Source organism: Diadema antillarum, unplaced genomic scaffold (assembly GCF_040938485.1).
Source record: "Diadema antillarum isolate AM-2024a unplaced genomic scaffold, OU_Dant_1.0 seq00000024_RagTag, whole genome shotgun sequence".
Classification (NCBI taxonomy): Eukaryota; Metazoa; Echinodermata; class Echinoidea; order Diadematoida; family Diadematidae; genus Diadema; species Diadema antillarum.
The window spans coordinates 27,724-94,963 of record NW_027271142.1 but is presented as its reverse complement, the minus strand read 5'-3'; the positions used below and the strand labels follow the sequence as shown (position 1 = coordinate 94,963).

General features: G+C 39.0%; 2 protein-coding genes across 2 annotated transcripts; one reads left to right on the top strand and one right to left on the bottom strand.

Moving 5' to 3' along the window:
- Positions 1-6,494: 6,494 nt before the first annotated feature.
- On the bottom strand, positions 6,495-27,709 carry LOC139725200 (vacuolar protein sorting-associated protein 26B-like). The gene is made up of 9 exons (XM_071636293.1): positions 27,599-27,709; positions 22,003-22,146; positions 21,545-21,614; positions 20,413-20,569; positions 17,915-18,079; positions 11,389-11,495; positions 9,130-9,198; positions 8,311-8,453; positions 6,495-7,442 (listed from the first exon to the last, which is right to left on the bottom strand). The coding sequence occupies exons 1-9, from the start codon at positions 27,599-27,601 to the stop codon at positions 7,323-7,325; spliced, it is 978 nt and encodes a 325-aa protein (XP_071492394.1). The 5' UTR covers positions 27,602-27,709; the 3' UTR covers positions 6,495-7,322.
- Positions 27,710-32,723: 5,014 nt separating this feature from the next.
- On the top strand, positions 32,724-46,949 carry LOC139725199 (microfibrillar-associated protein 1-like). The gene is made up of 11 exons (XM_071636292.1): positions 32,724-32,885; positions 35,007-35,058; positions 35,529-35,714; positions 36,620-36,728; positions 36,846-36,965; positions 39,087-39,217; positions 41,794-41,902; positions 43,068-43,237; positions 44,715-44,874; positions 45,793-45,882; positions 46,758-46,949. Exons 1-11 carry the CDS (start codon positions 32,804-32,806, stop codon positions 46,947-46,949), a joined length of 1,401 nt encoding a protein of 466 aa, XP_071492393.1. The 5' UTR covers positions 32,724-32,803.
- The last annotated feature ends 20,291 nt before the right edge of the window (positions 46,950-67,240 follow it).

The following is a 67,240-nucleotide window of genomic DNA, read 5'->3' as shown; positions in this document are numbered from 1 at the left end:
AAAATGACTTTTTTGCATGTATGGTCAAATAATCGGTTAAGTGATGTCCTGTCCAAGTCCTAGGTGTTTTATCCCCAAAATGAAGCCACCATGTCATTAAAGGAACGGCTGTCCCATTCGGTATAGTGCTTTGGCCTCCATGTTTTTTGGCTCTCCTGATCATTTGACATTTTGTAGATACGAGGTCTTGTCGCCCCAGCGATGAAACAACTCTTACTTTACTCACCGTTGTACATGGTAATATTATCTGTTAATATTCTTTCTCTTTCGTAAAGTACCTATGCAATGCAAAAGCATGTTGACTTGTGTCGATCTATGACACCTGTAACATCAATTATGTGGCCATTGATATTTTACTATGTGCCATATGTTTTATATTTTTTCCTACTATTTTTCGTCAGATAACTTCAGATACGCCGACAAAGAGGAGAAAAAAGAAAATCTTCCGAACCAAGACTCTGTCGATAACATAATCTGTCAATCATGAATTTTAAAAGTATTAATGTGATCAGTGAAAGACAATGAAATGCACCTCTTCGTAGACTAAGCATTTACCTGGATGTTTCCATGTTACTATTATGAATATATTATGAATATACAGTCAAACTTGCTTAAGTTAAATAAGTCCAATAATCGCCTAAGTCAAAGGTCCTTTCAAGTCCTCTTCTCTTTATATTCTATTGATTTTAATCCCTCATAAGTCGAATTTTCTCTAAGTCGAAGCTATTTCTTTAGTCCAAATAGATTTGACTTTAATAGGCAAGGTTGACTGTATGTTTAGAAATATTGCAAGGAAACATGCACGTAGAAACCTTATTATAAAATATATGGCAAATATTTACTAGATATTCTTTGGCCATGTAAGTGATGATCAGAGTGTGAAACATCAACATGTCAGCATGCATTTGCGTACCATTGGTCCTTTAATAATTCGAGACAGCTTTGTTTGAGTTCAACAGTGAACTACAATGTAGTAAAACCAGGGTATTGACTAAAAATTTCTTGGGTACTGACAATGAAAAGCAAGATCATGTTTCACATTTATTATTCAAATATGTGATGATTTATTATATACGAGTGTTGTTCTTCAGATGCCACGTACCCATAATGTAGAGCTGCATTGATTGAAAATTTATGTCAAAGAAAGAATGTAATGCATATAGAGAATGATATTGTTTTCTTTATATTTATGCGTAAAAGCTTTAATTGAAATAAATATTTTTCATGAAATCATCTGAACATTTTGTGTTATAACTGTGTCATTGTTTCTGCTTTTATGATATACTCGACTCTTTTTTTTTCTTTCATCTTAGTGTCCATGTATGTGTGAATAGTGTTACATTATTCATGAATGCAAATAGAATCTCTTGAACACACACACACACACACACACCTTGACAAGGGTGAATGAATGAACCCGAGAGGTTGATATTTAAAAATCTCTGCCTACATGTATATAGGGCTATATGTCAAGTTAATTACATTACAGTCATATACAATATAATATATTTGACAAGAGAACGTACGCGTATAAAAAGGCGGTGTATCCAGTGACGTTGCTTTATACTGCACTTTATTTACAAATGAAGAGCCGTCTAAAGCAAAGTCACTGGATGTGACAGTGGACTCCCATTATATCAAAGTGCTCGGGACCGGCACTTTTCTTTCCTTAATTCGAAATTTCATTATAACCAAACAAACAATAAAAAAGCTTAGAGAGGATAACATTGCGGCCTGGATTTTGATTTCGTTGTAACTGGAATTTTGTTATAACTGTGTTTCTTATAACAGGAGTGCGCTGTAACAGCCTATTTGTTCACTTTATGCTTCACCAACTTTTGTTTCCTTCAGAAATATACTGCTGTTACTGAGTTACACAAAGCAAGAATACCAGCAGGTATTTAAAGGGTAAACCTTCCAAAAATATTGTATGTGTGGATTCAAATATATGTGACTTCAGTAAATGCTGAAAAAAAAATAGTGAAACACTCAATGAAAGTTTGAGGAACATCGCAAGTCTTCTCATTTTTGTAAACAAAAATCTTTATTTCCTTGACCTGCTGCTAATACATGTATTTCATGAGGTCAAGTATTGTTTTCAATGTGCTAGAACGGTGAATTTTTGTTAAATTCTCTATATTTTCTCTCAAGAACAAGACAAGTGTAAACCCAACGCCTCTAGCATCATTCAGACGCATAAGACAGATAGCATTGCTTTATTTGAAGATTGTTGGGGGGAAAAAAAAAAACAGAGACAAAAAAGGACAAATAACAATGACTCAAGGAAAAGAAAAATATATGTATATCACAATATATGACTTGATTTATATATCTGCTTTATTTTTACAAATATCATGTGCAAAGTGTATATTCAGTGGGTATACCATATATTTACATTCCTATAACTGCCGTCATCCAGTTCATTTTGCGTCGACTGTCTTATAATTTTAAGATTCGCCTCTACCGTTTCCTTCACATGTGGCAATGTCTAGTCCAGCATGTTCACATAGTGGCTGTGATAAAAAATATACAATAAAAAGACATTAAATATCAATCATCTTCTTTATTTCTTTTTTTTTTCTTTTCTTAAGGGGACAAGAATTGTCATTACTGGGACAAATGCCACGTTGGAATGAAAAAGATGAGCATTGTGCATATACTTCAAAGAAATTAAAAGAGTGAGAAGAATATGGGTAATTAAAGAGAAAATAAGGGAAAGGGCTAAAAAAAGATGAGAAATTTGATATGGAAAAGAAAGAGAAAGTGAACACGGACTGAGCAAATTGAGAGAGAAATGCTACAAAACATTCTCAAGTAACCTTTCCATTGATACCTCATTTGCTACAAAACAAGGAATATTCTTGAAGTCTTGATTAAGAATATACCATGTTATTGATACAATGATATACCATTATATTCTTCTTCTTTTTTAGCAGGTTTAATTGAAAATATCTCAAAGTGACAAAAATGGAGTTGGCTCATTTTGCTATCAAACTTTCCACATGCAGTAACGGAAAGGTTGCAGATACCATCAAAGCACAAACAGACAAGTGTACAAACACACATGTATACCAACATTCATGCCTAAACTTGCAGAGATCTTCATGAGTGTTATCCATCCACAGTGTCTACCACCGAACATTAAACTCTTACGACTCCATCATCCCATCGATCATGGAAGTGGTGCGTATGTGTGCAGGCCTCAATGACATACGGGTGTGTATGTGTGCACAGCTCCACCAAAGTCCATACTGAGTAAGTCCCAGACTCGTACGTATCAATGAGCTGAAACATCTCTGTGATTTATCACAGACCACGGGCTCTACGGTCTGAATGCTCTCATACAACTGTCAAGTCATAGGATGGTACATCAAAACATGCTCACGTCAAAACGTCGTAAGACTGTACAAATCTTCTGCCTATTTAGCAGCATCCCTACCCTATAAATTTGTGGGTGTCCTCCAGGATATACACCACACTTAGAATGAATGTACAGTCACGCATAGACGGCATATCTACATGACATTCACATGGAGTCATATGCGTGTGGAGGGCAGCCCAATAATTCTATCACATACGTCCTTCTAACAACACCATTTCAATCCCAAACGATGTAGACCTTTCGAGGCATTTCAAAATGGGAAGACACACACATACAAACATATCAACGTGCAAAGTATACAGCTCAAATAAAACCAACACAACTATAGGCATGGAAACGCATAAATGATGAGAGAGGAGAATTTAAAAAACATAAATAAACAAAAAAAGGAACTGGTAAGCAACAAAAGGGTAACAAATGAAGGGTTAAAAACTGATAAAAAATGTGAAATTTGATTTTAAGTAGTGGCGGCAAACCTTGTCAAGGCAATCAAACTTAAGAATGAATTTCCAGACACTAATGATTATTAACCCCTAAGACACAAAGAACTCCTCTTGCACCATAGGCAGTGGGTATGATAGACTACAGCCGAGTGAGAAAGGGGGTTAACAGTATACACAGTCATTTCTTAGTCCCATATGTACAATATCGTGTCTTGCTGGGAGCACATACTCACAGAGATGCTGCATGGAAGGACAGTCACCCTAATAAAGTCTCAAACCTACGGCAACCGATTCCAGAATCGCGACAAATCGTTTCCTCGCATTCCATCCAACTTCAATAAAAGGCATAATCAATTAGACATTTCGCCGTCTGAATATTACGACGCTCGCGTCAAAGTTTGCGATCAAACTAATACGTCTCTGCGACAAATATTTTCACATAGCTATCAGTAATAAATCTGTACATCACATATATTATATAACAGGTATTCTCTTCCTTTGGAAATTCAACTACTCGGTTAACCAATACACTTACTGGGCTACGGACAAAAGATACAGACATTGGAAAATACTAAAAGCAAAAAAGAAAAAGAAAAAAAAAATCACATCTCCTGGACATGAGACTAGCCCTCTATACTCTATATATTTCTGTCTCATTTATACTATCTTTTTGTTTTTGTTTTTACAGGATGGATGAAACACAGTGGCAGTTAAGTGCAGTGAACCATACACATTTTTTTTTTCACTGTGAATAAATAATCCACTGTAGAAATGGTCTACTAGTCAGACCATAAGCACAGTATGGTATCTGATCCAACTTCTTGTACTTTACCTTTCTGCTCATGAATATGCATATTTTATGCAAAGTTCAACAAAGCAACAGAATTCCTGTGTATTCAAACTCCAGACCCCACTACAAACCAGCACTGGTTATGAAAAAAGAAAAGCCGCCTCTTTTGAAGACAGTTTTTCTCTACATCAAACTTGGTAACATCCTGCTACATTCAGACAACACTGCTACAGTGGACTCCCGTCAAGAAGAACCCGGATATAATAAAATCCCCTTACAATCAGAGATATATTTCTTTCCTCATACAGTCCGACCTCTATTTCAATATGTGGCCATCACTTTTCTCAATATTATCCTGACCTTTGATGGCACTGGATTGTATTCAGTGCAAAAGTACTTTTGCCAGAAGGAACAAAGACCAGGAGAAAAGTGTATTACCACTCACATTCTATTTCATTTCCACTTTATTTGAATCATGAAACATGTGAATCATTGTAGTGACTGGTAAATTGACAATGTGTCACGATAGAGCACATCTCGCCTAACCGAGAAATATCACTTATCTGCAATCTGGTCCCCACACGGCCGGGTAACTGAGGCTGGACTTGAGTTCAGATTTCACTTTGAGATACAGTGTGTTTTTCAAACCCCGATACGTTTGTACAACAAACATTTGATATAGCAAATTTGACTTCCCAAGTCCAAAGGAGTTTGCTGTAAATGAGAGTCAACTGGCTTCACACACAAACATCAACTTCAGATTATTAATACTCACATATTACCCCTTCGCTGGTCAATATAATAAAATGTTGTATAGAGTTTTGCTACAAATAGTGCTAACAGAATGTCAAAACTTTACAAAACCATCCCATGTCTTCAACTCCTGTAAACCAAAAGTACAAAATTCAGAAGGCTCCTATTTTCCCCCACATCCACCTTCAGAGGGTGCTGCATACACTGAGCCGCATTTCTTCAGCACCACATGCACTGTATAATCCATATATATTTCGCTAGTACAGGAAAACCCCGTTGTAGTAATGCCACTTTCAGAGAGGTGAATTTGGCGGTCCAAATTTTTCATAACCATGTTTGGCTGGTCTCGTTTTTAGCACGTTAATGAGATACCGGTTGTACGAAAGTAAAAGTGGCAGTCTCAACGACCTCATTATAATGGGATTTCTCCGTATGATATGTTGGGAATTGGGAAATGTAAGAGCATTCTGCAAAGTGGTTGAGCTTCTGATCATTGACCAAAGCGATGGAATGAGAAATATGTATCACCCACTTGCAGGAGAAAAGACTGTTAGTGATTTCCTGTCTTGGAAATGATATATACTTGCAGGAGAAAAGATTGTTAGTGATTTCCTGTCTTGGAAATGATATATAAAGCGCCTACAGCGAGTTGTTAATTTCCAAATAATTAGGATGAACTCGTGAAATTCGGAAGAGGAAATACCACGAAATATACCATGTATAAAGTACTTCTCTTAATTCTCAGGCAGCTCCTGTGCCAGTGAGGTTTATTGCTATGTGAAGCAATGGATCTACTCAACAAAGTCTCTACAAAATGATTTCCTAACGCACCAGGAGAGATCCTACAAACAAAAAGAATTTGAAGCATATTTGCAAAAGACAAGGATTGCACATTAACAGAAAAATAGTTTTATCACAAGGATCATGGAATAGCCAAAAATATATCAACAACTCATAACAATATTAGGCATGTCTACATCACACATACAACATTGTACATTGTATCTAGGAACATAATTTTAAACAGCAACTTGGATATCATTGAAACAGAGGCAGATATACATGTAGGTAAGATGTTGGTTAGTCGCACAACTTTTCGAGGGTTCACCCCCCCCCCCCCCCCCTTTTTAAATTCTTTTTTATGTTGCCTTTGGATCATGGTTGTTTGTTTGCCTGTAATGAGTCTTTTGAAATCACAAAATGGAGAAGATAATCACACAATCTGAGTTAAATCCCAGTGTTGTGTTGTAAGAAAACAAATTTTAATATGCAGAAAAAATATAAATATTTGTTCTGTTTAATTTAGATTATCGTTTCAATACTTCTACTATGAATAAAATCTCTTTTTTGCACATATCAATGCCACTTTCTCAACCTTTACCAGTTAACACTCCTCATACTTACTGCTGATTAGAGTGAGAGAAAGAAAAACATCTCAACGTTTCAATTTGCAAGTTTGTTTGCATTAAAGTCACTGAAAATCTGCTAATATTGTTATGACGCAGTGTGTGCAACATGTTAGTACCATACCTGTACATACACTCGTACATGTCAGGTCACAGCCATAGAATGGTGGCAAATATGCCCACTGGACAAAATGTATCTATAGAGGGCAGTAGACCATTTAAACAGTGTGGCTATCTTACAGTAACAACTACACAGGAGATGGACACGGCGGACGCATAGGATTTGAACCAGCTACTGACAAGAGAGGGCGACAGAGCGGATCATGCCATTCGCACGCGTATTGATCCATTATCACATTTCTCCACGTTACTCGAATGGATGTGTGCTTTTTTTTTACGAAGAAGAGAGATATAGAGGAGAAAAAAATATTCTGTCTCATGAATAAAACTGATTACGAAATGTACATAATACCAATACAAAAGACACAGTCATCCACCGGCCGCGACTTGGGACTGGCATGATATCGACACGGGAGGGCGCTGCGCGGCTATTCTGAGTTGGCTTCCGCTTTGTTGTTCTGCGTCGGCGAAACGAAGTGCTGCATCTGCTGCTTCTGAAGTTGGAGCGGCTTTTTGACCTTGTCCGCCTTCCGCCACAGCGTCACTTCCTGTGGGGTCAAGAACAAGCAAGGTGCAAAAAAAGTCAGTGAAGTAACAAGATAAATTTCACAGCATCACTTTTGAAAGAAAATTTCACCTCCACTTCATGATGACATTAATTCGAATCTAGGAAAACTCTGTTTTTACAAGCTTGTTAACAAAATGAGATACTGCTTTCAACGAAGTGAATGTAGCAGTCCTGATTTTCCATTATTGTATTCAACTGGTCTGGGTTTTTTTTTTTGGTACGTCTAAAACGGGGTACCAGTTACAAGAAGGCAAAATCAGTGGTCATGGCTACCTTGTTATAATGGGGTTTTCCTGTCTAATGCAGTGTAGTAGATAAAGATTTAAAAAGAAAGATTGAAATGTTGAAGTTCGACACTTCTGTTATTTTTATGTAACAAGACCACCTGGGAAAAAAAGTTTCTCCTGTTGAGGACAAGTTCCGAGCGTACTCAGGTAAGTGTCTATGGGAAATGCGTGTTGTAGCAAAATCAGTATGTCCTAAACCCGCTGTGTGCCACTTTACTTTCCTGCATAATGGTTTGTGTGTAAAGTTTGTACGCATTTTGACTCAATGGCCCAGAAAGGATTCTAATACTGGTAGACATGAATGAGCAAGCTTTGGTGCACAAGATTTTTCAATCACCTTGTAAAAGACCAAACAAGAATAGAGTGACTAGTGGCTTGTGTGAGGGAACAACTGCTGCTGCCAGCAAGCTCAAACTACACGATGCGGAGTCCTAGGATGCACAACGGCTCTCTTTTTGCAAGACAGCAGTATCAGTCAGGGAAAGAGAGTCACCAAAAACCCATTACGGCATAAAAAAAAAGGCTGACACATTTTTGGATAGCTGGGACTAAGGAACTCACCTGCTGTTTAAAGTACCTCCTCTCCTCTTCATCAACCAAGACAAGGTTTAGGTAGTAGCGCACCGAAAATTTCTTGTTGACGTCCCGCATCGTCGGCGTGAGTTCATACCCCGATAAAAATAGTCTGATTGGTATTGACTCGCCTTGTGTGGATGAGCAAGAGTATGGAAAGAGAGAGAAAGAGAGCGTGAGGTACTTGATAATAAGAAAAAACAGAACAGTGTTCGGGGAGAATGAAATCTGAACACATTCAAATTGTATGTGGATTGAGTGGATGCAGCAATATCAGCAGAACATATCAGCGAAATTTGACGAAAATCAGACAATCTGTTCAAAGGTTATGAATCTTTGAAGTTTCGGTATCTCCATCTCTAGGTGAGAAGACTACAACATTACAAGACATCACCCATGGCTAACAATACAAAGAAAATGTGAAGCAAATTCAACATACTTTCATTTTTCTGGCACATTGAAAAAGCACTTGTACTATCACAAATAAAAAACAAAGATATTGGAATGTACCTTTCCCTACAATGAGAATACCTTGCATGTTTCAATGCTATGTCTTTTGTGAATCGCATTATCATAATATATTGAAAACTGTATTTTCTGACAAGGAATGAAGAACCCCCCCAATGCACACAATGAACATTGGAAAAACATGTAGTACGTTCCTCTGGAGATGCTTTTGCAAATCCATCAGAGCACCTGTCAACACCAGCAGTGATCTTTATTAACACAAATGTGCCAAAATTAAAGGAGAAAAGTCCCCTTTCGCACACAACAAACAAATATTTAACTGTGTGGGACTGGCCTCACCTCTGACCGGGGCTCCGTCCATGATTTCGTACTTTGCGATGGTTTCATTCTCATTGAATGTGTTGGGACCTGCGGATGAAAAGTATAGCAAGAGCATCACTGTTATCACAATCCTCAAGAATACGGTAAAACAAGGAATGTTAGCATACATTTTAATTTCGCAAATTTCTCGAGCCAAGATTCGCAAAATCAAAATGCACACGAAAGTTCTTGTCTACACTATATGCATTGGATGTCAGAGGCAACTCGCGAAAATTTCATGCCATGAAAAAGGCCATCAGTTCCGATTCGCGACAATTTCATGCTACGAAAATATTGTGTCGTACAGTAGTGGTCTTATGAATATATGTGCTCCTCAATTGGTTCTGTAAACAACCTGACAATAAAAAAATAACCCACACAAAAACAAAAACAAAACACAAGATTAAAGCAAAGCCTTGATGCATACTTTTCTCATGGCAAAACATGTCAAACAAAGTTCTGTACAGTCCTATGTAAGAACAAGGAAAAGTAGAAATTACGCGGTGCGTAAAATATGTCCCCGCCGGAAGTAGCATTTAGTAGCAAAATGTACAATATAGGTAAAAAGATCAAGGTCAAAGGTGAAAGAAGTCAAGGGTCAAAATTCTATGTAGAAGTTTTGAAGCCCTCACCTTGTGCCATCACATAAAGCAAACGGAATCGAAATCGGGTTAGAAATGGCGAAGGAGTAGCATTTTGTAGCCAATGTACAATATAGGTAAAAAAAATCAAGGTCACAGGTCAAAGAAGTCAAAAGTCAAAATTCTGTGTAGAAGTTTTGAAGCCCTCACCTAGTGCCATCACATAAAGCAAACGGAATCGAAATCGGGTTAGAAATGGCGAAGGAGTAGCATTTTGTAGCCAATGTACAATATAGGTAAAAAATCAAGGTCAAAGGTCAAAGAAGTCAAAGGTCAAAATTCTGTGTAGAAGTTTTGAAGCCCTCACCTAGTGCCATCACATAAAGCAAACGGAATCGAAATCGGGTTAGAAATGGCGAAGGAGTAGCATTTGGTAGCAAAATGTACAATACAGGTCAAAAATCAAGGTCAAAGAAGTTAAAGGTCAAAATTCTGTGTATAAATTTTGAAGCCCTCACTTAGTGCCATCACTTAAAGCAAACGGAATTGAAATCGGGTGACAAATGGCGAAGGAGTAGCATTTTGTAGCAAAATGTAAAATATAGGTCAAAAATCAAGGTCAAAGGTCAAAGAAGTCAAAGGTCAAAATTCTGTGTAGAAGTTTTGAAGCCCTCACCTAGTGCCATCACATAAAGCAAACGGAATCGAAATCGGGTTAGAAATGGCGAAGGAGTAGCATTTTGTAGGCAATGTACAATATAGGTCAAAAATCAAGGTCAAAGGTCAAAGAAGTCAAAGGTCAAAATTCTGTGTACAAGTTTTGAAGCCCTCACCTAGTGCCATCATATAAAGCAAACGGAATCAAAATCGGGTTAGAAATGGCGAAGGAGTAGCATTTTGAAGCAAAATGTACAATATAGGTCAAAGGTCAAGGTCAAAGGTCACAACTGAAATTCTGTATAGAAGTTTCAAAGCTCCCATGTAGTGCTATCATATAAAGCAAACAGAATCAAAATCGGGTTAGAAATGGCGAAGGAGTAGCATTTTGAACATTTTGATCACACACGGACGCACGGACAGACGGACAGACGGACAGACGGACACACGGACACACGGACACACAGACACACACACGTACGGAGCCCGTTTCATAGTCCCCTGCTCGAACTCGTTCGGCGGGGACAAAAACTTGGTACACACAAGAAATTTTGTATAGCAGTCATACAAAAAATGTATAGCAAATTGCGATGCAATACCAGGAAAATTATTCCCTAATTATGTTTGAACCACCTCAGATACATCCTGTTGGCCTGAGCACTCGAAAGGCTGGTATCCAAAGAGCTACAAGATTTTCAAGCAGATTGGAATGAGGATAGAAAAACACTGTCATCATTCTTTCTTGGGAGAGCGTCCAAGTACTCTTATTCTTTTTCTTTTTTTAAGTTTGTGACATTGAAATTGGACATATAGTTTCTGGCAAACTTTTACTTGCTGCCAATACTTTCACTCATCTTCCAACATTTTCTGGATCCATGCGAAATGTTGTGGAAAAAAAAAACTTCCCCTTTAACTGTTTTTGCTGCTCCCCCTTTTGTATTTTTCCATTCAAACCAGAGATGAAGACTCTTTATTTGTGGGAGCATCCCCCTTCACCCACCTGATCCTGTGGTTTCTCTCTTGATGATGGCAAGTTCCATGTGTTTGATCTTAATTCTCACTAGAAGGAAGTAGATCTTTCCTACGATGACATCTCGCAGATGGTATCTTCAAAGAGCAAACAGAGAGAGAGAAAAAAAAATCATGTTATACTGTAAACAAAGAATAATTTGTGGTAATTTATTTATCTACTCATTTTCTTTTTTTCACTAAACTAGCACAAATTATAAAGAATGCAAATATTCAGGGAGGTACAGTAATACATTACAATAATTACAAGTTAAAAGTTATGGTCCACTGAGAAAATGCTTTGTTGCACAAACACAGAATACAGTGATTAAACATCTAGCCCGTTTTTGTGACGAATGAGGACTACTCAAAGAATACTGTTTGACTAGCTCATGAACTTGCATACTACACATGAACAACATCACATGATACATGTACATTGTACAATGTATGACACAGGCATACTGTAACTACAATAGTACATTGTAGCAAAAGTTCAATTTCACAAAACCTCACAAATATAGGTATAGCAGGGTTCGAAATTGGCGATGGTCCGCTGGCCATTGGCCACCCAAAATCACATCGGACTAGCTAAAAATCATAAGATTCTGAAGTTACTAGTCCGTCTGGCTAGCCAAAATATTGCTTCAGTGTCAAAATTGATTCTAAGTAGTCCGCCTGGCTAGTTAAAAAAAAGGTTAAGTGCGACCCCTGTATAGCATGAGGGCCAACTACATGTATGCATTTGAGGTGACTACAGCCAAGAATAGTGCATGCAAGAGTATGCACCACTTACTATGGTAGACTAAACATGTTTGCACTATTGATTTCTTATCCAAATATACATGGTTATATTGTATGCCTGGGCAGCACAAATATAACTACAAATGTCGCATAGTGCCAAGTTGATTTCTCCCGGTAATATTACGCAAAAAACAAGTCGCTACAATGCAATGTCGGATGCTGCCTTGCCCCTAAGATGGAGCCTTTGCACAAGCACAGCTTAACATTGGCAAAAGAAGTCAACATATCTGCGGATAAATCTATAATCCTATCTTCCATAAAAGCCAACCCTGCCAGAAGGTACATTTATTTCTATGCTTCAAAATGTTGACCATTCCAGAATTTTCTCTCTTCAATTTTGCTCTTACACTTTCTTTCTAACACAGTCCTCTAGTGGCAATTTCTTCTTTTCACTTCACTGAATTACTCAGAGTTAAAGCCCCAGTCACATATAAACACGGATCCTCAAGGATCTACACGATGATCTGGGGAGATCCGGGATAGTTTCACCCTGGATGGAGCGTTGACGAGATGACTGTATACATGGTATGAACACAGCAGCTACACGGATAAGACCGGAACAGCACGGCATCTACACAGCATCTACACGGCGCTTTCACGGACCAACACGGCAGCTACGTGGCAGCCACAGGGACCATCCCTGATTGCTCTGCCAATACGGCAGTCCCTGGATGACGCCGGATGTTTTTGACCGATAAAACTTGCCGTGTTGGTCTCCCGGATGCCCAAGGACGCCCATGGCGTCAACATGGATCTCTCTCCAGATCAACCTGGATCAGATCCCGGGTGAATCGGCATGTCTATGTGACTGTAGCCTTTTGACAAGGCCTTGTGGCTGAAGATTGAGACTAACTCGCCACGAGGCCTTTTGAAACCTGGGTTTTTTTCCCTACCGCCTCCCGACAAAGGCAAATATGAATTATTCATATATTCATGAGTCAGATCACAGTTGGTATGCTAATGAGGACATGTCAACCGCTGCGCTGGCAATGCAGGCAACTACGGATGAGTGAGCCACCGACATGCATACTTATGCGTATTCATTAGATGCGACGGCGTGGTAAGCGATGCGGTCACTGATTGGCCGCTACCCTATAGGGTAGCAGAATCGGTGAGAAACAAAGCTCAAAATAAGAAATTCATGTCAGGTTTCAAAAGGCCTCGTGGCTGTGCCGCTCGGTCTCGTGTTCACCCGTTCTCTCGCAGTTAGTCTCTTTTTCAGCCACGAGGCCTCGCCAAAAGGCTAATGTGACTGGGACTTAATTCTTATTTCTTTTCTATTTTTTTGTTTTTTTCATATACATGTATACTGCAATGTTTACATTTTACATTTCAAGTGCCCTCTCTGTAATACAGCACTATTGTAATGGGAAGGCTGAGTAGGGTCATTCCTCTGTCACAAGTTTTCACTAGCATTCACCAATATGTCTCATATATTTCTGTTTTTAAATCAAGTTTTTATGATGAACAATAAAACAAAATACAAATACAATACAACTCACAAACATCCTCTCCAAAATGCACATGGTCCTACACAGGCATTACAAGCTCCAGCAATGAAGTTCAACTTATATTTCTACATTGCACCTTAAACTTCAGCAAATCTGCACATGCAACACATGAATTGTAAATATTGCCCTTGAACTTTGAACCCTTGAGCAAACAGCGACTAGTGTGTGAAGGCATGCTGGTACCTGGGCAATTCCGTATGGGAAGGGCAAAAACAGCAAAATTCAAAGTGAAATAAATGCTCAGAAATTTCAGTTTCCCGTACAGATGGATTGTTGTATTTACGGAAACAAAAAACCCTTTTCCAATAACTTTCCTCGTTTTTGTTGTACACACTTTTAAAGTTGGAAGACTATTTATTGTATTTATCTAAAATTTTACAATATTAAATGAAAATTTAAAATGAAACAACTTAAATATCTCTCTGCTTTATCCATACTTCAACATCTTTCTTCCTATGCTTCAACAATCACATGTAATGAAGCATTCAGTCACTCTCATTATGATATTTTTTGGAGAAAGTTTCAAAATCTACTGACAAATTGACGTAATTCCGTTACCATAAAATTGAAAAAAGTTTTCTCCTGAACAAACTAATCACTGATTTTTTCTCCCCATGTAAATTTTTTCTCTACATGTGACTCCCTGAAAAGTCACAAAACATTTTGTGAAATATCTCCTTCAGTTCTTCTGTAATTGTGGTAACGGAATTACATGGTAACGGAATTACACGCACATCTAATATGGAAGAGAATGACATATCCTACTTTCGTGCCAATATGTATGTGAATTGTTCATGAAATAGCTTCAGGGCATTATTATTGAGCTTAACAGTGTTAGTGATTGGCAGTAAAGGAGTGAAACTGTGTGGTATGATACACTGACATGACTCGGCATACAGTGTAGCTGGATGCCTCTGACAGTGAGTCCTGACATCAGGGTACACGCTTGACAAGACATCTTGTGCTGAAAGTCTCCTCCCTTCTTTCACCTTTTCTCATGTACAAGAACTACATGTGTACATGGAGACTGTGCTAACTGATAACTTTATAAGGTTTGCTACAGATACTCATTCTCAAATGTTCAAAATCATACTGAATTCTGAGATATCAATGTATATTTTCTTGCTAAAAAGTCTCATGGTTTCATACAAAATCTACAAGTATAGTGATGAGGGACTATTGAATGGGTGTGATGCAGCATAAATTGAACAAAGGTTACAAAGAAGAGGAAGGACAAAATTTCTTTAAAAGGAAAAGAGAGCACTGCTACTGACAGAGAGAAATGAACAGGATAATTTTTGTGAGCAAAGATCAAGAATTTAAGAGAAGGATCATACACAATGTGATAGAAGTCATTACTTGACACAGGATGCCCACTGAATGTGACACCTTTGATCTTTCTGTATGCTAAAGGCTTTATTATCACCAAGTCGATAGTCTGACCTTTTATTGAACATGTCCTGTTTTCATCCTCAAGTCCTTTATCTTTAATGGTAAGTGTATGACTATGACCTTCTTTCATCTGTTTCTTATTCTTCCACTATTTTGATTTTCATGCCCATTTGATACAGAGCATCTGCTATCCTTTGAAATTTGTTCTTTAATCCTTTCTTTTTCGAAGGAATAAAGACAAAAACACCATTTGTGATGAACATTTACCCAGTCAGTAATTGTGATACAGCTCTAAAATGTAACATTTAGGCCTAGACTTTCCCATCCTAAGAAGATTTTAAATATTAAAGTCAATGGGCTTCTACTTCTACCTTTACTCTTCATGTTACCATTTGCTGTACAATCCAGTTTCCTTTCATACAAGTGCCATTACAGTGTATTTTATAATTTGCTTTCAGGCAGTCAAAATACAACTTACTGCAAAAGAGAAGATGCACACTTCTTGTGAGTAAATTTATGGCAACACTCAGGATGAGAACATAGACAAAGTCAAAGAAGAAAGACAGAGACAGGAAACTTGTAGGAAATTTATAGGCCTGGTCATGATTATTTTTCTGAAGATGTCACTTGGAAATTTTGTGTGGTCAGAAGTAAATACTAACATTATTCACAGGTTGATTAATCAAACTCTAACACAGTGAGCTGCAGATGGATAAAAGAGGCCCTCTTACCTTTCTATGAAATACATTGTAACAGAATTTGGTGGACTCTAATGGTTGTAAAAGTTGTAGTTTGTTAAAGTTATTTTGCTGTTTTCTATTTCCTTTTAGTTTAATTCATTTTATTTTGGTGGGCTTAAGTAGGACTTATACTGTAAGGGAATTATCAAATTATGCACAGGGGGCAACTTCAGCTATTAGTAAAATGTCACAAGTTTTTAGTGATTAATATGTGCCACAACATATAGATAATAATGATTAAGCACTGGTGCAGTACCATAATCATATAAGAAAATTTTCTTTTCTATTTATTATTGAATTGTAATTTGTTATATTTGTCACTGAACCACAACTGCATCTTTTCACTTAACAAATTAAAAGTTTCAAGCATCTTTAGTGTTCATCCTTAATATTAAACATTGTATTCAATGATGGGGCTGCACACTGTGCTCTTGCACTGTAAATTGGCACTTTATGATTTAGATTTGAACTCAGTGTCAATTCGGACAGTTTTTTATTATTTTCTTATGCATGTGCACATAATATATATGTACAATACTTGTAAGTAATTCACACATATTGTCAATTATTGGCATATTTAGGAAGAAGAAAACAGAGAAATCTGTCTTGCATGATATCAACAAAAGAAATACAAGAAAATTTGAGTATTGTTGACTGGATTTATAGAATTGTACTTGTGTAGGGCTATTCTAGCGTAATTCCGTTACCATGTGTCTTAGATGTCATTTACCTGCAGAGTGTGAAATTCTTAACTTGAAAGTAGACAAATTTTGATGGATGTGGTACTTAGAAGTTATGCGATCTTGATTGACATAGTTACGACTTCAAATCACGGTCGTTAGCCTGATTATTTTATGTTTTTTGACAATAAAAACTCATTTGGCACCTATACACTTGTACCAGTTCAAGGTCAAAGGCTAGAGAGTACTTATTTAGTGGTTATATTATAGCTAAAGGCATACACAATCTTTATCAAGACATTTCAGAATACATGAGTACCAAGAATGTGTATTTTTTCCAGTGTATTTCAGAAGGCGTAATTCCGTTACCATTTGTGTAATTCCGTTACCACTGACTTTATAGGGGAAAAGCCTGCTGCTTTGAAAATGTGATGAAATATTTGAAAAACAATACAACTGAATTGAAGTCAACACAATCAAAGATGAAATCAGACAACAACCTACAGTGTATGTGTTATAGATTTCAGAGAAACAACTCCCAAAGTCAGAGTTGAAGTTGTGACTAAATTTTCTGGTAATTCCGTTACCATCGCACATAGACCTCCTTTGTAACCAACCAAGTGAGAACATTTAATAAATTTGTATTTGGGGTGACAGTGTGAGTACCTCTGCATCTTTTAAATGTATCAAGAGAAGGCAAAGTAATCAATCCTGTATACAGGGTGAAAGAATATGAGCCAAAATTCTCTGATTTGTAATTCCGTTACCACGGAATTGCCCACCTGTGTGTTTCAACATTCTACTTGCAGTTCTCACAGCTAGCATAAACCCCTTGTGTTTTAGTTTGACAGTGCACAGTTATTTTCACAAGCTCGTGGTCACCAAGATTCACCTAAATTTTTATTCTGCTTTTCACCGAGCTCCCATAATTATGCTAACACAAAAGTTAGAATTTAGTAGTGTATTGATTATATACCCTTTCTGGGATGCTATTGTACACTCTATTAACTGTTCTTTAAAAGAAAAATGCTGAATTCTGACAATTGTTTTAGGATTTACAAGTAAGACACTTCGACTTACAGAGTAACAATGCATCTTTGAACCACAATGGCCATTGTGGCACAATAATGACGAAAGATAATGCAATCTCTTTCACTTTTGTCAAAATACGAGGTAATTAAATTTATTAGGATCTCTTTGTTTCACCTTTTTTTAAAATCTCAGTCATTTCAAAACTGATTTTCATCAAATAAACTTTCAATTCCCCTTTGAAATGTATGCTCTTTAACATTTTCTAGAGTGATTTCTGAATATATCTTGCAAAACATTAAAGGCTACATCCTCACCTCAACCAATACTATACAATCCCTTTAAAACTGCGGCATACTCACTTTGACTTGTTGTATTCAAACTCTATGTGAAGACAGTCTTCAATGCCAACTTCCATCTTGATTGACGAGTTGACCTCAGGGTAGTGGGACAGCGTGTGGACGACGAGGTCCATTTCTCTGACCGTGTCCGTCAGGCGCTTTGTGATGGTCACTCGCAGGAAGTAACTGGAATCGTGGGAGAGAAACAGGAATCGCAAATGTAATTTCAGATAATGGGGTTCATTGTTTTCTTTTTCCATTTGGAATAGATGGACAAGGCCAAAAAATTCAGAAATCAGAAATTGCAGTTGTGCCGTTATCTTAAAAGGTCAGATAAATAGGTTTTAGCTATTCCTTCTTTACAGGCTATAAAGAAGGAATGGCTATAAGAAAGAAAGACGGCTATAATAGCCATCAGCACATACAATTGAGGTCAGACTCAAAATTAAACCTTGGCATAAATTTGATTTGATAGGAACAATGTTGCAAACAGTTTATGATTTTGTAATGGTAGTAGTACAAACAGTAGTACAGTGAAACTTGTATAAATCCCATCTGCCAAACATCTTCCCATATTTTGTTGTAGCCTGATTTGGAGCACTAGACTTGAGGTTTTTGAGGTTTTGTTGTTGACAGTTTCAGTCAAGTAGGAAGTGGATTTGGTTTGAGTCCAGAATTAGGAAAACTACCAGTAGTTACTGAGTAGTTATTCTGGGCACAACACATTAAAAAAAAAAAAAAAAAAAAAACCTTACTCTACACAAGGTATAGTCTGTAGCATAAGCATACAAGGTCACAAATCAATGCTAAGTTAACATTATGTTGCCAGCAGCTGTGTTTGCCTGAAGTGCCACTGTGCCATGGGATTTTGGTCATTCTTTTTCTTAGCTGATTTCACATTTTGGCCTTCTTCCTCTACAGTTTAATCTTCTCTCTTGGCATTATAGATGCAATACCAGTAATATATTGTTAAAGGGACTGTACAGTACTGGTTGAGGTGGGGATTCATGTTTTGAACATTCCTAAGTGAGATAATGAGAAACCTCTTATGAAATATGAAAGAGCATGTAATTTTAAGAAGGATTCATCGTTTATTTGATGAAAATTGGTTTTAAAATGGCTGAGATATCCAAAAAAGTGATAATAATAAAAGGCGACAGGCCACGCCTTTTATTAGGATCTCTTTGTTTCACCTTGTTTTTGGATATCTCGGCCATTTCAAAACCGATTTTCATCAAATAAACTTTTGATACCCCTTAGAATTGCATGCTCTTTGACATCTCATAGAGTGGTTTCTGAATATCTCCCAAAACGTCAAAAGCTAAATCCTCACCTCGACCAGAACTGTACACACCCTTTAACCCCATAGTAAACTTTGACCTACTGAGCTTGTCATCGGAACCATGACTGCCATGGTATTTGTTTTTTTCACAATATGTGGTAAAAAATATAATCTGCCCTAGCATCCATGGGACAACCTGCTACATTTACCCATAGAGTTTCCTCGTCTTGTTTCACTTCCATCCTGTTTTATCCACAGAGGCCTGAAACAAGACTGCCATGGCTGCCAGGAACATAATGTAAATCAAGCATGAATAGCAGTTGCCTATTATGTATCATGTTGGGACCATGCCAATTACCAATGAATATTCCATGCCACATAGATATCACTTCCTTCCTCAAAATTAACCCTTAGTGCGCTGTGAGTGTCATTTGGCACAGAAAACCCTACAGCCTCATACACAGTATCCAAAGTCCCTGGTACAAAAAGAGTTTCGACATTTCACTAAAGGAGAAGTCCTGAATGCCTGGGTGGGTGTTTCATGAAGCTGTTCGTAAAGTTACGAAAGACTTAAGAACGACTGGAACACGTTCTGATGTGCTATACTTAACAGAATGTCACTAATTCAGCACAAGAACTGATCACCAGTCGTCTTTAAGTCGTTTGTAACTTTACGAACAGCTTTATGAAACACCCCCCTGCTTTCACTTCCTCCACTTCATGTTGCCCATAACCAAAAGCTTTGGGAAAGAGACTTCCCAATGCAGAAACAATGGCATAAGCACACCACTATTACAATTGTTTATCTTCTTTAACTCTTTCACACACTGGCATTGACTCTTGTGTCTCGTAGACCAATTCACGAAGGTGGTACAATCTTGTCCATGGTTTAAACCATGGACAAAGACCATGGGGCGCCAAGTGTCGCACGGAATATTTTGTTATGAAATCAGTCACTGCGTTGACCAAATGACCATTTTATTAACGAAATTATACTTTCGTCAACGAAATGACTGATTTCGTAACAAAATACTCCATGCGACACTTGGCGCCCCACGGTCTTTGTCCATGGTTTAGACCATGGACAAGATTGTACCACCTTAGTGAATTCGGGCCATAAAGTTTTAGATCTTGCATATTATGCTCCTCCTCACATATCCTATGAATCAAAGTCTCCGAAATAGACGTCACAAGCAAGGCCTAAAAATGGGTGTCTGAAAGAGAAAAGCGCCCTCACCGTAACCTGACGTTGGCTCCCGTGTATGATTCGTACGGCTTCTCCACGTTGAGGAACTCAAAGGGGTAGCTGGTGGACTGGGTCAGCTCTCCCGGTCTAGCCAGCTCCTTGACCAGTGAGGTGAACTCGTGGTGGTTACCTCTGTCATAGTACAACTCTGACATGCCACGGGGAAAGAATTGAGTTGAGTTGAGTTGAGTTGAGTTTATTAACAACATACATATGAATATGATAACATGATAACATGAAATTCCACACAGGGTAGATATTCTTACCACGTTTTAGAAGTGATAGAGTCAACAAATTGTTATATGTAGAGTAATTATCCCAGTTTGTGACTGGGAGCATACCTGTATTTGTGGCAGGGGCAGTTTCATTTGAATAAAGAAAACAGCTAAAGAGGGTCAAGTGTGCTTGGTCCCACTTCAGAACAAAAGCGGGTGCTACTAAGTGTTATGGGAAGTGAGGGTACACTTTTATACTCCTGATTGGACCTTTTCATCAATGAAAGAAAACCGCCCCTCCCACAAATGGGCAACCTGTCTCAAACAGGGATGACTACTATACATTGTATTTGTCAAATCACTGCTCCTACTACCTTCATGTCGTACACAGTTCTTCAGTTTTCAAAGTTTGTCAACTGAATTGAATTAAAATGGCTATCCCAATTTGTGCAACCTCAAAAATGAAATTCTCTTTTTCCTTTCTCTCTTTTCCAACAATATGGCTCATTAATATCATTTCAAGTTCTATAAAAGAATAAATGACCTACATATTGGATCTACTTTTGACATAATTAATGCCTTATAGAAAACTTTGAAAATACTTCATTTCAAAAGATATGAAATACTCTTTTGCTCCATTTCAAACAGAAATAAGAGCTTTAAAAAATCAGACTTTTACAAGCAACAACACATTAACGTCACTAAAAGACATCGATACCTAAAGGTGTCCACTGACCAATATTTTTGACATTTTCACAATATCAAAATTAAATATATCCTCAAAAATGTCTGCAATATTTATCAAATTCTGTTACGTGTAATTTGCACTTTTATCTTGCATATCTATGTAATAATGCAATATTAGCTTTTCTCTTTAAAGGTACATTCTCCTCTGGAGGTTTACTCACCTATTTGGCCAACAAATTCGATGCGAATACCTTGGTGTTCCAACTTCTTGCCTTTCAATGTCACGTTGACCTGGTACAACGAAAAAACATAAAATTATGCAATTACTGTTAACATAGGAATATTCATGGTACATTAGTTGTTGTGGATTTTGCGCTACTCCTAACAAGCCAAAATTCTGGAACTGGTGACAATATCTTCACAATTTTTTTAATGCACAATTTGAACGGGTTGAATTGTAAGCTTTGTTATCCGGTAGATACTTCTACAGTACTTAGGACAATGAAGAGCCAACTGTGTTTTATGAGCATGCGCACGTCCCTACTAGGATTTTTCTGTGCATAAGATACATATAAATGGATTATTTGTGTGTATGCTACGATGTAAAATAAAATGTGTGTACCCTTTTGAAAAAAAACAAAACAAACAAAAAACAAGACAAAGTCCATCCCTGGCTTACCCGTCCAGTCAGGCTCTCGCCGTCGTAGAACAGAAAGAGTTTTTCCTTCCTGCCATCGTCCGTCTTTATCTCCGCCTGTTTTCTCGTGGCTGCGTCATCGAGGACGATGTCGATTTCGGCTCCTTGACCAAGCCCAAAGAAGCTCTGTGTGGAAAAAAGTATCAACAAATAATATCTTTAACCCGTTGAGGACGAGGCTTGAGAATACTTTGCAGGGGTCTATGGGAAATGCGTGTTGCAAAATCAGTCCATCCTAAACAGCTTTTATGTGTGGGAACCTACTGTGCTTAATGCATGGGGGAGGGTAGCTTGGGAGAGTTCATGTTTGAAAAGTGCTCTATTTTTAGTCAGTGTGTGCTGAGAGTGTCAAGAGGAACAAGAAGAGTCCTCTCTGGGCGGGGCGGAGCGATGAGCGTGCATGCGCCGCATGCTTGTACAGTGTACGAGTAAAAAACCTGTACCAAGGTTCGACCTCCCCGTGCCAATATCCCGTCCCGCTGCTTCCAGCGCAGACAGCGCGCAAGCAATGCAAGCTGCGGGATTTTCAGAGCGAGCTTGTGCACACACGGGTAGAGATTTTTGTACACAGCATGTTTAATAGCATGACTTGTGTGCTGTCTGCGCTGGATGCAGCGGGACGCCTGCACGAAAGGCGCCAAAAGGCTGGTGGATGGCATAATTAATGAAGAAAGTGAACCAGGACAGCCAATATAGTACAAAGTGATTAGTTTGCTGACAAATTTGAATACCCACTTACTCTATTTAAATAGTGTAGAATAGTAATTTGCAATATTTATGCACAAGATCAGGTTAGTTCTGATTTCATTTTTTTCTTTACGAATATTAGACTTCACTTTCATGGGGTTGATTCGTGCATGAAGACTCAGAAGAGGCCAGACCCAGAGTGGCAGAAAAAAGCACCAAAAAATTTCGAGTCGGATCAGGTCAATAGGTGCGGCAGCCCTGCATCAATTGAGTGAACCTGCTGGCACCCGTGTATCGGTGGGTCGCTGCACATCGCCATCGGTTGATTAAAACTCGATTTTTGCCAAAAAACGCAAACATGGACGTTTTCTTCTTTTCATCATGGAGAGTGGACATGTGTGTGTAACAAAAAATCACCATGCGAAGAAGTTGCGACAATTTTTACGTCAGACTGACTCAGATGTGAGATGGATGAGAAGTGAACAGGGTCAGGGGGCCTCACAGTCACATGACTGAGTTGACAGTGATGAGCATTCCTTGGATCCTGGCCATGAACATGAACATGAACCTATGGGTTCTTGTAGCAGTTATTTTTCTCCTCTTTACAACAAACCTAGGACTACAAAATTTTGCTGGCCATAGCCCAGCTCTGAACCTCAGTACTGACATCAGTCATAACCAGAAGAGTCACTCCTCATACCTGTTGCTGGTTTTTGTCAGTTTTTTACCCTTTGATTACCTTGCTGACTCGGTACCCAACCCCTACACATCTCATGATTTCAGCAATAACATGTCCACACACACTCGTGAATGTGGCTTTACAGTCGTCCTTTACATAGACGAGAGATTCTGTCAGTCTTTACAGGCACATGATTTGTCCAAGATAGTATGTTTTGATCACAACCCAGTGAAGAACAGGTTTAAGATAAAAGGTCTTCACATCACTACTCCCTCTTTTGCAATTGTGAGCACTCACATTTTCCACCTTCAAAAGTCCAACTCTCTTTTCATTCTATGCAAGATGTCATTGATGTCTCAGATGCTAGTCATTTTGTCCTCCTCAGGGGACATACATCCCAACCCAGGCCCAAAGTGTAAATGGCCATGTGGTATTTGTGGCAAAGCAGTCAGGTGGAATCAAGAAGGCATTCAGTGTGACCATTGTGAGCAGTGGCTCCATAGAGACTGCATACCTATGTCCCCTGGCATGTACCAAATTCTTTCAGAACACTCCCAGCTTTCATGGTGCTGTTGTACATGTGGCATGCCCTCTTTTAGCTCTAGTCTGTTTTGGACCTCTGGAACTAATAGTTTTATTCATGATAATAGTTTTGCAATATTGTCCAGCCCAGAGCTATCAAACAACAACTCTGATTCTGATTATAGCCATTTATCAGATTCACCATCTTCCAGAAAGAATAGCTCTGTAGGAGAACCTGTATCTTCATCCACACCTAGTAAACCCAGTAAGAAACAAAAAAGGTCCTTCTCAGGGCCAAGCCACCATTCTAGGCAAACAGCTGATCAGAATAAATTGCGATTATTAATACTCAATTGTCAAAGTATTTTTGGTAAAAGAGCCGCCTTTGCTGAACTTGTTCACTCTTCAGACCCCCATATCATTGTTGGCACTGAGTCTTGGTTAAACCCAAGCATAAAGAATAGTGAGTGTTTTCCGGAGAATTATACAGTGTATAGGAAAGACAGAGAGAGGGGAAAAGCAGGAGGAGTATTTATAGCAGTAAGGAATGATCTCATCTCCACTCATTTAATCTCCTTGGATGTAGATTGTGAACTGATATGGATTTCACTGCAGATGGTGAACTCCAAACAAATCCACATTGGGTGTTTTTATCGCCCACCGAGTAAGGGTTCAGACCCTATCAAGAAACTCAGGGAATCCTTGTCTAGGATAGATTTCAGTAAAAACCCTATAGTATGGGTAGGAGGTGACTTTAATGTCCCAGACATTGATTGGTCCAATCTGTGTAGAAAGCCTGAACACCACTGCGTGTACCCCCAGGAACTGACCACAGAGCTTCTCGATTTAATCCACGATTTCTCATTCACTCAATTGGCTTACGAACCCAATCACAACCAGAAGACGAGATCAGGCAATGTTAGAAATATCCTGGACCTACTTCTCGTAACAAACCCTGGCTGTTTTGCACCAATTGTAACAAAAGCAGGAATATCTGATCATTTCAATATGATAGCAGAAATTTCTTTACGCCCAGTTCTCCATAAAGCAAAACGTAGAAAGATTTATTTATGGGATAAAGCAGATACATTTAATCTCAGAAAGGATATGGAAAATTTCTTTCAAGTTTTCCAGGCCAACTATGCACATAAGACAGTGGAGGAGAACTGGAACGCATTTAAGGAAGCTATTTATAGCAGTGTTGATTCAAATGTTCCTTCAAGGTATAAGAGTATTCGATTTAATCTTCCTTGGATAAACGGAACCCTCAAGCGATTGATTAGAAAGAAAAATAGGGCGTTTTATAGTGCCAAAACAGATGGATCCCATCGGAACTGGTGCCGTTATAGGCAGCTTCGTAAGCAAGTCCAAAAAGAACTTCGAAAAGCTGAACAACATTTTTTAGGAACAACAGTTTTTGACTCACTCACTTCTAACCCCAAGAAATTTTGGTCTTTTATTAAGCAAAAGAGGCGTGACACAAATGGTATATCGGCTTTATACTCCAAGGGAAAACTAGCCGATACAGCTCGTGAAAAAGCTGAAGTCTTAAGTGATCAATATCGATCAGTTTTCACTAAAGAAGATTTGATTAATATTCCTCATATGGAACAGAGACAAATCCCAACAATATCAGATTTGATTATTTCTACAGAAGGTATTATGAAACTTCTTAAGAACTTAGATGTGAATAAAGCTTCTGGCCCAGACGGCATTTCTCCCAAATTTCTCAAGTTATGTGCTGCACAAGTAGCACCTATATTGCAAGTCATATTTACGCAAAGTCTTCGGACTGGCACGCTACCCCGAGATTGGAGACAAGCTAATATAAATGCTCTGTATAAGAATGGTAGTAGATCCGACCCAGCCAACTACAGGCCGGTATCCCTCACATCCACCTGCTGCAAAGTCTTAGAACATATCATCTATCGCCACATTATGAGCCATCTGGAGGATAACAATATCCTCAGTAACACACAACATGGATTCAGATCCAGACGGTCGTGTGAGTCCCAACTGATTACAACAATTCATCATATTTTCTCCTCTGTCGAAACCATTAAGCAAGTTGACGCTGTTGTGTTAGACTTTGCAAAAGCGTTTGATACTGTACCACATCAGAGGCTCCTTCATCGCCTCAAGTATCTTGGAATCCAGGGCTCATTACTTTCATGGATTTCACAATTTCTCACAGAAAGGGAACAAACAGTCGTAGTCCAAGGGTCATCCTCAAGACCCGTTCATGTTTCTTCAGGAGTGCCCCAAGGCACTGTTCTGGGCCCATTGCTTTTCTTATCATATATTAATAATCTCCCTGATCAAGTTTCATCCAACGTCTGCCTATTCGCAGACGATTGTGTAGTTTACCGTCCCATTAAGACACATAAAGATTGTGTCATACTTCAACAAGATCTACGTACCTTAGAGGCTTGGGGAAAAAAATGGCAAATGAAATACAAGCTGGACAAATGCAACGTTATGCGCTTCACAAGGAAGTCTCGTCCCATTCATCACACGTACACCTTAGCCGGTCACCAGATAGAAACAGTGTCCAGTCACAAATACCTAGGAGTTGTCTTATCAGACAATTTAAAATGGAATAGACATATTGATATAACTACAGCCAGAGCAAGCAGCATGATTGGCTTTCTCCGTCGTAATCTACATAATGCACCGAGAAATGTTAAATTACAAGCATACAAGAGCCTAGTGCGTCCCCACTTGGAGTATTGCTGTACAGTATGGGACCCCTTCACTCAACGTAACATCTCCAAGATTCAAGCAGTACAAAATAGAGCAGCCAGATTCATCTGTAATGATTACAAGTGGCAATCTTCCGTCTCCGGAATGATAAAGGATCTCAAACTTCATCCACTCCCAGAACGACGCAAGCTTTTAAGGCTATCAACATTTCATAAAATAAAGCACAGCAATATTGATCTAAATCTCGAGGATTATATCAGTCCTGCTCAAGCACCGAGAGGTATGACAACCCGAAGTTATCATCCGGACAATTACTCTACTTTACACGGTTCCTCAACTGCTCTTGCCAACTCCTTCTTCCATAGAACAGCGAAGGATTGGAATAATCTGCCGAGTAACATAAAGCAGATTCATAAATTTGACACATTCAAAGAAGCGCTCCAGCGTCACCTCCGTTGTGATTAGCTGCACATCACACACCACAGTGCTGAGTGATACTCTATCCAGAGTTTTTCAGCGTATTCATCCAGATCCAGATCCAGGCGGAGAATGGCTCCGTATCAGCGGGAGCACCCCTCATCACTCATGAGCGGGTTCCTTGGACGGACTGACCTTTAGGGCCCTAAAGTGCATGATTGATTTTAAGACCTTACGGGGGAAATGTGGCCAATGTGGCCTTGACCAGCATGACCAGTGGCAGTGCCACACAGTCACAGACCATGTCCATGGTAGTCACAGGGAAGAACCAGGTTGGAGAAGACACGACCACCACCAGTGACACACCATACACCATGCACCACCACCGTACCGACGAACATCCCCATCACATCACACACACCTTGCACCGCACCACATACAACACACTGTACGACGAATATGGAATAATCACCACGGCATATTAAAGTCGATATTCGGTCACCTTTTCGGTACTCCTGACTCGAAGTTCCACAATTACAGGTACAATTATAATGTTGCTCCCAGACTTACCATTTTGTTTGATGAAAAACACTTTTCCTAGGCGGGGAAACAGTCCTTCTGGCAACCGTATTTTCAGTCCTTTTCCGTGAACTGTCCTCAGAAAATGGGTGGATATTCACTGGTCACGCGAAAGGCATAGGGAGACTAAAGTCACGCTTTAGTAATGTTCGTAGGTCAACTGCTCGACAAACTTTATCCACAAAATTATTGTGCACCAGTCTCTATCTATTTCTCGGGAACATAGACAGCGCCATCTCCGTTGGGAAATAAAAGCAGAAAGCTGATAAGACGCCAATAACATTGTGTGGATGCCCCACAGATGCCCTTAATTTGCCAACAATCACAAACCGCAATACTACTAGCCATCACATCTGTCTACGGTAACATTTTATGCTTACATTTTAATCCATTATCTTTTGAGTTTAGAACTCTTCTAACTCTGTTACAACTGTATTTTTGATGAATGTTCACCTGCTGTATTAATCGCTAACGCGTATTACGGTATACGGGACTGAGGTGTGTGTGAGCATGGAACCCAGCAGTCCAGTAGTAGCCAGTGCAAGTGCCAGTGCAGTGGCAGGGCAGGGCAGTGCAGGATGCAGTGAGGAGCCGTGTGTACGTGTGCATACACTTATGTATGTGTCATCCTTCTCTGGATGGAAACGGGTTACAATCATGCATCAGTGGCACTGGTCGGTCGTTGAGTGCCTTGGCAAGCCTAGACAAATCATAGCCTTTAGACAAGGCCTCGTGACAAATCATAGCCTTTAGACAAGGCCGCGTGGCTGAAGACTGAGACTAACTCGCCACACCGAGCACTGCGAGAAACGGGTGAACGAGAGATCGAGCGCGAGCCGAGTGGTGCAGCCATGAGCCTCAGGGCATGAGGCCTTATTTTGAAACCTGGATATTTTTTTTCCCTACCGCCTTCCGACAAAGGCGAATATGAATTATTGATAAATTTATATTCATGAGTCAGATCACAGTTGGTATGCTAAAAACAATGTGTCAACGCTGCGCTGGCATTGCAGGCAGCTACGGATGAGCGAGCCGCCGACATGCATACTTACATGTAGGTGGCTAGCTATGCGTTAACTGCGACCAGCCCCAACATGCAGTGTTGGGACTGTGCCGTTTTCGCATTCAGATTTTAATGTTGTACAAAACGGGTGCCGTTCCGGCGCTATATTTCCTTAATTTTTCAACAAAAACTACTAGGAATACTTACATGGGTCGATTAAACCTAAATGATTTTCATCGGCGACTGTTTGATGCATTTCATTGCTTATGATGCCGAAAATGCTGTCTTACAGGGCAAATATCTTCAGCTCACCGATGCTCACTACAACTCACAATCACTTGCACATGCGTACAGCATGCATTCAGTGCAGTCCATAACATCGACAGCTGTATTGCTCGCTACATGATGCAGTATTCATTTCACCTTATATGCACCGTGCGATGATGCATTATTCATATCCTTGAGCATCCGTAACGGTGATGTCATTGATCACGCATGCGTGGATGCGTACTAATGGATATACACGTTCAAAATAATGCAGCAAAGCTCCCCACTAGTGCAGGCTGCTTACTCCTAAAAATGTGGAAAATTTTGCAGTTTCCAGATAAATTGGTGAGAAGAACCAAGGCAATGGGGTAGTGTATATTTCATTTTTTATTGTCACTGTGTTTATGATAGAAATTCAGCCATGGTTTAATTTTTTATTTGTGAAGTTGCCGTACATGTGGCAATAGGGAGTTGTTCGTGATTCTCACTTTAACGAAACTGCGAGGTAGCCGCCAGGACCCCGCCGCAGAGCGGCGGGTCTCCGGGGCTAGCTATGCGTATGCATTATATGCGACGGCGCGCGTGGTGAGCAGTGCGGTCGCTGATTGGCTGCTACCCTAACGTTATACATTTATGTAGGGTAGCAAAATCGATGAGAAACAATGCTATATCAAGTTAAGAAATTCATGTCAGGTTTCAAAAGGCGTCGTGGCTGCACCGCACGGTCTCGCATTCACCCGTTCTCTCTTAGATTAGTCTCCTTTTCAGCCACAAGGCCTTGCCAAAAGGCTAGACAAATCATGAAATAGATCGCAGCATGCATGCAATCCATGCATTAGCAAGCAAGCAAGCAAGGTTAGGTAAGGTTTTGACAGATAAGATCGGTCTGTTCTGTATCTTGTCATTGGCTAGACAGAAAGATCCATCTGTCCGGAGGAGTCTTTTATTTTTTGCCATTAACGCTCTCCTCCGTAGACAGACGGAAGGTATTAATACCCATTGCTGTGTGGATGTTCTTAACCACTGTCTCTATGGAAAATTGGGTGAGGTACCTCACCCTTCTCGATTGCGTCAAATTCACGGCCCTAGGTCGGCAAATTTAAGCTTGTATAGTGAAATCAACTTTTCAAGAATACACTACACTCACCAGATTAATGAATAATCCAACATTTTGGTAGAATTTTCAATGTAAAACACACATCAACCAGCCCGTCGCGTCGTCACGTTCAAACTGCAGAAACATGTACAGCATGAATCTATGAGCCAATCACATGCGAGGTAGTTTCTACATGTTTTTTTTACTAAAACACGTACCTCGCATGTGATTGGCTTACAGATTCAAAATAGATTCAAAATGGCGACTTACAGCTAGCGAACGGCGATGTTGCGATATGGATAAAATTTCTGCGTTATAACCGAGTTACTGTGAGTATTTCGATTGCACAATGTGAGAAATTCACCCCAAATATTGCTGCATATGTAATGTGTCATGTAATGTCAAACTTGTTTGAATGTAAAAAAGCTGTCTGAAATTTGGTTTATCGTAACGTTTGATCTGTGCGCGACTGCTCCACACAGGAGCCGGAATCATTGACTTCGGTCTGTATACGGAGGGGATCCGTGAAGCCAGACGCAGTCTCCACAGAACATTCCCCGATGGACAGATACAGACCGATCTTTCGGTCAAGTCATTAGCATGCCTTGGTTATGATTGGGGATATGATCCACAGAGCAGTACCAGTAGACTACTGTATACGCCGAATATTTTGCGAGGTTTTTATTTTCGCGAATTTCGTGAGTCAGTTGCTATTCACGAAATTAAAGGCACACAAAAGTATTGACTCTGATCACACTATGAATGTGATGTACGCATAGTCTATACCTTTTACATGTATTGCTCCCTTCGGTGTTGGTGTAGAACTCCATGATCGCGAATTTAACCACTCACAAAATCGTCGGGAAGTTCTGATTCACGAAAATTTAGACTCGTGAAATGGCGTATGCAGTATGTCTATACTGGCTTCATGGAATCCCCTCCGGAGGAGAGCCGTAAAAGTGAAAAAAAAGAAAATAAATAGATTTAACATAATTAATGAAAAACTCCTCCGGACAGACAGATTTATTCTGTCTAGGTTTGGATTTGAGTTAGGGTTCAGAGTTAGGTTAACCGCATACAGCCTTGTCACTGTACTGTACTCGGCTGCTAAGGTCTATAAAGACGTTACGACAGGGCTGCACTGTACTAGTCGAGATCTAAAACACCAACAGACTCGTGTCGATGACGTTGATATTGGATTCATGACATGTTTGTCACCTCAGACCCATTATTAACAATCTTATGTGGTGTTATCAGTATTCACATACTGTACACAATTTGCGAGAGGCATAAGCCCTAGCAATACATTCATTATCGTAATTAATTCATATGTATGCAGTCTATGATACATATCCGAATCTGCTTGACTTGTGTCCTTCCCAGAGAGAAAATGTAAGCCAGACATTAACCCATTGAGGCAAGTCCCAAGTATACTCAAAGCAGGTGTCTTGTTGTAGCAAAATCAGCCCATCCTAAACAGGTTAATCCGTTCCTCCTGTAATTCTCTAAGAGCCTGTAATGCCCTCAAATGAGATTCTTTTTGCAGATTGTTCGAGAATGGACAGGTTCATAATCTGCCTGTGCAAAAGCAGTCAAGCGGTACATGTATCCCCTTTGCGTGGTCAACTGCATGGGCTATCAAATAATGAAAATATTGATCAGTCGCGAAGTATGAATAGAGCTTGCGCTGATGGGCTCACATACTCTTTTGTTCCACACAAAGTAGGCACCCGAACGGGGTCAGCAAAAGTGAATTTCTAAAGAGCTCAGTCGTGATTGCTATACATTACAATGTACATCTTCATATGAGTTTTACATTAAAATATTAAAAGCATGCATGACATTGAAAAAAAAAGGCAAATAATACTGTGATACAGAAAGAAAACTGATACTGATAAAAGAAACTCTAATCTTTCTATCAAAGCCATTTCACTGGGCAGCATAGCAGAAATAAACATGAATTTAGGGCAGGAATGCAAGGAACGCAGGCCACAAACATGACAACCTGGTATTCATTCTACCGGCTTCCCATATATCAGCTGACGCCAACGGAACCTGGTATGCCAGGCGTATACCACTTGATGCCACAAGAACCTGATATGCCAGGTTCTCATAAGGAATGAGTTAAGTAAGAAGTCAACTGTTTTGTCTGAGATTAAGAAGTGGATTCTGCTGAATAAGTTGAAATTGATTCAGACTAAGACAGTTCTGTGTCATATCTTCCCAAGTACACCAAAAACATATGCAGAATGTGAGCATTGCACTGGATGATGTGGTGCTGAAGCCCTTGCAAGTTGTGCGCATACTGGGTGTTTTCCAATGACCAGGTCTTCAGTATGTCAAGCATCCTCGTCAGTTGAGGAACATGGGTCGTATTAGAAAATACATACACGATACATGTATTAGAAAATGTCACATGATTTTCCTTTGAGGTGTCAGCATTTGGAGTCAAACTACGAGGCACTGATGGTGCAATTTGAACAAGTATATATCTATGATGCATAATATCCAAATCTATCTGTCCATTTTCTTGCACGTCTGTCTAGATCTATACATACAAGTGTGTATACAAGTGTATTACAACATTGTATGTACAGTATGTGTAGTATTATGTCTATCTACATTATACATCTACATGTAAGCTTTATCATTTGTTCATGTGTACACACATTGATTTTGATATTTATCCAAAGTTGATGAATTTGTACAATTGTATCTTTTGCTGTATCACCACAGGTTCAGGATTACTCATCCCTCTAGCCACGTGTGATACAGAGGTCTTTGTTTACTTTTTGTTAGAGAGGGAAGGGGTAAAAATCAATTCAGCACCATGTCTGCACGTGGGGGCATTGGGGCGGAGCGTGTTCCGATCCAGAGCACGGCTGGCGCCATCCCCGTCAAAAATGAGAAAGGTAAGATTTTTTTCCTTTTTTTATGCCTCCACTCACTGGGTGCTGAAGGCATCGTAGTGCAGTCCTGTCATGACGAACACAGATGACAATCTGGTAACAACAGAGTAGAAATTCAGCTCCAAATATTGTCCACCCTATATACACATATGAAGAGTTTGTTCGCAAAAACCAATAAGTCCGTATTTGCCAAATGGAGATATTTGCGATTAAAGGTCAAGAAAAATAAAGAGAATAATAAGAAAATTTTTGCTTCTTCTGACCGTAACTTAAAAAATGTACCTTTGTATGTAGTGGCCAATATATCATTGAAAAGGTATTATTTTGTACTTTATGACAGAGACCGTACTTCAAAATCTTCAAAAATGGACTTATCGGTTTTTGCGAACAAACTCTTCATATTCATTGTTTATTTCTTTGGTTATAACGAAAATCATATGATAAAACTCACATTTATTAAAACTAATGTATGTATTGAAACTTAGATATAACAAAAATAAAAAAAAACTCTGGGTCCCAAGGACTTCCTAATAATGGGAGTCGACTGTATTATGTTTCCAGATTGTCTGCCCGTCCATCTGTCCAGCCATCTGTCCTTCCCTCCAAGTTCTTCCTTTCATTTTTGTTATTTTCTGTATCACATATTGGATTCGAGATTCCCACCCCTTGCATTCTCAGAGTGTGCCACGATGCATTCAAAGTCAAGTCATTTGGGTCAGCCCAAATGTTATTCCTGTTTACTAGTTGGTAGGAAGGTCTGACTCTCATCTTTAATATGATTCATGAAAGTAGTGCGATTCTCACAAGACATCACAGTGATTTCTGAAATATTGGGCCGATTAAAAAAAAAAAAGAAAGGAAAGGAAGATTCAAGGGCTATATTCTTCTTCAGAAAAAAAAACCCAATAATGATAATAATTCTTGACAAGTGTGCATGTGAACAGAAACCGAAACTTGTCTTTAATGGGTCATGAAATAGCTTCCTGTATTTGTTTTTGAGAGACCTGAGTGTTAATCAAGGAAGAGTCCTTCATTTATGCAAGCTACATATACAAACTATCCACGTGGCAATCTTCATGCAGTTATGAGTTTCCTTTATGTATAAATTTATTTGGGGTTGTGTGTGTAGATGTGTGTATACATAAATTTTTATATCCATTCATTCATAAATTATTCACATATAAAAACATGTATATCGTTGCTGGGGCGACATGACCTTGTATCTGAAATTTTGGATTAATGGTCAGATATCAGTAATGTGATGTCCTGTCCAAGTCTTAGCTGTCTTACCCCAAAAATGAAGCCACCATGGCATGTCTAAGGAAAGGCTCTCCCATTTGATACAGTGATTTGGCTGCCATGTTTTTTTGTTTTGTTTTGTTTTGTTTTGTTTTTTTCTCTCCTGAACATTTGACACATTTTAGATATGAGGTCTTGTCGCCCCAGCCACGATATATAATGTGCATTTACATATTTCCTCATATCTTGGGTTATTTGAAATTGAACTCACTTTTGAGTAATTTGTGGAATTTTGAGTGTACACTGTGTAGTTTTGCTTTCAGTCTCTATGTTACTGTTTTTGTAACTTTCTTTTCATCCAATTGGAAGCCAAAACTTTGTAAAAAATTTTACAGTTAGGGAAACAACTTGCATGCAAAACATTTTCACATTTTCATGCTCATCTTGAAAACTAGTGTCTGGATTTAGCAAACTTAGCAGGAATTATCCATGGGGAGGGACGGGGGGATTAAAGTTTGTATAAATGATAGAGGTGGCCCATTGGTAGCCCCAAGGGGGATGTCCAACTGCACCAAATTAGCTAATTTTCATAACTTTTTCACATTTCCATCTGCTTCTTGAAAATTGATGGCTGGGTTTTGACCTACATGTAACTTAGCAGGAATCATCAATTGGGGAAGGGTTAGTACTGTAGTTTGCGCAAATTATCGTGGTGGTGTGGGGGGGGGGGGGGGGGATGGTCAGCAGCTAGGACAGGGCCCAAATACTTCAACAGTTCAGATAATGAAGCAAGAGATTTTTAAAATCATTTGCGTTGTTGTTGTTTGTCTGTCATCAGCATTTGTGCAGGGAGTGTTTATTGTTCTTTCAATTGTCATTTTACAGGTGAAATTAGTATGCAGAAAGTGAAGGTGAAGAGATATGTTCCAGGAAAAAGGTGAGAAATTCGTGGAGAATTAAATCGAAGTCGAGCAAAGAAAACGCCTTAATACTGTTGTAAGATAACAGAAAAATAGATCAAGAAAAATATGGAATTTGGAGTTTTGAAATGTGTTGACTAAAATTAATAATTGTTGGTGTCATCACATTTGTGAATTAAGCCATTTCATAACTCCTTCCTAAATGTTTCCATCATTATAAATGCAGGGTGCAGACCTTGTGAAGCAGTGTGCCCTAAATACACGAGAAAAATTGGGCTGAAGATGCTATTAAAAACCCATTTTATCTGCCTCAGGTAGTTAGAATATATTCAAAGACTGTGCTGATTTGGGATTTATTATCCTATGTGTAGATGAATGCAACACTAAACTGTATCCCTGACATATCCCTCCCAGGTTTTGATGTGTAAACGTTTGCAGCCCCCTCCCATGTTGAACTTTTTCCTTTCCTTTGTTCGTTTCGTTTCAGACCGGACTTTGCCCCGCAGTTCAGCAGCGGGGAAGAGGAGGAGGAGGAGGGGCCATTCGTGGGACGGCGCAAGGCCACCTCCCACCTCCACCCGTCACGGGTGGACCTGGAGGACGCTCGGCTTCGGAGACTGCGAGAGAGACACCGCAGTGAGAGCAGTGATGAGGAAGAAGATGAGAGAGAAAGGTGAATACAAGCGATTCTCATTATGACGAATTCCTCTGGACTGGAAGTTTTTTCTTGTCAAATGGATTTTGGTTTTTTCCGTATCACCCTGCTGTTTTGAAATAAGATGTGTGTCTCCATTTCTCATTTGTTGTGCACCTGTTATGTGTATATATTTTGTTTGACTCGTTTGAATGAATTCAGAGATGCCATAGAAATTCATTTAAGCCGTCAAAAAAGAAAAAAAAAGTGTGGCTTCCTTATTTTAGTACTCTGATTATTGGCAGTTGTCTTAAAAAAAAAAAAGTTATGTTTCTGCCCCCAGTTCCTACACAAAGGACAGAGAATGATATTCACTTTTTTTTAGGGTATAAATCTATTATTTCTAGTGATTTCTAACGCTGTTTTCAGTGCCTGAATAGAACAGATGAATGTGAACTCGAAAAGCTTTAATTTCTTTTGCAACAATTTGCGATATGATGATATAAATGATGATGCTGAAGGAGGTATTAAACATGAAAGACTGCTGCAATGTCCCCGAGTTATGTTTGAGTGGGAGGTTAGATCTTATTTCATGTGGCTGCCAACAAAACTTTATGTTCTTAACAAAGAAACAAACCACAGAACTGAAGGTTTAGGTCCCCTCTGGAGGACTAGGCCACGAGGACAGAATGCCTTACATAAGGGCATGACCTCTACTGCAAGTGGTCGTGAATTAAAAAACCTCAACGTAGGAAGTCTGAATCCTTTTTCCCACTGAGCCACATAGCCTTGTATTGTGATGTTGAGTGAGGTAGGGCCAACCGGTAACATTTTTCACACGTTGAGTTGACTACCTTGTATAGAAGTGTGGCAAAATAGCAGAGCTTAGAGTGAACAAATAAGATGAAATGCAACTGCTTAAATGGGATTCCCGTATGTTGCAGAATTGCACGACACAGGCAGATCCACCAACCCGAAGTCATCGACGACGGAGATGATGATGATGACGATGATGAGGACGACGACTTGGCACACCGCCGGCGCGCCGACATCATTCGCCGCTTCCAGGAGCGTCCTCGCGGCGACCGCGAAGAGGAAGGCGACGACGAGGAAGACGAAGAGGAGGACGACCGCATGCGATTGCGGGAGCGGGACCAGGCCTCGAGGCACGTCTACCGCATGGAGGTCGAGGAGAGCTCATCCGACGAGGAGGAGCTGGATGAGGAGGAGATCGAGAAGAGGAGGTCGGCCATGAGGGCCCGGGCTCGGCAGAGGGCCAGGGAGGAGGAGGTGAGACCAGGGGGGCATTTCATGAAGGAACTTGTCAGATAAAATGTCCGACAAGTCATTTATATCCGACAAGTTCAGAGAAATCAGCCAATCAGACTAAAGAATTTCTCAGAACTTGTCGGATATAATTGACTTGTCAGATATTTTATCCGACAAGTTCCTTCATGAAATGCCCCCCAGAGTTCTTGTGTGTATGAAGCATCCATGCTTTCACTAGTGCTGTGTTCTCTCTTCCATTTCAATGATTAGGATATATCAGTATCATTCCCCATGTCATAATATTTACAAATGTACTTTAAGGCCCTGTCACACCAGAGCGAATGCCCAAGAAATGGCCAATAAATTTGGAAATTTGAAGATATGTTCGCATCCCTTGCTAATACTAGAATGGTTCATAACATGGCTCAACATTCCATGTATTCATCAGCTATTCGTGGATATACTGGAGATTTTGGACAGGTTGAAAATATTTTTAAAAATCGCTCCAACAGGTTTTTGTAAATCCATATGAATAGCTAAAGAACACGAAGAGCATCAAACGTGTGGAGAACTATTCTAGTATAAGCAACGGATGCAAATGTATCTTCAAATTTTGGAATTCTTAGGCATACGCTGTAGTGAGACAGAGCCAAGTGCTGTTGCAATTGTGCTCACAAGTATTGTAATGCCTGGAGGATATTTAGATTCAGTTTATTCATGAGGAGTTACTTGATGAATATTCAGGTGGAATAATCCATATTATCCATATTCATGACAGGTCATTAGCATAGAGGAGGATGCTCACAGCTCTCTTCCAATGTAATGAGTTCAATATTTTAGGTATCATTCCCTCTGTGATAGTAATTACTTTAGTGCTGCGATAGTTGTGCTCATAAGTATTCATATATGCATGAAGAATAATTAGATTCATGCGCCATATATTTAGGGAGTCTAATTTTCCGCAAATTGGGACTTGCCGACAACTTCGCGAGTGGTTAAACTTGTAATCATGGGGTATAGGACTGAATGGAGAAATGTATGCATGCATGTCACATTTGTGTAGGGATCAGAATCAATATTTTCATGTGTCTTTAAATTCGCAAAGAGCACCTGACTTGGGAAAATAAAAATCTTGCAAAATATTCGGCGTATACAGTATTCATGAGGACATAATTGATGAATATTCATGGTCCTATTCCCAACAAGCCTGAAAGGCTTTAACCCTAATCAGGCTGGGCTTTTTTGGCTATGCTGTATCGGGGGGGATTCCGCCCCCCTTCAGATCTCGCCTATGGAACTCGTGATCGCGCCGAAAATCGGCACACACGACGCCAGCGACGTATACTATCAAAATGTATGGTTGCTTTCTCCAAAAAATTTTTCTTATATTTTATATTAATTAATTATTGTAATTTATGCATAAAATCAGTTTTGGGCTCTAAATCACTTATTAATGCTCTAATTAAGCTAATTTCTTTTTTAAAATGTTTCTTGTATCATTCTCCTGAGACATAGGATAAAAAAAAATCTGTATCGAAATTAATTTCTTATGTATTTGATTGTTTTTTGAATTTCTTATGTATTTCATTGTTTTTTGACCTTTTGTTTTTGTTTGTTTTTTGGCCAAAATTTGTCACAGACATTTTTCGAAGCTTTATTACGCTAGAATAAATTAATTTTGTCCATTCTAAGTCAAGATATGAATTTTTATGTGAATTAATTGAAAAAACACAATTTGCATTGGATTTGTACACAAAATAACGTTTTGGAGCAATTTTGGGGTTGACAAATTTTTTTCGAACGGGCGTTGCGTCAAAACGGTACGCGCGGGCGCAACAATTTTGGTCTCAAAAGTTGCGTGATACTTAAAAGAAAAAAGTCATGAAACATCGCGGTGGGAGCTTATCGTGCCGCGAAGATATTGCGCGAAACGTCGAGGGGGGGGCGGATTCCGCCCCCCCCCACCCCAGCCTGATTAGGGTTAATTGGTCCCCCACAATGAATATGTTTATGCTATGACTTGAAATGTAATGGTTGCTGTTTTTAATGTGGAAATAAGTGAAATGAAGTGAAATGAAATGAATATTCATACATAGACTTATTTGATGAATATTCATGTGGAATGATGTATATTCATGACAGGTCCTTGGTATAGAGGAGGATGCTCATAGAGAGAAAGTGAGTTCAGAGGAGGAGGAATCGTCTGAGTACGAGGAGTACACTGACTCAGAGGAAGAGGACGGACCCAGGCTGAAGCCTGTCTTTGTCGCCAAGTGAGTCATATTCCGTTCCTCAAATTTATACTTGTTTTACCTTCTTCGACCAGTTTGTTTTTTAGTTTTAATTATATCGTCAGGTGAAAATGAGAATAGGCGTTAAGTTGCCACTAAAACCATAGTGTTTGAGACACCTTAAAGGGGGAGGCTAGTAACTGATCAGTGGGAATCAGTGCGAATGCTGGGGGATGATTGTTCCATTTCTTGTGGGATTCATTTAAGAGTACATTATACAATGTCTACTATTGTATGAAAATTATTTGCTTCAGAACGATCTCATATTCAAGTAATGTGCAGATTAATGCCCCATCACTGTACAGGCATGCTAACCTGGAAACATTAAACTGCACATTACTTGAATATGAGACCATTCTGAAGCAAATAATTTTCACACCACAATGTGACCGTGCACCTCAAAACGAACATAAAGTCGCACACACTGATTTTGGGTGAGGACTGAAAATAAGTGAAATGGGTCAACCTAGCCGAACTTGACTTTTTCATATTTTCTGAAAGAGCGGGTCTTCTTTTACATTATGCTAAAATTTGGTATCATAAAATGGGCAGGAAAGTGTGTTTTTTTAGCAGTTTATCTCGAACATTTTTGGTAGAATAGTGTGATTAGGTGTGTCTTTAGAATCCCTTTTTCATTTCTGAAAAACCTTGTCCACACTTTACTTTCAACTCTAATAACTTTTGAAAGGATAAAGCTACTGCTTTGAAAGTTGGCATCAATTATAGACAGAATGTGTTTATGAGGCATGCGTAATTTCAGTGTAATTTGATAATCCCTTCATTGTTGTTACTCTGGTGGTTTACTTCCTGTTTTTTGTCCCATTCATAGCACAGCCAGCACGGTTTGGCGAAAGATTAAGTGCTTGAATAGACACTGTACTTCAGAGCCTCTTTTCTCAGTTCACACTTTTCCTGAGTTTGTGCTTTCTTTGTAATATTTAGATAGGTTAGGAGAGTCCATTTGATTTGAGTTATACATCATTTTAAAGCATAAAGTCTGCTCTTTCAGAATATGGTCTTAACTAAAAATTCATATCTGGCGACTTTTTGTTTGTTTTGAGGTGCAGGGTCACATATAATGTACTCCTGAATGAATCCCATAAGGATTGGAACAATCATCCCTCAGCATTCCCACTGATTCCCACTGATTCCCACTGATCAGTTACTAGCCATCCCCTTTAACCAGGGCTGCACACTAACACATTTTTTCTACTCTACCTTCCCGTCGGTTGGACCAGTAGATACCCAGTTTTTCCGTGTTTTACTGGTTCATTCTTGAAAAAGTTGCTGGTCCGACAGTGATTTTGATACTGGTCAGGGACCGTCGGACCGGTGCCAGTGTGCAGCATTGGCTTAACGTCCTTCTCATTCTCGAGCGACGATTTAAGCAAAAGTTATTCATCCTTATAGATGATTTGTATTTTGATAATTTTGTTCTCTGCTATATAATCTGAGGATACACTCTACCATAGGAACAGACCGATATTTACCAGCATTGCTTGATTAAGGTGGATCCATCATATCTCGCACTTTAAAACATCATGGACTTGAAGCTTTGGTTCTATTATTTATTCAAATATAACCATGTGTTATTTTCCTGCTCATGCATCACATAATTAGGTTCTTCCAGTTTGTATGTTGAAGATATTTATATTGTTTTCTCCATTGATATGCATTGTAAGTTGTTGTGAAATATGAAAAAATAGTGTATGTTGTCATCTGTTTTGCATTTAGTGTCCAGTCTTGAAGAAAATGCAGGATTATCACTTAATGTAATTTTAACACTAAGCAAAGTGCTACATAAGTGCTTGCCCGATTGCCTGGGGCGAGTGAAAATCAAAGTTGGGCAATTGTTTTGGAACAGTGAGAAAAAATGCTTGCCTGAACTGGGCAAGCAAAAATGTTTTGAAGCCACCTCTTTTCACTTTTCCCCTATCAAAACTCTCGAAGTCAACTACTGTAAAAGTGGAAATTTTCGCGGTGTTGAAATTTTCGCGCATTTCGTGCAACGTGAAGCTGGTGCGAAAATAAAAGCACGCGAATATTTTTGCATGCCATATGTTCTAGTACTTGATGTCTTGATTCCGCGGAATTAAAAACATGCGAAATCTTCTGACACAGCCAAGCGCGAAAAATTAGTCGCGCGAAAATATCCGCTTTTACAGTGTACAGAAGTCCAAAGATAATGACTGTTCAGTGATGCAATGCACTTTAATTTCATTTCAGCAACTTTCCAACACTTTCGTTAAAAAGCCCCAGTTCAATGCAACACCAACACTCGATTGAACCAAGTTTGTTACTCCAATGTGTTTAGGGTGTGAATCAACATGTGCTGTTCATTCAAATGATTGCATTGTATCAAGCCCTTGGTTTAAAAGTGACTTTCTAGATCGTTTTCTTACATCTTTGGACTTTCTTTATGGGCAAGTAAAATTCATGTTCAGGCAAGTATTCTGCAACAATTGCAAAATCTGCCTGTCCGACCAGACAAGTAGTAAAAAAAAAAAAATGATGTAGCACGCTGCTAAACTACATCACACTGTTTTGCACGTGTTCAGGAAAGACCGAGTAACGATTCAAGAGAAGGAGATCGCAGCGATAAGGGAGAGGGAGCAAGAGGAAGAGGCGAAAAAGAAGGTCGAAGAACGGAAAAGAGAAACTGTTCGGGTGAGTAGAGTGACCGTGGGTCCTTTTCATGAAAGTCTTTTGAGAGACTTTTCGTTCGTAAAGCCCGCCGCACACTACACGATTTTGCCCCGATTCACCGGTCTTAAGACCTTGAGACTAGAAGTGTGACGTCACAGTCTTGCCATTTTCTAGTCGTACGACTGGGTCTTAGCGCCAGTCGTAGAGATTTGACGTGTTGAATTTTTACGACCGGTCGTAGGCTTTCAGCCATTCACAATGCAGTAAAATGCAAGGGCACGCAGTGCGCACTGCGCGGGCTTTACAGTCGTAAGCCTACTCGTAAGGTTCGGTCGTATAGTGTGCGGTGTCCGGTCGTACGACTGGTCTTAAGACCCAGCTTGGCTCAAGACTTTAAGACCAGTCTGATCATGTAGTGTGCGGTGGCCTTAAGACACGGTGGCCTTAAGACACACTTTATGAGAGACTTCATGAAATGGATTTGAAAATCTCATATTGCTATTTAATGAGTGACTTTGTTCATTCTGACATTTATGTAAAGACTTTTATGTGATGACTTCACGAAGCAGACCCCAAATCACATCCATTCCAAACATGATGTTTCCAGTGAGAAATTTTGTGGTTCTCTTGTGTGTGGTTGTGCAGGCTTGGTTGTCAGTGAGTTTTGAAAAGGCATATCAGAAGACAATTTCTAAATTGAAATGAAATGGAGTGATTTTTAAGTATCTTGCAAAAAGTTAAAAGCTGAATCCTTACCTTGGTCCCTATACTGTCCCTTCAAAGGTCCTGTTTACCTTTGGGAACACTGTTTTCAAGATATGACATTTAATGCATATGTGTAGGTCTGTTCTACCACAAAACATCCTAGCATATGAAATTTTCGCGATAAAGCATAAAATATAAGGAGATAACTGTATTTTTCTCAATAAACCGTAGCTGTAGACGGTCTAGTCAGGAAACATTTTTATTATAACCATTGTTCACATTTTGTATATTTAACAATACTTAACATTGATTATATGGATTCAAAGTTTTACAGTTGTTGTTTCTATCCCTAACTCACATTCTGGAACTATTTTAAAGCACTAATGCTGGGTTTTTGTTTCATCTGCAAATGGTAAATTATGCCTTTAATGCCATGTTGCGCACTTTTGCATTTTGTTTCGTTTCGTTCTGTTTTTGTCAGATGGTGGAGATGGACGCCAGGCAACTCCAGGAGGCAGAGGAAGATGTGGGCTCCAACGAGCCGAATCTCAACACTGTCAACACGGACGACGAGAACGACGAAGTGGAGTACGAGGGCTGGAAGGTACGCGAACTGCGACGAATCAAGCGGGAACGGGATCTCCGCGAACAGTGAGTACAGCGCAGTTTCCTTTCTCCTCTGCAGTCTGGGATTTCATTTCCTTTATAAGTCCTTCCCTTCATTTGTGATAAAACTCGACCCAGATGTATAAATTGGTACCTGGCAATGCAAGGGTAATTATATGAATAATAGCCGAGCCCTCTGGTAGAGCAGTGGCAGCTCAGAAGAGGCTACCCTCGATAAAGAAGACCATATCATTATTCCATGAAAGTTTTGTATGGTGCCTCTCATGATGACCTTCACATGACCTTGACATGGAATATATTATAGGCTCGGTTAAGCTGCGTTTACGCCAAATCCGGCACGGGTCAGGGAACGGTGTTTTTGCTGTGGTGCGCCCAAAGGAACCATGTCTGGTTCTGTTACGATATCACTTCCCTGCTACTAATTTTCCTTCTACTGTTGATTGTGTTGCTCCTGATTTTGACATAAGAATAACATTTTGGGTGATTTTGTACTGAATTACTGATTCTTTTAACAGAACCAGTCATGGCTCCTTTTGGTGTACCATACCAAAAACCCGGCCCATCGCCCATACCATGCTAGGTGTAAACGCGTCATAAGACAGACAAAAAATTTAGAAGTTTAAGATTGCCAAGTCTTTGCGATCTTTTGTTGTTCAGTCACACTGGCAGTCAAACTTTGTGATCTTTGGATCAAGAAGTTTGGGTCCTTAGCGCATGTGCGCAAGAAAGAAGAAAGAATATGCAGTCTGATAGTCAGTGATTGTGATGTACTAACAATGAGTGCCTGTACAGCACAGTGGCCATGTGCTTCTGAGGCACCACCAGAAAACAGGTGGTGGACTGATCACATGACAAAGATCACAAGGTTTCAGTTTCTAGCATTCACACTGGCAAAAGATCAAGAAGTTTGGAGGGGGTGGGGAAATATTCCTAGTTGGAGTGGGATGTTTCACAAGAAGCTTCACGGGAAGTTTATGGTCACACTGACAAAACTTTGAGATCCTAAAGATCGTGATCTTAAACTTCTCAATCTTTGGATTGATTGATTGATTGATTGATTACTTCATTGTCCACACAATTGAAATTATTTGTACATTGGATATCACAACAAAATAAACATAAAAAAAAAAATAAACAAAAATAAACATCAAATACATCACAGATACACCACAGACATATCACAGAATGTGACTGAAACTAACTCATATTAATATACAATATCACATACACCATAACAACATAATACAATAACCCGCCATTTACAACTATTCAAAAACTATCAACATATATCACTTTTATACAATTATTCAACTCATAAATATATTCATTGATATCCTTTCCTGCATAATCACTATGCACCAAACATTATTTCACCTATATATCCCAATTTATAATTATATTTTCCAGAGTATGATTTTGCCAGTCTGACCGCCCCTATTCTCTTTCTGTCTCCTTACCCCTCCATCTATCTCTATCTATCTCTCTCTTTTTCTCTCTCCAGGATCGAGAAGGAGAGACAGGAGACGGAGCGACTAAGGAACATGACGGAGGAGGAGCGTCGGGAGGAGCTGAGAGTGAACCCCAAACAGGTCACCAACAAACAGACCAAGGGGCGCTACAAGTTCCTCCAGAAGTACTACCACCGTGGTGCCTTCTATCTCGTGAGTGCAAACTTCTCTGTGTCATCATACTCATTGTTAACTCTTAATGTGCCATGGTGGAAACCCCCTGTGTGCCACGTTATTCTGAGACACGAAGGTAGTCATGCTTTGAGAAAGCATGCTGTTTTTCCAACTTGTATAACTTCTACAAAATTCTGTTAAGATGGGCATAATAGTAGGCAAAGTTCAAGAGGAATGCCAAGCTTTGTTTCGATATTATTGTATGACGAATCTATTTTCAATTTTTCTTTTGAATGACCAGTTGCTACATTACTGTAAGGGCATGACTTTTGCACGTAAAACTGTGACAGAAACTTAGAATGTACGAGTAAATCTAGTTGGGAACACCGCTTGATAGTCAATCACCACAAAGAATGCAAGCCGTATATGAGAGGAACAAAAGCATGAGAAACGCTTTCATTGTGCCGCGGGATTAGCAGTGATTAGCGATTTATCGATCGGTTTTGGCGGCTTTGTTTGTTGAGCAGAATATGCGAAGTTGGCACGTTGTCGACTGAGTCGGACGTGTGAATGTGGCACATAAGAGTTAATAATCATGATGCTGTAAACATTCATCACTGCAAGTGAAAGGATGACTTAGCTGATTCTCGTAGTGTGATACTCTCGTGTTTTGCTAGTGTATTTGTAGCCATGGATCTGATTCTGTTAGTGCCGGTACTACGGGTATTGTTTTTCACCAGTTAATTGTCAGCCACCAAGTGAAGAAACTGCAGTCAGAAATAATAATTGCAAAAGTGAAATCTTTGCACAGAATACAGCTCATTCACCAAAGGAAATATTTCGTCTCAATTTATGAAAATGTAATATGTGTTTGTTTGTTTGTTTGTTTGTTTGTTTGCTTGCTTGTTTTTTATCCTCTAAACAATGGGTTATTCTCTCTCTGTGAACCACACCCAGAACGAGGAAGAGGACGTCTTGAAACGAGACGTTTCCGGGGCAACGTTGGAAGATCACTTTGACAAGACTGTTCTGCCAAAAGTTATGCAGGTATGTAAGCTTTGCAGTATGACTTTTGGTGATTTGTTTTCTGTTTCTTTCTTAACCTGTACAAATGATGCAAAGAATGTCTCACATAAATTACAATGTAAATAGTATGTCAATATGATTATAATGTCATGTTACTGTAAACGCACACATTATCATGGTACATTAATTTTTGCGCATTTCGTGCTACTTTTGGCTGGCGAGAATTCCTAAAATACGTGAAGATATTTTCGCAATTTTCTCTGCACATTTTGAATGGATCGACGATTGTTCAGCACAAATTCGACAACCTGTGAATATGTTTTAAGCTGCTCAGCGAAAAGAAAAATTAGTTGTGCAAAAATATGGACATTTACAGTAATATCAGGAATCTACATGTATGTACTATAACAAATATATGGTATGATTTGTATTATTTCAAAATTCAAATCAAATTTGGAATGTTGAGATAATGGTCTCTCTCTTTCTCTCTCCCTCCCTCTCTATCTCTATCTATCTATCTATCCATCTATCTGTCTATCTATCTGTCTATCTATCTATCTATCTCTGTCTATCTATCTGTCTATCTATCTATCCGTCTATTTCTCTATTTATCTATCCATCTATCTGTCTATTTATCTATTTATCTATCCATCTATCTGTCTATTTATCTATCTATTTATCTATCTGTCTATTTATCTATCTATCTATCCATCTATCTATCTATCTATCCATCTATCTATCCATCTTTCTATCCATCCATCCATCTGTCTATCTATCTATTTATCCATCTTTCTGTCTATCTCTATATCTATCTATTCATTCATATATGTATTTATATCTATCTATCTATCTATCTGTCTATCTGTCTATCTTACTCTTACTCTGCCCTGGTGCAGGTCAAGAACTTTGGCCGGTCTGGCCGCACCAAGTACACTCACCTGGTTGACCAGGACACGACCTCCATGGAGTCCCCCTGGGCCAACGAGACGGCCGTCTCGAGGAAATTCCAGGCGTCCATCGCAGGCGGCATGAAGCAGTCATTCGAGAAGCCCACAGCGAGAAAGTCTCGCAAGGGCGCCGCCACATGAAGCGTCGGTGGAAACGTGCGATGGAAACATCAAATGGACACACCAGTGGGCGGGGCAGTGTCGATTAGTGGACCCGTCCATTGGGAACACTTACCATACGCCACTGGTCTATATCTGGCACATGTGTACCTTAACATTGTCTGCTGAACTACAGTGTAGAGAAAATGACATTTGCGTTGATGCGTGCGAGGTTATCAATGGAAGGAATTTACACAGTTTACAATGACTGCTGCATTTTCTTGGAATCCTGGAAGATTGTTTTGGTCACTGTTGTAGTCATCTTACATTCAGAATTATTGTAGATAATTGATTGTGTCCCGTGTAGCATTGTGTTTTGCATATGTAATTTATAAAACAAATAATGGCACAGTATTTGTGTCACTATTATTGTGTAGCACCATCTCAGGCAGGACTACACTCGTCTTGTATGAGTCTTGCCCTCCAACTATTCACGTTTAAGCTACACCACGCAGAGCGGGTCTCAACTCTCATTCATGGATTGACAAAGGATAAAAGATGACAAGTTGCAACTTAGGAGGCGATCTGATGAGCAGAGCCATGTGAGCAAACGATCGGCTCACGAAACCAGCGCTATGAGAGCTGAGAAATGAGAAACAACAGTGAGGAAGAAGCCCCGTAGTCCCTTCCTTCTTGATGTGGTTCACCTTTGTGAGCGTAGTCCCCTGAAGCAGCACGCATTACCCGCCTGCACAGCATCTCTTCTAATTGATAGAAAATGCTGTACCGGGAAACTCCTGTATGACGAGGTCACCCAGACCACTGAGTTTACCTCATTATGACTGGTATCTCCTTGGAAATGTACTCAAGAAGAGACTATTTATCTGCAGTAACAGAATATGAAGACTGCATAATTCTCCTCTTTACTGTGAGCAAGTTTGTTATAATGAAGTTCCCTGAATTCCAGAGACTCCAACCCCAAGCACCTTCTGATCTGGAGATTCTCCCGCCTGAAACCCCTAGCAAACGGGAGACTCCAACTTGATGTGCGCGAAGCGCGAAGTTCCTTCGGCGGCCGGGGTCCAGGACCCGCTTAGGGGCCCTGGAAGCTCTAGGGTACTAGATGCTCTCTCGCGCTATCTCAGGCTTATTTTTCAACATATGAGGACAATAAGTAAGAAATCATTTCAAGCGGGAGACACAGAGCCAAGGCGGGAGAACGGGAGATTTTGCAAAAATGGGCTTTCGGCGGGAGCTCTCCCGTCGAAAGCGGGAGAGTTTGAGTCTCTGGAATTCACTCCTGATCTAACCAGAGTAATTGAGATTTCGGATTACTTGGATAAGCCCACCAAAAATCTTCCAAGCAAAGATTCATCTCAGTGACATCATCTGTCAATCCCTGTGAATGTACTAATATGATTTTTAACAAAACTTTGGAATGCACCTTCCCCTAGATTAAGCATATTGTACATGCTTCCCTGCAATGTTTTTTATTATGCCTCTGCCAACGAAGTGGCCGGAGGCATTATTAGTCATATTAGTAATATGGACACATGCAAGTTAGGGCCCGGTCACACTGCCCAAAAGTTGCGTAAACTCATGAATCACGTAAGAAATTCGAGCCTTACGCGATACATGCGCGATTTGCGCATTTCATGAGTTTGTCTGATGTGGAACCTTCGTAGTTGTCCACCGATGTGCGCTGGATCGGCGCTTTACGCAATTCCAGGTTTTGAGCAGCTCAAAACTAAGCTTCGCGTAAAAGTTTATGCGGTATTGCACTGTTTTACGTAATTTTTGCGTAGTTCTTACGCGACCAATGCGCAAAATATGCATGGAATATCAGAGATCGTTTGCAAAATGTTGCCGCTATCGTGTTCATGCGCGATTCACACGCAGTTCATTAGTGATATTGCGCAGATTATGTGTAGTTTTCCGTGGACCTCAGTCGTCGCGCGCAACCATGAATTCACCCTATTTGGGGCCTTTGCGTGTGTATGCGCTGAAAGTGCGTGGTTTGTTAGTGATTTTTGCGTGATCTTTCCGTAGTTTTTGCGCAATTCATCTGTGATTTTCATCGCGTAAATCAGCAAAAATTCTCGACGGACAAGCACGCACATCCAAATTTCTTGCGTGATTCATGCGTGTACGCGACTTTTAGGCAGTGTGACCGGGCCTTAACGAATTAGGTAAAGGTGCATTCCAACGTCTTTTGATAATTGTGTTAGTACTTTCAGTTTAGCAGTGATTGACAGATATGTTACTGGCAGAATCTTGTCACCATGCATTTGCATTATTATAGTTCCTTTAAATGATTTTACATGGAAACCACAAGATTATCTGAACTTACTTACTGTAAATGCTGTTATTTTCACAAATTTCACAAATCACTTTTGGGTAACAAATTTAAGAGCACGCAAAAATGTTGTCACATGCTATGGTTATTAGTGCACTTTTGAAGCCTCGGCATCTAATCACAAAACAAAATCATTCAAAAATGTCTGTGACCTCATTGAGAAAATGATAGCTTGTACAGTAATCAAGAGAAAGCAAGAATACATGTACCCTGTATGACTGTGCTCACAGGATATTGCTTTTGTGTGGTTATGGAAACGATGGTTCTGCATATATCTTGCAAACTCTTCATGTATGTACCACTTTCACTCTGTAAAGTTTTTGTACATTGAATAAAAGTACAATTGAAAACTGAACAGAGTGCATTCCTGTAAATAAAGTGGTGAATTAAATGCTAATGATGCGTACATGTTGTGTTTTCCTTTAGGACCTTGTGTGTAGGTGAACTTGTAGTAGAATAGATACAGTACATGAGTAGCTCCTGAATGCTTTACACAGAGTCTGGTCTTGCATTGCTCAGTGGTTCCTCCCACACATTGAAACGTTAGTTTCTCTAGCTATGTTGTATAGCCTGTTTTCAAGGCTTTAATCACATGTTTTACTTCTGACATTGTTTATCTACACAACACAATGTCTCCTTAAAACATATAGATAGAGAGAGAGAGAGAGAGGGAGAAAGAGTTTGTGTGTGTGTGTGTGTGTGTGTGTGTGTCTATAAAATTATTATGCAAAAGATAAACATTCCCAAACAAGAAAAGAAATGGAAGTAAACAAAGGAAAAGTTTATTGGAGGGGAAAAAATGAACTAACATTACCATTTGTACAAAGATACAACCAGAACTTACTGCACTGGACAGTGGCAGGCTTTAGGATATAGTCCAGGTACTAACACACAAAATAGCCAGTCTCTCACACTTCTTCTCCTCCTTCTTCTTCTTCTTCTTCTTCTTCTTCTTCATGTGCATGTCAACCCGAAAACAGCTCAAGTTCATGTTATCGTGTGCAAATCCAATGCAAATTGTGATTTTTGGTTAAATTGATATCAACTTTTTATCATTCAAATAAATCAATTCTAATGTAGATAAGCTTGAAAAAGTGCCTGCAACAACTTTTGGCAAAAAACAATAGAAAACAAAAGGTCGAAAAAAAAACAAGAAAATACACAAGCAATTGACAAAACAATAAAAACAAAAGAAATTAATATTGATTGTGCTATTTTTTTTGCAATAAAATTGTTTGATGTGTCTTGGGGAATTCTGACACAAAAATTTAGCAATCCTTCAGTCTTTTGGAGTTACAGGTGAAAATATGATTTCATGCATAGATTTGCATAATCAATTTACTAAAAATAGAAAATCTATATTTTTCTATTTTATGACCATGTAATCTTGTAGTTGACATCTGGCTCTATGTTCAGGCAAAATTTTGCTGCTGCGATCGCGCCATCGGCGGCCGAGATCTGAAAGGGGGTCAAATTTGACACCACCCCCCCCCCCCCGTAAAAACTTGGTCGCAAATAGCCCAGTTAGAATGGGGTTCAACAGAATGGAAACTTCAATATCAAGTCTATTATGATCATCTAATAGATGAGTGAGTTTGATGTGAGTGACATTACAAGGTCATCAAAGTAGGGCCTATTCCTTAAAGGCCCGGTCACAGTGCTCAAAAGTCGCGTTAACGCATGAATCACGTAAGAAATTCGAGCCTTACGCGATACATGCGCGATTTGCGCATTTCATGAGTTTGTCTGTTTGTCTGACTTGGAACCTTAAGTTGTTGGCCGATGTGCGCCGGATCGGCGCTTTCGCGATTCCAGGTTTTGAGCAGCTCAAAACTCGGCTTCGCGTAAAAGTTTACGCAGTATATTGCGCTGTTTTACGTAATGTTTGCGTAGTTTGCGTAGTTCTTACGCGAACAATGCGCTGAATATGCGTGGAATATCAGTGATCGTTCGCGAAAATGTTGCCGCTATCGCGTTCATGCGCGAATCATGCGCGATTCATACGCAATTCATTAGTGATAATGCGCAGATTATGCGTGGTTTTCCGTGGACCTCAGTCGTCGCGCACAACCACGAATTCGCCCTATTTGGGGCCTTTGCGTGCCTATATGCAGGGAGGTGAGACGTCTCACCTCCCTGCTTATGCGCTGAAAGCGCGTGGTTTGTTAGTGATTTTTGCGTGATCTTTCCGTAGTTCTTGCCCAATCATCGGTGATTTTCATCGCGTAAATCAGCGAAAATTCTCGATATTTGCAGCAGGAGACTGGCTATTGATGAGGCCCCAGAGAATGGGCCAGCATCACAATGATTATTCAAATTTATGCATATTAATTTGGGAGCGTGGCTATGAGCCATTCAATAGACTTGTTTGTACCTAACACATTTCAATAACTTGGAATCCAATTTGCATACATTTGTTGTTGCTATGTCCGGCAAGTCCTTGAGCAATGTTTCTGATTGTCATATACAAGCTATAATAAAATCTCACACAGGATTTGGATTAATACGTTTGAGTGCACCTTCAAAAACATGAAGCAACTTTCACAGAAAGATGTCACCTAAAATGTCAACGCACTTTGTTCAGTACTGTGGGCGTGTAAGTTGTGGAAGAGGTGAACTGTACTTTCCAGGTAACATTTTGTTCGTGAGGGTCATTCTATTATTGTGTAATATTCTAGAGTTTGAAACTAAACACAGAGATTTTACAGCTCCCATGTGACGGTGTTAACTTAATTATCCCTTTCTATACCAGAGATATGAATAGTATAAACAGCTGTGTCAGTCGGTAGTCACGAGGAATTCTGCCCATATTAAAGAAGAAATGGCAAGTTTGTTATGAAAAGTTTTCCCGTTTTTGCACATTATGTCAAAACAGGGTCTCACCTCCCTGGTCAAAATATCTTGATGAAAAGCTTTCATGTGAACAGGGAGGTGATCCTCTCACCTCCCTGATGTGAATAAAAACACACTTAATCACTACCAGACACTTATACATGTTGCCAAAGGGCTGCATGGTACTGTCCTGGAATATTAAGTGATATCTAAGCTGCAAATTCATTCTTATTTGTTTATTATTATCATTATTATTATTATTATTATTATTATTATTATTATTATTATTATTATTATTATTATTATCATCATTATTATTATTATTGTTATTTTATTATTATTATCATTATCATAGTTATTTTATTATTATTATTGTTATTATTATTATTATTATTATTATTACTACTACTACTAGTACTACTACTACTACTATAATTATTGTTATTGATTTATACATTCTTTTGGGGGGGTCATGTTTTTGTTTTTTTTTTTTCATTTTGCTTGTTCAAAGAGGGCAAAGACTGCAGACTTCTCTTCATTTAATTCAGGAAATACAAAGACAAACGTTTGGACTTTGAATGCAAATCCGGGATCCGAATAAAGGTGGAGGCAGATACAATTATATCTTTCTGCTTCATACCAATGTGGTAGAGTTTGCCGCGACATGTTTAGAGAAAACCCTCTTAATTTCCCGAATGATTTATGAGATCTGAGAGATTTTTGCGTCACCGTGTTGGCACCCGGATCCTTGTGGTTGAAAGTGTGTGTGATTGTAATGGGATGTTATTGATGTATGCTTATCTCTCTCTCTCTCTCTCTCTCTCTCTCTCTCTCTCTCTCTCTCTCTCTCTCTCTCTCACTCACTGTGGTTGTTATATCTTATCCATCATGTTCTCGCGTTCGTGTCGCGGTCGGGTTTTGTAACCCCCACCTTACGGGGAAATCGGTATTCCCGGGGCATTCCCTCACGGACGCGTCGCCATGGCAACGGACTTGAGATGAAAACATTCAACAGACGAAGATCTTGACGGGGATCAGTGGAATCAGAAACAGGGAAAATTTAGGTGAAATACAGAGGAGGGAAAATATTAAATAGAGAAGAAAAAATGAGACTATTTGGCACACAAACATAAACTCGAGTTGTTGTTGTTGTTGTTGTTGTTGTTGTTGTTGTTGTTGTTGTTGTTGTTGTTGTTGTTGTTGTTGTTGTTGTTGTTGTTGTTGTTGTTGTTGTTGTTGTTGTTGTTGTTGTTGTTGTTGTTGTTGTTGTTGTCGTTGTTCATTTTCCATCTGATAAGATGGCTGGATAGCCCATATTCAGCTACACTAAGCTGGTCTTCCGTGGGGTCCAGTTGGATGTGGGGTGGGACCACTTCACCGGGTTAGACACCCTGCTCTTTTCGATGAATGAATGAAGCGGGATCTTTTACGTGCATGAGCTGTGACTCTCTCATACACGGGACCTCCATTTTATGTCCTATCCGAGGGACAGAGTGTTTTGCCTCTTGCTAGAGGGGACGGTATGTTTACACACAACATTGCTCAGTCCAGACTCGGGTTCGAACCCGGGCCGCGTGATCGTGAGGCAGACGCGCTACCGACTGAGCCAACTCACCGCTCTCAAAAGGACTTATATAAGCGCCAAAGGAATTCCATCACCAGAAAGGGCAAGGCAAAATAATTATTTAAAAAACACAATTTTAGTGATTCCTCACTTGTCTTGTTACATAACAAGGGATATTTTTAAAGCTGTGATAAAAATATCACATTTTATTTTATCATTTTCCTTTTTTAGCAGCTTTATTAGCAGATAATATCAAATTAATACAGAGGAAGTTAAGTCGTTTTGTGATCAAGCTCTTCATATCAAAATACACTGTATACACGCAGGATAAACACACAATACACTGCAAAAAGTCCGGTGTTAAATATGAAACACCGAGCTGGTGTTAAATTTTCGGTGCTCATTTATGGTGTCAGATTAACACCTCAGGGTGTCATTTCAAAATATAAAATTGTTTTTTGAAGAGTTTCTTAGTAACTGCACTTCTTGTTGATTTTGAACTTCAACAAGACGATCAAGAATTTTCCGATAAACTGGAGTACTTGATTTTTGAAAAAATGTGTAAACACATTTACACCACATAGTAACACCAGTTGGTGTGGTCTCCTATTGAAGCTGGACGGGTGGTATACCATTGACATTAACACCAGCAATATCAAATCAACACCATGCGGTGTCATTATTGAATTAACACCAACACAGTGTCAAAAATATCACCAGATACAGTGTCAAATAATTAACACCACGAAGTGCCAGGTGAACACTTTTCAACTTCATCACAATACATTTTCTACACCTGTGGGTGTGGTCTTCTATTAACACTTGATCGGTGTTAAATTAAGCACCCACGGTGTTAAATCTAACACCGATGTTTTTACAGTATAGAAATAAGGTAGCAATGATTGTAAGGTATTTGTAATGGTGCAAGGTGTCTGGTTGTCGAGAAAAGCGTATTTCATGTAGATAAAAAAGTATAGCATCAAAATCTTTTTAACGCGAAGAATAAGGACGGATGTGAAGTGATGACCGTATAGTTCAGGATAATGACGTAAATCAGCAAACACACATGCAAACAAACAAACAAACATCGTTACGTTGTTTTAAACATCCGGGAGGGAAGCCCGTCAGGTTTACGGCCTGTGCAGCAGACTGCTTCAATATTAATCCAGACACCATTTTATCTATAACCTCACGATTTGCTTTCAGTATAGGCCTACAAGAATGTGCTGCACTGTGTTGCAAAGTTATCGTATCACCTCTTTGCATATGGTATGTTGTTGATGCTGTTTTGTTCATCCCCCCCCCCCCCCCCCCTAATTCAAGTTGCGGAAGCATCAACGTTTATTGACAACAAAGAAAAAAACCTACCAAGTCGTTTGCAACAAGCAAAGCTGTGCAGTATATCAACACTAGATGACGCTGTCCTGTCACGTTCTGTTCGACTCTGAAGCTGCTCTGTTAAGAATTCAATAGATATTAAAGAGATTGATTAAATTCACTAGCCGGACTTCCGACGTTCAGATCGCATGTCCCTAGACATCCAGTTCTGGAACTGTGAAATCCCATGTCAAGATGATTTGATTTATGCTCAATACAATGCCATAATCTTTTTTGAAATTGACCCAATCCTAAAACACTATCATGAAAATTTTCGAGATTTATTTCTTACTCTCATGAAATCTATTTTGCTTTGTCAGATTTGTACAAGGGGTGAAACGACATACGTTTGCTCCTGCGACGTTATTCCTCCGGTCTTATAATTTTCTCCATGAAATTCGTGTTAGGGTTAGGGATAGGGTTGTGACAGGGTTTTAGGTTTAGTTTGATGTGAGGATTAGGGTTAGGGTTAAGGTTAGGGTTAGGTTTTGTGGGTAGAATTTATGTTTGGCTTAGCGTGCAGATATTTCAAGAGAACAATACTGCTACAGGAGCAAATGTCATGGAACCAGTCAAAGGAGCATACACTGTAAAAACATCGGTGTTAGATTTAACACCATGGGTGTTAAATCTAACACCGATCAAACTTCAATAGAGGACCACACCCACAGGTGTAGAAAATGCACTGTGATGGTGTTGAAAAGTGTTCACCTGACACTTCGTGGTGTTGATTTAACACTGTACCTGGTGTTAAATCTAACACCGATCAAACTTCAATAGAGGACCACACCCACAGGTGTAGAAAATGCACTGTGATGGTGTTGAAAAGTGTTCACCTGACACTTCGTGGTGTTGATTTAACACTGTACCTGGTGTTATTTTGACACTGTACTGGTGTTAATTCGAAAATGACACCACATGGTGTTGATTTGATATTTGTTGGTGTTAATATCAATGGTTTAACACCCGTCCAGCTTCAATAAGAGACCACACCAGCTGGTGTTACTGTGGTGTAAATTTATTTTCACATTTTTTCAAAAATCTAGTATTGTAATGTAAAATTGTTGATCGTATTGTTTAAATCAAAAATCAACAAGAAGTGCAGTTACTAAGAAACAGTTTTATATTTGGAAATGACACCCGGAGGTATTAATTTAACACCATAAATGAGCACCGAAAATTTAACACCAGCTCAGTGTTCACTATTTAACACCGGACTTTTTGCAGTGTAATATTAACGATAATCATGATAATGATAAATCTAAATAATAATGACAAATATATAGCCTCCGCTTTCATTGCACTCGCGATAGTATTCATATTTTTCTTTTATTAGTGATGAAATGGTTGTAAATTGATGGACAATTTAAGCATAAAATTGTGCTTGATATGTCTAACTCCCAAATGATAGATATATAGGATATAAAAGCAAACACATTTGTAATATTGTTTTGAAGATGTAATAGTGATAATTCATTAAAAGAGAAAACATTTTAGCGTTCTTCTACGCACACCGTCATGCACACATACACACACACGCATAGACACAATACACAATACACAAACATATACACACACACAGACACATACATACACAAGCACAGAGAGGGAAAGAGAGAGGGAGAGAGGAAGAGAGAGAGATAATTTTCTCAATCATTACAAAATGTAAATTATATAGAAACAGAAAATACGACCGACTCACTTATAAAGACCGTGTCTGCCATTTATATTAAGAGAAGGAACTGTCAACATGTAATAGCGGTTTCGGTTTTGAAATCACTGTTTACGTTTTGTACCTAATCACATTCTGTCTACAAGCGGTGTGTTTAAAACCTGTTTAGAGCTTAAAGGGCCACTCGTCCCTATCAAGACAAAATGCCGGTAATAATGATGATGATAATACTAATGATAATGATGAAAATGTTGATAATAATAATAATATAGGTTTTCCCGGCCGATATCATTGCTTTGCCATTCAATTTCATATTAGAAGTATTAATTTTCGTCAAATGTGCTCAGGCATCAAAATACGGTCATTCAAAATCGTTTTTCTTCATTCAAATTGATTAATTTGGCAACCAATTTTGCATGATGCGCATACATTTTCGGCAATGGTTATTCAACTTGGTATCCACCTGTTGTCAGCTCTTTCGGAGTAGCGTATTCGAATTCAGATATGGGTAAACACATAGTTCATAAAAGGTGCATTCGAATTAAACATGTACAATGTCCATTAAAAAGTGTACTAGTATTACTTGTACTGCGTTTAAAATTGAATGCTAAAAACACGCGTTACATAGGGATTAGGGTGCCTACTGGTCATGATGATGTAAACCAAATAATATATAAGATGAAGAAAGCTGCATGATGATCATGATTAAGATAAAGATGTCAAATGAAGATTGTAAAACCCAATATACGATGATCGTCATGAATATAAAGTTGAATTAAAGATTGAAAGATAACCATGAGATGGCATGGCGAAATTAAGATTTTATATTGAAATTTACATCATGTTTAGCAAAAAAAAAATCTGATTTTCAAAAACAATGCTGCACCAATTTCGGAAGTTTTACGCCGCAAATTCGGCATGATAGTGTGTTTTGTGATATACATGAAACCATACATACACATCAAATGTCGTAATTCAAACATTGATGAAATCACTGCTCCCCAACGTAAACTGGCACTTTAAGATAAAGATATCAAATGAAGATTGGAAACCCCAATACGATGATCGTCATGAAAATAAAGTTAAATTAGAGTTAAAGACAACCATGAGACGACATCATGACGAAATTAAGATTTTATGTTGAAGTTTACATCAATGTTTAGCGAAAGAAAACAATCTGGATGTGCAAATAAACGGGGTCATCCCCCAAGACCGACACCCATGAATTGAGTCATACAGCCCACGAGTCCTACAGCCCACGAGTTCGACACTAGGCAAATAAAGCCCATGCGACTGACGCTAGGTAAAAACAGTCCACGAGTTCGACAGATACAACACGGGGATTAATGTGTCGGTCTCGTGGGCCTTGTTTGCTTAGTGTCGAAATAATGGGCTGTACGAATCGTGGGCCGTATAACTTGTGGGCTGTATGACTCGTGGGTGTCGGTCTCGTGACGTGCACCCAAATAAACAATGCTAATCATGATGATGGAATGTATAAGTATAATTATGGCCTATACATAAAAAGTAAACGTCACATTCAATGACTAGCTGGAAATATTCAGTCTTGCCAATATTTTCAAGGATTGGCTCACGTGCATTGGGTAATTGACTCTAGTGCTTATTGTGAAAAATCACTTGCTTAAAAACGAAATTGAAAGTGCTTCCTGTATTAAGTGCTTATCGAGCCCATCGCCACGAATCTGAATGCACAAACTCGGAAAGTATGCCCAAACACGAAATTGAATGCTCACATCTGAATTTGAATTAGTGGCCAGTAATTCAGGTGCCTCAAGAGTAAAAACGATTCTGAAAGCATTAAAAGAAAAATCGTCAATGTACAATCAATATACAAAAGTCAATGTACTGTTTCAAAAATACAAATTGAATTCACATAAAAGGAAAATAAATGACATTTTTCCGAAATTGACCAGGAAAACATATTATAATAGTGGACAGAAACAATAATGATAATGATAGTAATAGCAACAATAACAACAACAAAACAATGGTAACAATGGTAAACATGATAATTATCATAATTATCATTATTATCATAAATATCATTATTATTATTATTATTATTATTATTATTATTATTATTATTATTATTATTATTATTATCATTAGTAGTAGTATTATCATCGTTATCAGTGAAGGTATAGGAACACTGGTTAAAAAGGGTCATGTTTGAGAGGACACAATATTCCGTCTATTCTCTCTTCCAAGTTTATGCCCTATAGTATCTTTTTTTGACAGACAAATCAAAATCAAAAGGGGTATTGTAGACCCAGTAAAACATCTTTTCTTTAACATAATGTACAAAATAAATAATACACTCCACAATACTTATAATTCTATTAATATATTGTATGAAATGCATCAAATCTAATACAGGTAATAAGGCCACTAGTAAACGGCATGCTTTTGAGGTGGTTCCTCGTACAGGGTGACCCCACCCTATTTCTTTCCTTACAAAGCTGGTCAGTTATTGGCGATAGATGGCGGTATTCTTCTCCATCGAAAATTCGCTGCGGTAACTCGGGCGAGTCATCAACCTGTGAAAAAGAATGAAAGGACGCGTCATCCTCTGCTGGTATCAGCGAATGCATCTCAGCCCATAAATGCCCATTCAGGAACCGAGTAATGCACGTACGTATAGTATGTACAGTAGTCTATGTATGTAACGAACGGTGGTGGATTCGTGTGTCTGACGCGAACGCCCTGGATCCTACCTGCAGCCTCAGTGGGGTAGGAAAGTTATTAATTTTGGTGAATTTCCGTGACTATTTTTATGGATCAACCCTTGACAGTTGGGAATAATTAAGCTGTCAGTGATACGAATGTAAGTATGGCTTCCTCACCTGTTTCGAGAGTTATAGACGAGTGGAAATACGTGTATGGAAACGAATTTGTGTGACTTGTTGATGAATGTATAAATTTCATTTTCACTTCTGTGTGTGTGATCGAGATCGAGAAGCGCTGCAGTTTCGTTGAGTGCAGCTGCAAGTGTAATCGGTATGTGATAACGTACGACGCGACGAGTGTAGGCGCTGGGTGGTGGTGCGTGTGATAACCGTGAAGTCATTTGATTTGATATGATGTGAGCTTGCATATTCTTACCTAATGACTGAAAACTTGAGTTCAACATAAGAAGAATGTTAAGGATCCTGTGCAGCGTTGGTTGTTGGAAGCACTTTCCATATTGAAACAATTCCTAGTAGGGTAGTAGCTTGTGCTGAGCTGTGCAGCCTAAACCCTCAATCCTCATTGCATTGCTCAGTTGAAACAGACCTCACTCACACAGCTCACCATGCACCACAGCTAAAAAGATAGAATATACAGGCCTGGAATATATCTATTTGTGGCTAGATAGAGTAGATCATGGTGCTCACTCAGTGTCGGTGACAGTCAGTGCAGTGAGTACGGACTTGAGTAGTGTGGCAAGTGTTAATAGGTCACACATGCAGCGAAATTGAACCACTTTAGGGTCTCAAAAATATATATTTTAACAACTAGGGACAGGGACTTTAGATCTTCTACTAGTTGTAGTCTGGATGTCCCAATTTGAATTACGATCAGTTAATATTGCAGAACATGCAGGGGTTCCTGATCCTGATTGTAACGTTGGGTCTCTTTCGATCTAACGTTAGCAGAAAAATCTGTCTATCCGGAGGAGTCTTTTTATCATTTTGTTTTACTTTTACGACTCTGCTCTGTAGAGTCCTCTATAGGAGGGAATTCTGAAGCCAGACGCAGTCTCTGCGGAACGAAGTGTCTTTCCCTGATGATAAAATACAAGTGTATGGACCAATCTTTTGGTCAACTTTCGATCTTGTCTAAATTCCTATGACTCGGAGCATGATGAGTGCCCTTCAAATGCATGCATGGCAGATACTGGCACCATAATCAATTAAAGAAGCCATCATCATCATCATCATCATCATTGCCACCATAGATTCTATTATGTTCTTACAATTTAGTAGTACAGGTTGGAGATCTGCACTTTGTACGTAACAAACTAGAACTACAAAAAATACAATTGTAAATCACTCTGGCTGCTTGGGGTCAATTGTTTATCAAATGGGATAACATATGTTATTTTTAATGCACAAATTTTTTGGGACTCTAGCAGTCTAAGTTTGTGACCCCAAGGATATTCCGTAATGCCACATCTGATGTGCCAATACTTCCTGCTTGAACCATAAGCACAATGTACAAGTTAGATCTAGTAGACATCTACGGCTGTATACTGTAAAACGAGGAATTTTCGCGTGCATTTTAATTTCGCGAATTTCGCGAGCGCCAAGATTCGCAAAATTAAAATGCACGCGAAAGTTCTTGTCTGCACTGTATGCATTGAATGCCAGTGGCAGTTCGCGAAAATTTCATGCCGCAAAAAAGGCCGTCGGCTCCAATTCGGGAATATATCATGTCTTACAGTATTTTTTTTTTTTTATGTGGAATACCAAAGTACATGTGAACCAAGGCGTGAAAAGCGAAGTGACAGTATCATTGTACAGTTGTAATAGGAGTGTGGTGGATATTGAATGGATCAGATGACAGTGAAAAGAAAAGAGGAAAAAAACTTTCACTCTTGGTGTCTTGTTCAGAATGTCAAGATTTCTTGTTAGGTGATACGCTATCAGCGTATCACCTATTGTGATTGTCAAAATCTCTCTTTATTTCTTTTTATTCTTCTTTCTTTCTGGACAATTTTGTGTCATCAATATCTCAAGAATGACATTACGGAATAACATGACATTTTCAGGGAACATGTCTCATGACAATATCTAGCCACAATAAGGTTTTCATGACAGTAACATATCTATGACGTCGTCTAGGCGCCATTTTGTGATTTTTGGACCATGTTACATGATCGATCATAACTTCATAACTAAAGGTCATTTCTGTATCATTTTTTGTGGACATAAAGTTCAGGTCACGTTCTATCTTACTTCTTTTGATGCTAATTACCTAGGACATCATTAAGTGCGCGTAAGCGCGCGTCAAAATTTTAAAAGGCTCAAAACAACTTTCCAATGGGAAATCTCGAAGTTTCAGACAATTTTATGCGTTTCAAACAATTTTGCGCGTGCGCGTCCGTCCGCGCATTTTCGCGCGCACAGCGCGTCAGCAACATGAAAATACACTTTTTTTGACAGATTTGGATTCCTGATACTTTGAGCAACAATATCCATTGATTTCTAATCGATTCCTACAAATAACAAAGCAATGCACTTGCGTCAAAGTTCAAATTTCGCGTGCGCGTCTATGTGCAAATATAGTGAAAAAACATGTCTTTGTTTATTTCGCCATAGCTCTTTAAAACGTCAGGTGACCCTATGTTTTTATTGCATATTACAAAAGCATATAAATTGGACATGACGTTTCAAGTATCATTATTTCCATAATTACATTATGACGTCATCATATCGTCATCTGAAATCAAAAAAGTGGAATTAATTTTTTTGAGGTACTGTTTCTGACATTCATTTGCTCGTATCTCTGTTGTTTAAGCTCAATATTATCCCAAATTCAGATATGTTGTACTTTGAACATTTGCCTTTCAAGTCCATGTCATGGTTTTGAAATTTGATGACGTCATCATGCTTTAAATTGTGTTTAAAGGTAAAGACGCAAAATCGGACAAGTTTACGTGTTATGTCTATGGGAGGTGATTTTTTTAGAAACCATGCATTGACTTGACAACGTTTAAGCACCTTTATCTCAGCTGATTTTGCTTCATTTCCTCTGAAACTTATTTATGTTGTAGCTGTGACAATAAGCTGCAGTAATCATGCATTTTATTCTTTGAAATCTCCTCATGAGGTTGACAATTTTGCAATTTAAAACTGAAAATGAGAATGGAATGCGGACCAAACGATTCCTGATTCATCTTTCACGTACATAAGCTTACGTTCCTCTAATTTTCTCGTCGAGACGTATGGTCGAGTGGTTAGAGGCGTCGTCTTAGAAACGTGAGGTTGCACACGTACGGGTTCGATCCTCACAAGAGCACGAAAGAAAATAATATATATTTTTTTACTTTTTTTCTTCAATAGAGTACTACACCTTCGTCCATGTAGAAATCACGTTTGCATGTAAACACACCTATACGCACACACTCACACAGTATACCTTTGTTTTGCGTTGGAGACTGCATTACTTCGACTGCTGCAAAATTATAGTTTTGCAGGTTGGGCTTTTCAAACTGATATAGTATACTGTCACAACATGAAATTTGTTCATATTAATTCAGTAACACAATGTAGTCGTGGTTACTTTGTGCTGATTTATACATGTAACAAGCTATACATTGTAAAAAAGGTATTCAGTCTTCTGTATTGATGATTATTTGTCAATTAGTGGTTTTTGTGGAGTTTCAGATAGTGATAAAAAGTATGGATGATAAGTGCAGCGATAATTCCTATAGTTAGTTCAAAGCTGTGTTACAGATGTTTACATTTAGCATTGTGTGTGTGTATATACGTGTGTATACAGGTTGGCCATATGACACATGCTAGACAATTACTCTTAATTGATTAGCAAACGTGATCAGCTATGGAACTGAATATGGTACTAATGTATGATGTTAATGATTCTGATTAAACTGTGACGAGTTTAAAGGGATAGCGTAACTGTGTGTAAAAATAAGGCAATTATAAGGATATTTTAGGGCAATTTGATAACCATGCCTATAATAATTTCATACAGGTACTAATGCCTGCCTCATATTCAAATGATAGATCGTCATGTCAATAGCAAACTGACAACGTACGATGAATGTGTTATATATTGAACAACTGTCTTTCAAGTCCATAACGTTCCCCATATTTTCCCGTCGAGACGTGTCGCCGAGTGGTTAAAGGCGACGTCTCAGAGACGTGAGGTTGCGGGTTCGAACCCCACAAGATCACGAAACAAAATAATTAGCTACTTTACTGTTTTTTTTTCTTCAATTTTGTATTACATATTCGTCCATGTAGAAATCACGTTCGTATATAAACGCACCTATACACACACACAGACACACACACACGCCATATCCCTCTTTTTTGTGTGTTGGAGACCACATTGCTTCGACTGCAGCAACATTTTGCAGGTTGACTTTGTCAAACCGATCATAGTATGTAATGACGACGACTGAGGTGTTGTACTTTGAACAATTTTCTTTCAAGACCATGTCATTGTTTTGTAATTTGATGACGTCATTACACTGAAAATTGTGATTAAAGGCAAGGTATCAAAACCAGCCGATTATAGGTTTTATGTCTGCGGGACGTATTTTTCCCAAGTTGCCAGAAATGGCATAGCGACCTCAGTCGTTACAAGGCCGCTTTTCCGTCTAGCAATGCAATAGATGTTCACACGGCCACGTTAGTTGAGTGGGCATTGACTTTCCCCCCGTTATATCTATACATTGTTGTTGTTTTTTTGTCTTACCATTTCCGTGGATGACCCGTGGTCGAGTGGTTACAGATACGGTTTCGCATGCACGCTCAATATAACTTCAAGGTGCCTATATCACATTCTTTTCTTTGTCGATCACAGATGACTGTCATCTCATGACCACAAGCGTATCACCTAACTCGTCCTCAATGTGACGAGTTTTCATGTCTCGTTGTTTTTGTTTTTGACCTGTGAAGGCAGCAGTTTTTTTTTTCATTTTTTAAAAATTATTGATAATTATAGACTGTCGAAGCCTTCCCGCCCCGAAAAACAAATGTCTCAACACATCAGTGAAAGTTTGGGGAAAATCAGACAATCCGTTCAAAAGTTATGAATTTTTAAAGTATCTGTGCAGTCACTGCTGGATGAGAAGACTACTACAGTGTATGATGTCACATGCGTACAAGGATGTAAGGAAAATAAAAAGAGAATTTCACAAAACTTCACTTTTTGAATAAAGTGCAGATTTCTTTAATAGACTTGTTACTGACGTACATGATGTATGTTAAGGGTTATTATTCCCCCTGCCTTTTGAAAGAGAGAAGTCGAGTATGCTTTTGTTACAGTTATGTGAGAAAAGTGAAAATATGTTGATATTTCTTTATTCTTTCTTTATATTGTACATATGTGACATCACAAGCTATAGTAGTCTTCTCATCCAGCCGTGACTGAGCAGAAACTTCAAAAATTCATAACTTTTGAACGGATTGTCTGATTTTCCTCAAACTCTCACTGATGTGTTCTACTAATATTGCTGCATTCACTCAACCCACATGTCTATGAAGGTGAACTTGTCCTTTAAATATCTTACTGTTTTTGACACAGACACACACGTTCTGTATTATTTGACAGTCTTGAATTGACATACAAATGCACTGCTGTGTAATACTTACACAGTAATACACATGTATCTCTCACAGTCTATTCCAACCGTCAGTCTGGCTCGGGATTAATTCATTCTGTCCTGGCGTAAATTATGGTGTAACAGGGTACTGTATGTATACATACGGTTGTATATTTGTACATTGTTTGTCACGTCACAGCTGTACATGTGTCACATACATTTTTGTACATGTGCACACATTTAAGCTTTGAAGCATGTGCTAAAATTTGATACGACAATTTTGCTTGATATGAATAAGTATGTATAATGCTTGTCTGTTGGGCCATCACAGTGAAAATTACCCAAACAAGTAGCACTATACTGTAAAAATGGATATTTTCGCGCGACTAATTTTTCGCGCTCGGCCCAGTAAAAAGAGTTTCGCGTGCTTTTTATTCCGTGGAATCAAGACAGTAAATACAGGAACATAATGACAAGCAAAAATATTTAAAAGTGTGCTTTTATTTTCGCACTAGTTTCTGGTTGCACGAAATGTGCGAAAATTTCCACTTTTACAGTACTTCACTTTACTGGCAAATGAAAAGCAAAAGCTAGGTCAGGAGTCATGCAACTGGGATACTAAAGGGCTTTTTACACTTGTGTTTCTTAACCCCGGACTTTCTCTGACCCAGGACTATCGTTAGTCCCGTACCAATTTTTTCAGCTTTTTACACTCGCCAATTAGTCCCGTACTGTCTCTTGTCCGGGGCTAAGGAGAAAACTGACCTTTTTACACTCGTATTTCTTAGCCCCGGGCTTTCCAAACCACATGAATATTCATAATTACGCTGTGTACTGTACACGTACACGCACGCACCGGCAGCACTTGATTACCTCGTTTCTGATTGGTCAGTGAGGGTCGGACTTCGTCTCCGTCGCTTAGCTTAGGATTATTTTTTCGTTCTGTTTACACTCACTTGCTTGGCACCGCAATTGCGGTGCTAACCCCTGCTATTTTGCAGGGCCAGATAGTACCGTACTATCGGTGGGGCTAGCCCACTTTGGCAAAAACGAGTGTAAACAGAAAGTGGGCTAAGGATAGTCCCGTACCAACGGTGGGGCTAAGGCCCCCCCTTAGCCCCACCGTTGGTCCGGGGCTAAGCAAAAATTTGCAAATGTGTAAAAAGCTCTTAACAAGCAGCAGTATACAGTTTGCTCAAATTGCAATGAACTGTGCTTGCCCCAACTAGCAGGCTTCTACAAATCCACTTGCCCACTTGCCTTGGACAACTCAAACTCATTGCTAGGCAAGCAAAACATACTTTGTAGATGTACACACTTGTTGATATTAAAACCCATTGAAAGAGTACGTACAATTTAGCCCTAAGTATACTCAGGCAGGTTTCTATGGGAAATGTAAACAAAGTCTTCGTCAATCCTTTTAAATAGTGAGTAAAGGTATGGGACCCCAGTACATTCCCATTTAGGCAAACTACATATGTATTAGGGTTATCCTGTGTACATGGCACAAACAGTGTATGGAGATACATGTACTGATAGAATTTTTAAAATCTATAATCAACAGTGGTAATACCCGTAGTTGCTATGATTACACATTTTGCTTTCATCATCTCTCTAGAAGTGATCTTTTTAGACATTCACATGCATAGTAAAAGGAATATTAGAAATAGAAAGAACTAAAGGAACAGGCATCTGCATACATGCTAGAATTATTCTATTCAATGTATAATGTGTGCACTGTTTATGATACACCGAATTTTAAAAAAGAACTGTCTTCCAATTTTGGTTCAACTTTTTTCCAGAGTGTTGTGTTAGCTTATGAATTTAGAAGTTTTTGGCAAGCATAGATGATGGCCATATCTGGTCAGACACGCACCTGAAATGATTCACAAAGCTCCAGACATGTTCATGTGCACACTTTCCCTTCCCCCCTTTTTGCAGCTCTTGCCATTAAAGTACAACTCAACTCCAGTTTACAATTGGCTTCAACTGAATAGAGTAAAATCAAAGAAGTGTGGTTGCAGTCTCATCAAAATCATGCAAAAGATGTAGACATTCATGCAAAGAGATGATAATGATTGATTTAATACAGTGTATGAAGCTCCCCCTCATTCAATCTCACACAAACCTTCACTATTTCCCTACTTTGAAAAAGTAAAGTGAAAATGCATAAAATTAAAATGTTATTGTTGTGTTGCAATAACTTTGCTACACTTGTACACGTAGTGTATGATGA

What these genes read in the sequence shown, in the direction of transcription:
- LOC139725200 (XM_071636293.1), bottom strand. An exon ending in CGAATTTGTTGGCCAAATAG is followed by an intron (nt 20,570 to 21,544) that starts GTGAGTAAACCT and finishes GTGGCATGTCAG; the next exon opens with AGTTGTACTATGACAGAGGT. An exon ending in GGAGGTACTTTAAACAGCAG is followed by an intron (nt 7,443 to 8,310) that starts GTGAGTTCCTTA and finishes TTGACCCCACAG; the next exon opens with GAAGTGACGCTGTGGCGGAA.
- LOC139725199 (XM_071636292.1), top strand. Translation starts at nt 32,804, where the DNA reads ATGTCTGCACGTGGGGGCATTGGGGCGGAGCGTGTTCCGATCCAGAGC. An exon ending in AGATATGTTCCAGGAAAAAG is followed by an intron (nt 35,059 to 35,528) that starts GTGAGAAATTCG and finishes GTTTCGTTTCAG; the next exon opens with ACCGGACTTTGCCCCGCAGT. An exon ending in ACCGCCGGCGCGCCGACATC is followed by an intron (nt 36,729 to 36,845) that starts ATTCGCCGCTTC and finishes GCCTCGAGGCAC; the next exon opens with GTCTACCGCATGGAGGTCGA.